Here is a 61,571-nt window from a genome sequence, read left to right as displayed (position 1 = left end):
ACCTTGACTTCGAAGAATTCCAGTGTTGTGTTGGATAGTCATAGCCAGCTAGCTAACATAGCATCCCTCTGTTTAAGCAGGGTGTTTAAGTAGGCTAAGCTAGCTAGCTGCATTTGCTAGCTAAGTAAGTGAAACTGAAAGTTTCTCTCTCTCTCTCTTTTGCTTCTTCATTTTGGAAGAAATTAATTTGTATAAAACTGTTCAACTAATGTCTTTCTCTTTGAGTCAACTACTCACCACAATTATGCACTGCAGTGCTAGCTGGCCGTAGCTGATGCTTTCAGTACTAGATTCATTCTCTGATCCTTTGATTGGGTGGACAACATGTCAGATCATGCTGCAAGAGCTCTGATAGGTTGGAGAATATTCTCCAGAAGTTGTCATAATGACTGTGTAAGTCTATGGAAGGGGGTGAGAACCATGATTCTCTTAGGTTTTGTATTGAAGTCAATGTACACAGAGGAGGACGGAAGCTAACTGTCCTCTGGTTACACCATGGTGCTACCCTACAGAGCGCTGTTGAGGCTACTGTAGACCTTAATTGAAAAACAGTGTGTTTTAATCAATTATTTAGTGGCATGTGAATATATTTACTACAGTTTTATCTAAAAAATTATAACTTTTTTAATGTTTTACTATTTTTATTTTTATGAAATTCACTGAGCAGGATGGTCCTCCCCTTCATCCTCTAAGGAGCCTCCACTAGTCTAGTCAATGGACATACACACCATTCCTTACATGTCTAACATGAACCAATAATGAAAAGAATGTTGTTGTTAGTAAATCATTAGACGCCACTTTGACTTTTAGGGAAACGTGTACAACCACTGATGTCTATAAAGCCTGGATGACTGACGGGGCACTGTATTGAAGCCATTGCGATGCCATCTTGGTACTCCTCCTCCATTGTAAAAAAGATTTTGTAAGCTATAGAAATGCATTTATTTATGTCTACATTAGTTTTTGACATGTTTATTATATTACAGACACCAACAAATATATATACATGCATATATATATATATATAAACATTTTCTTTCAAGTATTTGTTTAGTACTAATGTTACTGTCTCCACTACAATAACAAAATAATTAAATATATGTCATTTTATCCTTTAAACATTTAATTGAAATACTGTAGAATTCCATTAATCCCTATGGAGGACTGCTCCTACTGGGGAAAACCAATATGGCCGACCGGTGGCTTCAAAGCCTCTCAATGGCCAATACATAGCATCAGCAATCCAGGGTTTATATACATGGTTGGGTACAACTGTGGTGTCTGAGGTAATAGGATATTACCAACTTCTCTAAACACAATAGGTGTTTGTGCACCAAGCACACAATTGGATTGTTTGTCTGCATATGTGTGCCACCGTGCATATGATGAATATTGTATTCATTGATACCCACCTAAATTAACGTTTACCACATTTGGCTGTAAAACAGCAGGATGGATGGGTCTACAGTACACATAGTGCTTCTGATGCTGTTGCTGCTTCACCATCCACAGGGGATCTTGCCAACAGGTAGGGAAAAGAGGGAAAGGACATGTAATTGATTAAGTTTATTTCCAAAATGCTATATCCATTTTAAAATAATAAACATGGATTAGCTAACACAGCGTGCCATTGGAACACAGGAGTGATGGTTGCTGATAATGGGCCTCTGTACGCCCATGTAGATATTCCATTAAAAATCTGCAATTTCCAGCTACAATAGTAATTTACAACATTACAATGTCTACACTGTATTTCTGATCAATTTGATGTTATTTTAATGGATATAAAATGTTATTTTCTTTCAAAAACAAGGACATTTCCAGGTGACAAAAAATATTGAACGGTAGTGTAAATATTCAGACCGTTTACTCAGTACTTTGTTGAAGCATCTTTGGCAGAGATTACAGCCTTGAGTCTTCTTGGGTATGACGCTACAAGCTTGGCACACCTGTACTTGGGGAGTTTCTCCCATTCTTCTCTGCAGATCCTCTCAAGCTCTGTCAGATTAAATGGGGAGCGTCACTGCACAGCTATTTTCAGGTCTCTCCAGGGATGTTTGATCAGGTTCAAGTCCGGGCTCTGGCTGGGCCACTCAAGGACGTTCAGTGTCTTGTCCCAAAGTCACTCCTGGGCTGTCATGGCTGCTTGCTTAGGGTCGTTGTCCTGTTGGAAGGTGAACCTCCTTCTCCCCAGTCTGAGGTCCTGGAGCAGCTTTTCATCAAGGATCTCTCTGTACTTTGCTCCGTTTATCTTTTCCTCGATCCTGACTAGTCTCCTGACTAGTCTCCCAGTCCCTGCCACTGAAAAATATCTTCACAGCATGATGCTACCACCCCCATGCTTCAATGTAGGGATGCTGCCAGGTTTCCTCCAGACGTGACGTGTTCAATCTTGGTTTCATCAGACCAGAGAATCTTGCTTCTCATGATCTGAGAGTCTTTAGGTGCCTTTTGGCAAACTCCAACAGGGCTGTCATATGCCTTTTACTGAGGAGTGGCTTCCGTCTGGCCACTCTACCATAAAGGCCTGATTGGTTGAGTGCTGCAGAGATGGTTGTCCTTCTGGAAGATTATCTTATCTCCACAGAGGGACTCTGGAACTCCTTCAGCGTGACCATTTGGTTCTTGGTCACTTCCTTGACCAAGACCCTTCTCCCCCAATAGCTCCGTTTGGCCAGGCAACCAGCTCAGGGACTCTCCCCTGAGATGGTTCCAAAATTCTTCCATTTAAGAATGACGGAGGCCACTGTGTTCTTGGGGACCTTCAATGCTGCAGACATTTTTTGATGTCCTATCCCAGATCTGTGCCTCGACACAATCCTGTCTCTGAGTTCTACGGACAATTCATTCGACCTCATGGCTTGGTTTTTGCTCTGATATACATTGTCAACTGTGGGACCTTATATAGACAGATGTGGGCCTTTCCAAATCATGTCCAATCAATTGAATTTACCACCGGTGGACTCCAATCAAGTTGTAGAAACATTGATGATCAATGGAAACAGGATGTACCGGAGCACAATTTCGCGTCTCATAGCAAAGGGTCTGAATACTTATGTAAATAATGTATTTCTGTTTCTTATTTTTAATATATTTGCAAACATTTCTAAAACCCTGTTTTCGCTTTTTCATCATGGGGTATTGTGTGTAGATTGATGAGGGAAATTATTTATTAAATTCATTTCAGAATAAGGCTGTAACGTAACAAAATACGGGAAAAAAGTCAAAGGGTATGAATACTTTACGAATGCACTGTACCTATAACTAAAGGAAGAAAGGATGACCTTACAAGGTATCACAAGCAGTTGTACCTCTTAAAGAAAATGTTAACCTTAATGTATGGGAGTGTACATACAAAAGCAACCAGTTGAAATCATTCTTATTTCATAACATATTACACGTTTTGTCAACAGTCTGTTGTTTGAATCGTGATTTTTAACTGCTACCATTATTCCTTGTTTGCTAAAGTGTTCACCCCTCCAAAGCCAGTCACACAAGAGCCAACCACAGGAGAAAGTATTACTACACCTTCACCATCTAATTCAGTAGACAACAGTACTACACCTTCACCATCAGTAGACAATAGTACTACAGTTTCACCATCTAATACAGTAGACAGTAGTACTACACCTTCACCATCTAATACAGTAGACAACAGAACTACACCTTCGCCATCAGTAGACAATAGTACTACAGTTTCACCATCTAATACAGTAGACAGTAGTACTACACCTTCACCATCTAATACAGTAGACAACAGAACTACACCTTCGCCATCAGTAGACAGCAGTAGTTTATCTTCACCATCTAATACAGTAAACCGTAGTACTACAACTTCACCATCTAATACAGTAGACAGAAGTACTACAACTTCACCATCTAATTCAGTAGACAGAAGTACTACAACTTCACCATCTAATACAGTAAACCGTAGTACTACAACTTCACCATCTAATACAGTAGACAGAAGTACTACAACTTCACCATCTAATTCAGTAGACAGAAGTACTACAACTTCACCATCTAATACAGTAAACCGTAATACTACAACTTCACCATCTAATACAGTAGACAGAAGTACTACAACTTCACCATCTAATTCAGTAGACAGAAGTACTACAACTTCACCATCTAATACAGTAAACCGTAGTACTACAACTTCACCATCTAATACAGTAGACAGAAGTACTACAACTTCACCATCTAATTCAGTAGACAGAAGTACTACAACTTCACCATGTAATTCAGTAGACAGAAGTACTACAACTTCACCATGTAATTCAGTAGACAGAAGTACTACAACTTCACCATCTAATTCAGTAGACAGAAGTACTACAACTTCACAATCTAATTCAGTAGACAGTAGTACTACAACTTCACCATCTAATTCAGTAGACAGTAGTACTACAACTTCACCATCTAATACAGTAGACAGTACTACTACACTTTCAGAATCTAAAACAGTAGACAGCAGTACTACACCTTCACCAGAAGATGGTAGCACAATAACAGCAGTCACAACGTCCACTCCTCTTGGTGAGTGTATGATGATATCCAGATATTCTATCCTGCAGAAAGAAACAATTTATACTGAACAAAAACATAAGCACAGCATGTAAAGCATTGGTCTCATGTTTCATGAGCTGAAATAAAAGATGCCAGAAAATGTCCTTGGCCAAAATATTCCATTCACTTGATAGGTGTGGCATATAAAAAAAATATGATTAAACAGCACGATCATTACACAGGTGCACCTTGTGTTGGGGACAATAAAAGGCCACTCCAAAATGGGAAGTTTTGTCACACAACACCATGCCACAGATGTCTCAAGTTTTGAGGCAACGCGCAATTGGCATGCTGACTGCAGGAATGTCCACCAGAACTATTGCCGGAGAACTGAATGTTAATTTCTCTTCCATAAGCCACCTCCAACGTCGTTTTAGAGAACTTGACAGTATGTCCAACCGGCATCACAAACACAGACCATGTGTAACCATGCCAGCCCAGGACCTCCACATCTGGCTTCTTCACCTGCGGGATCGTCTGAGACCAGCTACCAGCTGATGAAACTGTGGGTTTGCACAACCGAAGAATTTCTGCACAAACTGTCAGAAGCCGTCTCAGGGAAGCTTGTCTGCATGCTCTTTGTCCTCATGAGACAAATGGTGGTCACACCACATACAGACTGGTTTTCTGATCCACGCCCAAACTATTTTTTTAAGGTATCTCATGTTGCGTTTATATTTTTGTTCAGTGTAGTTTACCATTTTATCCAGGATAAGCACATGTTTCGACAAAGAATGGCACATCAGTAAATAGTGCTCACTTATTAATATCCCTTTTCACTTTTCTTTTTAAAACAGACAACAAACGAGTCAAACACAGGAGGAAGCAATACTACACCTTCACCGCTAGAGGGTAGCACAGTCGCAAAAGTCACAGCCTCCACTGCTCTGGGTGAGTATCTGAACTGTCAATCACACCTCTAATCACACCTATCCCCTAGTTGTATGGACCAAGAATGAATGCAGCAAATTACAAATTGTTTATCATATACATGGATTATTTCAGAACATGGACTCTTCAAGCAACACATACCACCCCTGCTGTGTCTAACCCGGTACGTACCATTACCAGTCCAGCAGTCAAGTCATTTTGATCACACAACTGACACAACACCACCAGTCATAACCCTGTTCCACAATATGCCCGCCACAACCATTGTCTCCAAGGACACAACCGTGATAGACCATAAGAACATCATAACCTCTTACAAAGGTAGGCTACAGTCCCTACTGCCAAGTTGCTCAAGAAGGAAATTATTGATTTTGTATGGGCCATACTTTACAGTCCAGTATGGGTAGGATCATCATCCTAAAACTGATCATATGAAATTGTGATCTTTTTTTCTCACAGATACCAAAACTCTGATCGCCCATTTGAGGGTCTCTATTGTTTCAGTTGGGGAGAGAAGTGAGGAGGAGATCATTGAGGCGTTGCACAATGTAAGTGAAGCTTACAATCATCAACTCTGACACGGCTTCATTGTTCAATAAAACATTAGAAATCCCTACATAACCAGCATGAACCATAAATAGGCTATATTAAATCAACCTGCTGAGACCCCAGGAAGGAGAGACTTTATTTGTCACGAGATTTTGCTCTTCCTCTCCTCCTAGCTTACAGCCCAGGCCCAAGCCTTTCTACAGAGGGAGTACTGTAAAGACTGCCCACTCAAGATTAGAAACATCAGATGGACATGAGACCAACATTTGATCCAAACCATTAACCTAAACAATCTTATGAGGTCCCTAGCACTATCCCTCATCGTATAACCCAAAATACACTAGGGTTCCAGGAGGGTTCTTCAGCTGTCCCCATAGGCTCCAGGTAGAACCCTTTTTGGTTCCAGGTAGAACTCCTTTGGCAGAGCTCTACCTGTAATCAAATAGGTTCTACCTGGAACCAAAAATTGTTCTACAAAGGGTTCTCCTATGGGGACAGCAGAATAACACTTTTAGGTTCTAGATAGCACCTTTTCTCCAAGAGTGTAGCCTGGGCCCCACAGATCTACCTACCTCTGAATCTCCAAAATGCCAGGTCACACTTTTAAGCCATTTTAATTTTGGTTCTGGCTATATTTTCCGGCTATATTTTTTTCAGACTAATGAAATATATGGCCTATTAATTTTAACCAGGTTGGCCAGACATTTGCGAGTGTAGGCGTACGATGCTGTTTGGGCATGACAAGGAGACAGTAGAACCTTTTCTTCTTTCCAACAGAAGCGCAGTAAAATAAGCGTTACTCTTTTGGTTTAACACTGTTTCATAAGCGGCCACAAAACAAAGTTATTTAGTGCAATTTGTGCAACAAATGCCATTTTACAAAATACACACATAATGTTTTCATTTTTAGGTTAAACAATTTGTGCAGTTTTTAACGAATTCAGATGTGTATACGCAAAAAGAAAGAACAATATCAGCCAGAGCAGCGTGATATTATCCTTCCGCTACACATCATTTTCTCGTAGGCGTAGCCAACATTTTTTTATGCTTTTACACGTGTTCCAAACTTCAAATAGGACAACAGGCGCTGATGTGAGAAAGCAGGAGCAGTAGGAGCACAGCACAAAAATCTAATTATGAGAGAAGAGGAAGGAGATTCCACCGCCCCAGGGACCGCGTTGTCTTTTATAGCTACACCCGCTCTGTCCGTTAGATCCAATTAGGGCAGTGCAGGCACGATCTGACCCAGGATGCTGCTCCCTCTGACCCGGGAAATCCTGTTGTCCTCAAGGCCTACTCTCACCGCCTTTTACCAAGCTGTTAAAGGGTATCGACAGTCATGGGTTAGGTATACCCAGCTATTCTCAGCCACAATATCCTTGGTTACCCCACTGAAGACACCGAACTAGGCTACAAACACTCTGCCGATTAATTGTAAAACACATAGCTTACATTTGCGACTTCATAAACTGGAATTTGTTTACTTTCTCTGTGTACCAACGAATGCCAAATATCTGACCATGCTTAATGGGAATAACATAGTACGAGTGGAAGTGGAATTTGCACGAGCGCATTTAGGGGTTGTGGACCTTTCGAGTCCGTTACTTTGACGCGCTGGCTCGATGCGCGGCCACTATCACAAGCGGGCAGAGCGCGCGCGTTTGATTTGCCTCAAACGCCACGGTGATATGAGCCTCGTCTCGTGGCACGGATTCGGGAGGGGGTGTTAAAAGTAGAACAGAACGATACGTTGTCGTAGTCGTCCCTCTCAATCCCAGTTGTTTATTTCCAAACATCGTTGTAGCAGTGCGTGGTGCAAATGTTAAGCGTATGTTCTCATTGCGCACATCTCCACAATCCTGCTAGATGCAATTTATGTTAGTTCTCTTGCCTGATAAATTCTAAGGGTTCGCCTTTCGCCATCTCGGTTTGTAAACTCAGCTCATATAGGGTCACTGAGGGGTTGAAATCAGACCAACCCTTTAGCTCTGAACATACAGTATTACCTTGCTGCTCCCAAGGGACCACTTTCCAAGGCAATGGCATAGGAATGCCACTCAGACCATGGCTCTGAGTAGGAGCATATAACTTTGGGCTTGATTATGGTTAACTTGTATTTTCATTTTATTTTTTTTAGACCAGTCAATGCTTAGACCAAGGTCTCTTTTCCAGATGAGCCCTGTGTAGCACCACAATAGACATTAAAATACAATAAACACATTAAATGACACATTCGAATACATATTAGAATACACGTTATCATACACAACAATACACGTAAAGCAAAACACAATCGTAAAAAACGGACACATTCTTCAGTAAATATGTCCCCTAACAACCATCTGAAATGCCCTAGAGGCACCAATTCCTCCATTTTCAAAGTGCATTGTAGATCATTCAACACATGAAGTGCAACAACAAAAAGCAGATCTGCCCAACTCAGAGGAGATCAAACGGACCACTTAGTCATCCCTGAGCCCTGGTCCGGTAGGCCTTACATCTATCTATACAGTAGGTTATAAGGTAAGTTATGGCGAAAGTTTATGCAAGAGGGTTTTATAGACAGAAATAGTGCAATGCATCGATCTACAAGACTTCAAGGAGGGCCAGCCCACATCCTGATACAAAAATCAATGATGTGCACTGAACCTATCACACGCACTAACGTGCAATGTGCTATGATAAACTGCACCCAATGACTTCAATACAGTCCCTTCTGCATTCATATAGATGATATCGCCGTATTCAATAACCGGAATGAATGTTGACTGAATGATTCGTTTTCTGCTATTTAACGACAGACAGTACCAGTTCCTATAGAAGAAGCCTATTTTAATTATTAATTTATTAACTAATTAATCAATATGCTTTTTGAAAGACAGCTTTTCAACAATCCAGATGATATTTATAGGGGCACCATCCAAAGTACATATGCTTAAATCATTAGATATGTGATGTGGAAATGAACATACACTTGTTTTTAACTGTATTAAGTACCAATTTCAGTTCAACATATGCTTGGCAGATTGAAGCTCTGACAGAGCCTGGTCAGCTGTGGGGGCAATAGCACACCACAGTGTCATCTGCATACAGGTGATTATATTTTTTATTTTTTACAGATAAACCAATATTGTTCATGTAAATAGTAAAAAGAACCGGACCAAGAATCGATCCCTGTGGGACACCCTTTGTTATGTCCAGAAAACCTGATTTAACACCATAAGTAAATACACAGTGTTCTGTCCTTTAAATAATTTTCAAACCAGCTGCATGCAGCCTGGTCCAGGCCAATTGATGAAAGCCTCTAAATTAGTAATGAGTGATCCACAGTGTCGAAGGCTTTAGACAGGTCAGTAAAAAGGTCTGCACAATGTTTATTTTTATCCAAACAATTAAGAACATAATTTAAAACCAAAGAAGTAGCAGAGATAGTACTATGAACTGGTCTGAAACATGACTGGTGTACATTTAGAATACATTTAGTAATTAAAATGGTCTAAGTTGAGTATTTACCAAGGATTCTAGAATTTTTGTTGGCAAGAGAGTTAGGAAATGGGTGATAGTTATTTGGGCCACAAGGGTCACCACCTTTGTGAAGCGGGAGTATGTTGGCCGCCTTCCAGACCCTGGGGATGGTACCAGAAATAATTGTAAGGTAAACATTTGTGTTAAAGATTCTGCAATCCGAGGAGGATCAAGCTGCAGCAAGAAAGGATCAAGCAAATCAGCCAAAGTGGATCATGGACAAGGCATCTAGCACATGACAAAAAGAAAGTTGTTGAAATTAAAAGATGTTTCACTGATGTTGACGGAACTTCCATTGAGCCAACTATAGGCTGGGAGAGTGGGTCAGTTAAACCACAATTTCTTTCAAAGAAAACAAAAAAATCCCTACAATGGATAAATATGTACAGTATTTTGGCTTATGGCTGCATCCATAACCAAAAATAACATTTTGGGGTGATAGTGATAATTAGAGAACATGATGCCACAAGAGTTGATTTTACATACTGTATGTAGCCACCAATCCCCCTTTTTTCACTCTGTCACACTTGAAGATATTGTAATCAGCACTGTCAATGTCCTTATCCAGGAATCAAGCCATTTACCCAAGTCTCTGTGAGAACCAAAATATCCGGGCTCGTGTCATGCAAGAAGTTCCATCTTTGACATCAAACTTTGTACGTTGATATGTAACAACCCAAGTCCTCTATGTGATTTGTAAACAGCATGGGTATCCATATTATTTATGGTAGTTGATATAATAGCACTGGACAAGCTTACCACAGTGGCCTCCTCAATTGGGCTAACAGTGGAATTCAACTTGATGGTCACAAGATTATTAGTGAAAATGCCCCTGGAAATCTGTAGCAGTATGATGATAGCGCTGTGAAATAGTGGGAACGGGGAAAGTTAACTGAGCAGGGGTTGGGCTGTTTTTGAGTCAATGTTATGACAAGCCTATGACATACACTACATGACCAAAAGTATGTAGATACCTTCTTGTCAAACATCTCATTCCAAAATTCATGGGCATTAATGTGGAGTTGGTCCCCCCTTTACTGCTATAACTAGCCTCCACTCTTCTGGGAAGGCTTTCCACTAGATGTTGGAACATTGCTGCGGGGACTTGCTTTCATTCAGCCACAAGAGCATTAGTGAGGTCGAGCACTGATGTTAGGCGATTAGGCCTGGCTCGCAGTCTGCGTTCCAACTCATTCAAAAGGTGTTTGATGGGGTTGAGGTTAGGGCTCTGTGCAGGCCAGTCAAGTTCTTCCACACCGATCTCGACAAACCATTCTGTATGGACCTCGCTTTGTGAATGGTGGCATTGGCATGCTGAAACAGGAAAGGGCCTTCCCCAAACTTTTGCCACAAAGTTGGAAGCACAGAATCGTCTAGAATGTCATTGTATGCTGTAGCATTAAGATTTCCCTTAACTGGAATTAAGGGGCCTAGCCTGAACCATGAAAAACAACCCCCTCCACCAAACTTTACAGTTGGCACTATGCAGTCGTGGCAGGTAGCGTCCTCCTGGCATCCACCAAACCCAGATTTGTCCGTCTGACTGCCAGATGGTGAAGCGTGATTCATCACTCCAGATTACGCGTTTCCACTGAGTCCAATGGCGGCAAGTTTTACACCACTCCAGCCGATGCTTGGCATTGCGCATGGTGATCTTAGGCTGATGTGCTGCTGCTTGGCCATGGAAACCCTTTTTATGAAGCTCCTTTTGAACAGTTATTCTGCTAACGTTGCTTCCAAAGGCATTGGAACTCAGTAGTGAGTGTTGCAACCGAGGACAGACAATTTTTACACGCTTCAGCACTCAGCGGTACCGTTCTGTGAGCTTGTGTGACCTACCACTTCGCAGCTGAGCAGTTGCTGCTCCTAGACATTTCCTCTTCACAATAACAGCACTTACAGTTGGGGGGCAGCTCTAGCAGGGCACAAATCTGACTAGGTGACTTGTTGGATAGGTGGCATCCTATGGCGGTGCCGTGTTGAAAGTCACTGCGCTTGGCTGTGCTCGATTTTACACACCTGTCAGCAACGAGTGTGGCTGAAATAACAGAATCCACTCATTTGAAGGGGTGTCCACATACTTTTGTATGAATAGTGTAAGTTACCTATATGATTTGTTTACTTTAGTTTATTAGGATCCCCATTAGCTACTGCACATACGGCAGCTACTTTTCTTGGGCTCCACGGAAAACGTACAAATACATGACAAAGTACAGTACAGCAATAGACAAGAAAAACATAAGATGTTACATAACATTCAAAATAAAATAAGAGTTATACATAGGACTGAATTCCAAGAGACAACAAAAATACTATTTGCAGCTATTCATAGCTACATATTCATATTTGTAAATACAGTACAGTTGAATTAGATCTTTAGAAAAAGGAAAGGCGCTGTGATAAAATATATTTTTGTATCTGTGTTTAAAATATTAACTTTAAACCCTTAATCCCTCTAGGGCTCTATTTTAGCAAACGTAACACAATGATAAATCTAAGCGCAGTCGGTAGCGCTATAGGTTCAGCGGTGTGTCAGAAATATCTTTGCTATTTTCACTATCACAATTATTGGCGCACTTGCTCCGTGTTGGCACGAAAAGGCTAGGTTTTGATGAATTAACAAGTTGTGGGTGTGTGGAGGCTTGGCCCCACGTTGGCCAATCAGAACGTGCTCCGTGGCGAAATATGTGTTTTCTTCAAGTTGTGTATTTACGGTCTTTTATGTATTGCCTTGGAATCAATTCCAATGCCAATGTTAGTCCGTTTTAGTTTGTTAAATCGCTTACAGAAATGAAATACCAAAATGGAGACCTATCTTTGCTAAACACGTTAACGTGAACCAATTTGCATTTCACATTGTTCTAAGTAGTTGCATGACTTCAATAGCATTCACACTGATATAGGGGCTAGGCCTACTGTAAATTGCATTATGGCTGAGCATGTACATGCAAAACATTGTCAATAAGCAAGATTCAATTAATTATTGATAAGGCCTAAAATGAGAACGAATAATTCTAATACGTTTGGTTGTAATACAATTAAACGGAAAACAAGCAATTTTTACATGTTACAGATAACTTCTAAATACGAGATTCACAGGTATTCACCGAGGTTCTCATCTCTCATTTCATGATGGGCATGGACACGTAGCCTACATCATGGAGGGGGTTTTACGCAGGTCCAAATCTGAACTTGCATGGCTAAAATAATGTGGGCCTGCCTACAATGCAAAGATTAAAAGGAAATGTGAGCTCACTGTTTTACTCCTCTCAAACTTTATATTTTAATATAGCTTTGGTGATTAAGATTAATTTACAAGCAGTCACAGGAGCCAAACCCTTTATCGTCTGTCTTGACTACTTCACGATTGCATTGGGGCAGACAAAAATAGCCTTTTTTGAGAGGAGGGGGCGCTACGCTTGGTTTTTAATCAAATGAAACGAAATGGGAAGAAAAAATATATATATGTTTCTAAATACGAAATTTATAGGCACATTAGGCTACCCTTGTTCCACGCGCATATGTGCGGCTGCGTCACAGCTGGATAGGCTGCGTTTCTGCTGTCAAAATGCATGCCATAATCAACTGTGATACTGCTAAAACTAGCTTTTAGTTGGTCTTAAATATCCCTATCAGCGCTGCTGAAATTAGCACTTTGGATCATGTTTTGAATGGCACACCTCAAATATTTCCAACCCGCCCTTCTGACCGCAATCAAGCTGATATAAGACAGGTAAATTGCCGAACCTGGTGTTAGGTCTGGAAATGCTAGTGCGTCAGTTTTGACAAGATGAAATGGCAAACTAACGTGGGTTTGACACTGACGCTGCCTTAACGCCAGCCGAAAATAGAACCCTTGGTGGCAGAGCATTCTACAATGACATGGCTCTATACATAACTGAGCGACGCATTGAATCTGTTTTTGGTTTGGGTACCGTGAAGAAACTCGCGGTGGCGTGTCTGGTGGGGTATGTATGTTCGGTTGGATTGTATGCAAATAGATTATACAAGTGCTTAGTCATTTTCAACACACAACTGTTTCTTTAAAAAGCTAGAAGAGAAGTAGTCAATTTCTCCATAAACCTAAACCATGAAAGACTATCATGCATGTTGTTGATGTTAGTTCTGTGTGTGCAGGTAAGGGCAAGGTGAGCTGCAGCTTTGATAGGTCTTTCTTTGCGGTACCTGACCATATTACCAGACAGTAATCAAGATGGGATGATATCAGAGCCTGAACAACTAGTACAGTTGATCTTTGTGTCAAAAACTCAGAAGATCTTTTTATAACTTTTGTGGTGGCAGGTAGCCTAGTGGTTAGAGCGTTTGGCCTCTAATCGAAAGGTTGCTGGATCGAATCCTCGAGCTGACAATCTGTCCAGAACGGTAGGCCGTCATTCTAAATAAGAATTTGTTCTTAACTGACTTGCTTAGTTAAATAAAATTTTAAAAAGACACATATATTTGGAGATTCTAACTTTAACCCTTTCCTGGGTGGTTTATATAAAACTGAACTCATAATGATAATGGGTTGTATTTCTAATACTTATATTTCTGATAATAACAAAGAAGGAATTAATGGCTTTTTGACCAGATCAGCAGATGCCTTATCTGGTTTAGATCAGCTGCAGCATGGTGCTCTATTCTTTGTGCCACTTCTGCATAGCTGTCTTGATGGACTTTTGTCACCTATTTAAATACAATCACTCTCTATGTGAAATGTTTGTTCTTTATTTCATACGTACATATTAAATGCCATGAGAAATGAGGTGGAATTAAGAATGACGGCTGTGTCATTATTGTGTAATAACGCAAACAAACCTCTTGTTGAATAAAACACCCCACTAAGAACAGGTTCTTTGACCATGCATGTTTTCATAATTGGTAAGTTTATATGTAAAATTGAATGATTTGTCTCGTTCTACATACACACATGTTATCAAAGACACAAAGACACAAACACACGCACTATCCATTCCACCGGGCCTTTTAAGTGTCTCTTACGTTCTGTGGCATGTGGCGTGTGCCATGTAAAAGGCCCTTCTGGAATTGATCCTGATTGGACCTCACAGGAGGAGATTCCGGCCTTTCGATGGCCCACACTTTGAGATGCCCCCCCCCCCCCCCCTCCTCCATCACAGGCAGCCCTCTTCTGCATCTCCCACCCCTGATCCCCTCCTGCTTCCAGTGTCTCATTTTAAAATGTTGAAGAAGGGGAACAAAATTAAAGAAATTGTAGCTGAAGGTTTCATAAAATCACTAGCAGGTCCGCGAAAGGTCCATATTGAAGTTTTCCTGGATTTTCCGACTGTCAAAACATTTCCCTGCAGCATTGCCTCGCGGCCAGCCAGCCCGCCAGACAACCCAACCCCAGGGCTCAGAGTTTCCTCTCCTTTACTCTACTCTTCAAAGTTAAATCTACTCTTTGTCGTTCAAATTCAAGTCCAAATCGTCTGTGTTCAATTTCTCCTTCCCTCCTCCTCCTTCGCCCATGAACTCCATGTAAGGGTCCTCCTTTTGTGCACTGTTGACAAAGCTGTTGAACAGGGGCATAGCCAGAAAGGAGTAGAAACCAATGACGAAGCTCTTGAACAGGGGCATAGCCAGAAAGGAGTAGAAACCAATGACGAAGCTCTTGAACAGGGGCATAGCCAGGAAGGAGTAGAAACCAATGACGAAGCTCTTGAACAGGGGCATAGCCAGGAAGGAGTAGAAACCAATGACGAAGCTCTTGAACAGGGGCATAGCCAGGAAGGAGTAGAAACCAATGACAAAGCTCTTGAACAGGGGCATAGCCAGGAAGGAGTAGAAACCAATGACGAAGCTCTTGAACAGGGGCATAGCCAGGAAGGAGTAGAAACCAATGACGAAGCTCTTGAACAGGGGCATAGCCAGGAAGGAGTAGAAACCAATGACGAAGCTCTTGAACAGGGGCATAGCCAGGAAGGAGTAGAAACCAATGACGAAGCTCTTGAACAGGGGCATAGCCAGGAAGGAGTAGAAACCAATGACGAAGCTCTTGAACAGGGGCATAGCCAGGAAGGAGTAGAAACCATTGACGAAGCTCTTGAACAGGGGCATAGCCAGGAAGGAGTAGAAACCAATGACGAAGCTCTTGAACAGGGGCATAGCCAGGAAGGAGTAGAAACCAATGACGAAGCTCTTGAACAGGGGCATAGCCAGGAAGGAGTAGAAACCAATGACGAAGCTCTTGAACAGGGGCATAGCCAGGAAGGAGTAGAAACCAATGACGAAGCTCTTGAACAGGGGCATAGCCAGGAGGGAGTAGAAACCAATGATGAAGCTCTTGAACAGGGGCATAGCCAGGAGGGAGTAGAAACCAATGACGAAGCTCTTGAACAGGGGCATAGCCAGGAGGGAGTATAAACCAATGACGAAGCGGATATAGAAGTAAGCATTGTCGCAGGACGTCCTGGGGTCCTCAGCCATCGGGGTTGGGGTTGTGATGGGCATGGGCATGGGGAGGGATGATGATGGGGTGGTGGTGGTGTTGAGATTGTGGTGGACACGGTTACAACCATTGGAATTCCAGTTCTTCTAGGATGATCTTCCTGCACTGGGAGAGTAGTGCAAGAAGCAGGGTTTGGTTCATGGCGAAAGAAGAGAGAGAAATAGAGATGTAGGGAGAGGAGATTGTGAAAATAAAAATGGTATCAAAAGTATCCGATGATGGAATGAGAGACGATGAAGAAAGAGTCCTAGAGAGAGGAAGACTTTGGAGAAAGACGTGCAGAGGGAAACTAAGAGAAGGGGTAAATGGAGAGATAGAGGGTGAAGTGACGACACTGAGCTGCATTGGGAAAGGAATGTTGTTCCTAACCTAGCAGCTCTCTGACACTGGATTAAGAGGCATTGCTGAGATGAATTCCACGTACCACCCTTACCAGTAAAAGGCCATGGCAGCTACAGGGCAAAGTTCCTCTGGGCAAAATATCAGAGAGAGTTCAGTTTATCAATTATGATAAAAACATGTTTGAAATGTCATATTGATAAATGTCACTAGGCTAAAATAGCATACACACACACCACGCAGAAAAGTCATTCCAGATCAATGTATCCTTTTTAACTTTTTGCCTTCAATCATAGCTTTGCTTTAGTCAAAACATTGATCAAAGCATATTTTTCTATTTCTCCCTCTTCCCTCTCTATCTTTCTCTAAAATCAACTATTCTACTCTCCTCCCTCCCTTTCTATCTCCCTCCCTCTCTTCTGAAATACCTCCTCCCCTTCCTTCACTTTCTATTGGAGGGCAGGGAGGCTGCAGGAGCCTGGCGTTGTTGTCAGCTCCGGTCAAGTACTCTACACATTTCAAAGAGTGTTGGGGTCAGGGGTTAAGTTGTCTCCAGTGTGTGGCTGCTTGAGTGACACTCTGCTTCAGAGGAGGCCTTTGGCTCCTACTTCCATTGTGTTCAACAAGTTAAGCACTTGTAAAAAGAGTTTGCAGAAGGACTAAGAAAACAGTGAAATGGTATCTCGCCTTGATCTCTCAACGTGAACGTCCGAGCTTGGACACACAAGTAAACATTAACACACAAGCATACACACTATTGAAAATAAACACACAATGTAGGAAAACATGCACACACACAGGAAGATGTATGAACTTATACATGGACACACACACACACACAAACACACACCATATAAAATGAGTGACACTGCCAGCTGCATACACCTGATCCCTGGATCCCCCCTTCAGAGAGAGAGAAAGAAAGAACGAAAGAAGATGAGAAGAATGAGAGAGTGATAAAAACACCGATATCCATAACTTGTGAAGTGTCAGACAACTGGCTGAGTGTTTTTCTTTCTGCCAGGGCGCTGGGATCGGGACATTTTGCCCTCTGAACCCTGTGTGTGCCCCAAATGGTGCCCTATGTCCTAGATAGTGCACTACTTTTGACCAGAGCCCCTTGTAGTGCACAATCTAGGGAATAGGGTGCCATTTGGGACGTGAACGCAGTCTGAACCCCAGTCTGAATCCTAGAGAGACAGTGGCAGTGACTAATGTCCCAGTGTGTCTGTGGTGTTGTGTTTAGATCGTTTACAGGGTGCTCTGTTTTACTCATTACGGGTGTGAAGGGTCCCCCGGGGAGGAGGAATTTGTCCGAAAGCGGTGTTTATGAAAGGGAATATATTTATGAATGAGTCAATGTGCCTTTAAAGTGTTAGGGAGCCACTGTGCTGCAGGGAGAGAGAACATGAGTGGATGAGAGGCACCGACCGACTGTCCGTCATCAGTCATGGAGAATGCTTGTTCTTAGACCACAATGAAAATATGTTCTATGCTCAATTTGCTCTGTGTGTGTGTGTGTGTGTGTGCGTGTGCGTGTGCGTGTGCGTGTGTGTGTGTGTGTGTGTGTGTGTGTGTGTGTGTGTGTGTGTGTGTGTGTGTGTGTGTGTGTGTGTGTGTGTGTGTGTGTGTGTGTGTGTGTGTACAGGAATGGGGTGGGTGGAAGGCATATTGTTCCACTTATTTTTCTTGGAAAACAAAACATATCTTATTGCAGGAAAAACTGTAGTTTTAATATGGATACTTGAAATGTGAATGAAAGAGTGGAAGTCCTGAATGAAAAACTAAATTCTGAATTTCGATAAAGAAAGGCAGTGGATGGTCACTTGGGACATTGCCATCTTGTCTTGTCTGAGTCATTGCTCTGTTGGCTTGAGTTCCCTTTGTTTAATACAGTTACAGTATCTCAGTGTTTCTTAACCTTGGTCTTGTGGACCTAAAGGGCTGATTGAAATGATCAACTCATCATCAAGCTTTGATGATTTGAATCAGGTGTGTAGTGCGAGGACAAAAACAACAATGTGAAGCACTTTGGGACCCCGGGTCCAGGATTAAAGAACGCTACAGAGTTTCTAAATCAGATGTACCTAATGTAGATGTGCTGAATGAGCAAGTAATCTGTTCTCAGTATTCTCATCAATGATATTTACCCAAATTCAGAACTAGTTCATATCTTATCATAACTCAAAGTTAGCTAATATCTGTACTAACCTTTTTCAGTACATAATCAAAATTGTAAAGCCCATAGATGGTATGGTAAAGACAGACACACATTGGTTTGAAATCAATTAAAACACTTCAGCCTGTACACATTTTTATATATTTTATTATAAATAGTAAATAGTGCTGCATTTGACACAAGACATATTAAAACACAAATCATTTTATGCAGTCATAAATGAAAATGATATATGTATACAAAAGAAACAAGGCAGAAAAAAATGTTTGATTTCCACACAACTGAATGCTATGATCAGGGATACTAAGAGAGAAGAGGTGGACTGAATAAATACTAAATGAATGAGAGTGGTATGGTTTTTCAGGTTCAATTTACACTTGATTGGACTGTGACTGGTAGCCTGGGCCCGTATTCACAAAGTGCATCAGAGTAGGAATGCTGTTTTGCCATTTTGATCATAACTAATATGATTATATGGACAGGAGGGACCTGATCCTAGATCAGTACTCCTACTCTGAGATACTTTCTGAATACAGGCCCTGGTCCCAGATTCGATTTATACAGGCCCTGGTCCTACTCCGATTTCTACTCAAATCTCCCATTGAAATCAATGCAAGATTTATGCAAAAGTCCAAGCTACCTGTACGTGCACAGATCTTGTGATAGGATGATTTTTGCTTCAAAGTGATCTGTGCAACCCAGCTACCATTTCTTTTGCTAAAAACAATATGGATTACAAAAAGGATGTAGTCAGTTAATTGAGGAGATTGTTATACAGGGATGTGTCAATTCATTTCATCTGAGGTTTGAATGTATTGCACTTCTTTGGGTTGCAGCAGCTTCCATCTACTACAGTATATTTCTCTATCATCCTAGTTGGGTGAAAGACTGTCCAGACCTTCACTGTCCAGACCTACAGTACATATGCTTAGAGTCATTTTTACAAATCAAATTGATGGCAGTTTTGCTTCTCCTGATAGAAAACATTTCATTTCCCCAAATCATATCAAATAATACAAAATCTAAGCGTGCAGTATTTCCCTAAGACATTGTGAGTGCCTTACATAGAGCATTGTGGCTGAGTGAGCGGTGTGCCTATTGCAGGTCCATACATCATCATTATGCCTCAGGATTGTGCCCTAAAACCTTCTTTTCCTCCCATCATCACAATATACCCTGAAAGCACATCCACGGAAGGAAAACTGTTTACCCAGTCCTCTCCCACTCTCTGCCACTTATTACAAATCAAACGCAGAGTGTTGAATGAGTGAATGTAGTTTTTTGTTGGGGTTTAATTCACTCCTTTTTTTGTTGTTTATCCTCTTCTTCTCCTCTCCATTTATTTTTCTCGTCAAGCATGGAGAGCGAGGCGTGCTTGGTTTTCGGAGCATGAAGTGAAGCGCGAGCGAGGCGAGTGCCAGGTAACTAGAGAGGGCTTCCCCTTTGGTCCTGATTATTCCATTGAGTCAACCCCCCCTCCCTCACATCCCCGAATCCCCAAAACAACCCCCCTCCCTCCATCTCTCTGGGTTGTTCCTTCTCCTCAGGGGCTGGGTGGGGAGAAGGCAGAGGGGGAAGAAGAGAGGAAGGGGGGAGTGCTCCAGAGTTGACTGTCGGGTTGACCAGAGATCTCATCCACTCCTGGCCATGGTGGGGCTTCAGATAATGAAAGGCACCTGAGAGGAAAGGAGAGAGAGTTGGAACTGTTCTCCATTGGGTTTCATGTCACTCTCTACCTCCTGTGTCAGGGAAACATCATGCCTGATGAGTAAGGAGGTAAATAGTGGGTGAGAGGGATGAGAGCAGTGAGAGGTGGAGAGAAGGGAGGGGTTGAGGGTGTTAAAGAGGCAAGGAGTGTGAGGCAGATCTGAGGCTTTTCCCTGTGGCTGGGCTGTACTGTACTGGGGGAGAGTTAGCGTGAGCCTGCCCTTGCTGCGTTGGTCCTGGCTGTGGCTCTGCTCCAGTGATCAACAACAACTCAGACTGCATCTGACCTGCACAGAAACACATGGTTCTAATCCCCGCCTGCCAGAGGCCATTTCGCTCCCCGTTAAAAAGACCCCCTCTCAAACCCACCTTCCACCCACCCCTCTCTTACCAACCCCCTATCCCTGCGAGCTGCCTGCACACAGGTCCCGAGCCCGGACCTCGCCAAATTAATGACATCAAGATGCCGCCACTGATGGGCCAGTATACACTACTCAACATGTGGCAGTGTACCTCACCCCCACCCCACTAACTCTACTACACCCCCCCCCCCCCCCCCCCCCCCCCCCCCCGCGCCTGTCAAACATGTTTTGGGGAAGCCGCTCATTTGATTTGGGGAGGTATCTTTGTTACCCAGGGGTCATTACATGGCTAGGTGAGTGAGCGGAGGGTTTGGTGGTCCAGCTCATCACACGGGTCGTGGAAGGTCACAGGCTGATGGTTATGGGGGAGGCCCCACTGACATATCTCTGCATCGGGCCACGTGGATGTATGGCGTGGGTAAGTGCTTGAAGGTAATAGTAATGTAAACCGAAGTGCCCTCTGGACTACTAGCCGTGCCTCTGACATACATGTAATGTCACAGCCTGATTTGAGAGCGTGATTCAAGAGGCTCACTCATCATGTTGGCCTTTGCAATTAACGTGGGTTATGATTCTGAAAATCTAAACCTTGAGTATGGTCTTTAATCATAGGAGACTATATACTGGTATATAGAAATGAATGTAGTTAGTATACCTCTAATGATAATCTAATGTGTCTTTTATACAGGCATTTAAGCAGAATTTATTTTCAGAATACCTTACAATCAATGCATTCAAACAAAAAAGAGATATAAATAACTAATACACAAATACTTTAAAAAACGTTACCAACAACCACATGGCAACAATATCATTGCACATAAAACTCCCATGACCCACCTTGCTCTGTCCATACTGTCCGTACTGGTATGAGGGGTGGTGGTCCATAGCGTAGGCTGGGGAACTGTAGGTGGGCGGGCAGTAGGACTGGGAGTTGGGCAGGGTGGGCATGCTGGTCAGGCCTGGCAGACCCTCCAGGCCCCGCTGGGAGCCGTGGCAGCTGGCCGCCATGCCACCCCCGGGCTCCATCCCACCGGTCAGGGGAGAGAGGGCGAAGTCACTCTGGTGGCTAGGCTGGTGGGGCACTCCTCCTGGATTCAACAGCCCCATCACCTGGAGAGACAGAGGAGAGGAGAGAGGTTAGAATTGAATAGATTGTGGTGGGTTACAGTGGAATAGAGTATCGTAGAATGTGGTAGACATGTAGAATTAAATTTAACAGAATACTTTTTCTCATGCAGGTTACGCAAGTCTCATTTGTTCAAAAACAAATGAATAGATACAGTTGAAGTCGGGAGTTTACATACACCTTAGCCAAATACATTTTGTCACAATTGCTGACATTTAATCTTCGTAAAAATTCCCTGTCTTAGGTCAGTTAGGATCACCACTTTATTTTAAGAATGTGAAATGTCAGAATAACAGTAGAGAGAATTATTTATTTCAGATTTTATTTATTTCATCACATTCCCAGTGGGTCAGAAGTTTACAGACACTCAATTAGTATTTGGTAGCATTGTCTTTAAATTGTTTAACTTGGGTCAAATGTTTTGGGGAGCCTTCCGCAAGCTTTCCACAATATGTTGGGTGAATTTTGGCCCATTCCTCCTGACAGAGCTGGTGTAACTGAGTCAGGATTGTAGGCCTCCTTGCTCGCACACGCTTTTTCAGTTCTGCCTACACATTTTCTATAGGATTGAGGTCAGGGCTTTGTGATGGCTACTACAATACCTTGACTTTGTTGTCCTTAAGCCATTTTGCCACAACTTTGGAAGTATGCTTGGGGTCATTGTCCATTTGGAAGACCACTTGCAACCAAGCCTTAACTTCCTGACTGATGTCTTGAGATGTTGCTTCAATATATCTACATAATTTTCCATCCTCCTGATGCCATCTATTTTGGGATGTGCACCAGTCCCTCTTGCAGCAAAGCACCCCCACAACATGATGCTGCCACCCCCGTGCTTCAAGGTTGGGATGGTGTTCTTCGGCTTGCAAGCCTCCCCCTTTTCCTCCAAATATAACAATGGTCATTATGGCCAAACAGTTCTATTTTTTGTTTCATCAGACCAGAGGACATTTCTCAAAAAAGTATGATCTTTGTCCCCATGTGCAGTTGCAAACCGTAGTCTGGCTTTTTTGTGGCGGTTTTGGAGCAGTGGCTTCTTCCTTGCTGAGCGGCCTTTCAGGTTATGTCGATATAGGACTCGTTTTACTGTGGATATAGATACTTTTGTACCTGTTTCCTCCAGCATCTTCACATGGTCCTTTGCTGTTGTTCTGGGATTGATTTGCACTTTTCACGCCAAAGTACATTCATCTCTAGGAGACAGAACACGTCTCCTTCCTGAGCGGTATGACGGCTGTGTGGTCCTATGGTGTTTATACTTGCGTACTATTGATGAACGTGGTACCTTCAGGCATTGAACCAGACTTGTGGAGGTCTAAGGATGAACCAGCCTTGTGGAGGTCTACAATTTTTTTCTGTGGTCTTGGCTGATTCATTTTGATTTTCCCATGATATCAAGCAAAGAGGCACTGAGTTTGAAGGTAGGCCTTGAAATACATCCACAGGTACACCTACAATTCACTCAAATGATGTCAATTAGCCTGTCAGAAGCTTCTGATGCCATGACATAATTTTCTTGCATTTTCCAAGCTGCTTAAAGGCACAGTCAACTTAGTGTATGTAAACTTCTGACCCACTGCATTTGTGATACAGTGAATTATAAGTGAAATAATCTGTCTGTAAACAATTGTTGTAAAAATGACTTGTGTCATGCACAAAGTAGATGTCCTAACCGACTTGCCAAAACTATAACTTGTTAACAAGAAAATTGTGGAGTGGTTGAAAAACAAGATTCATTGACTCCAACCTAAGTGTATGTAAACTTCCAACTGTAAGTACAGCCCCTACATGGCTTACTCCATGAAGACAAACGTACAAATAGCATTTACTGTATCTTTTGCACACGTAACACATACTTTTTCTCATGCAACATTATTTTACACACATAAAATACTTTTGAATAGCTCATGCATTGATGTCAAAAGGACATATGCATGAAAGTTCAATTTGAGCGCTCATATCACGAATTGGGGTATGTACAGAGTCACACAGTACAGATTAAGGATGCTGACTGTGTCAAAGAGGACGAGAGGAGAGTTCAAGATGGAGGAAGAACAACAGGGATTGACTGGTGAATTTACTACAGCAGTAAAGTCGTGTTACTAATCCTCACCGGGCCTAAAAAAAAGATGTCAGTTCACATCAGAGAAAACGTCTTCCAACTCAGTCTCGGGAAACATTAGATGGATTTTCCAGGAATGTATTTGTGAGGACACATTGAATTTCTGACATTCTTTGAAGGCTGTTAGAAAATACCTTAGGGTCCTGTAACATACTGTACATCCGACTATCCATAAAAAATAAAATCATTTATACAAAAATCACGCAACGTCTTTATGAGTCTTCAACTTTACATGTATACCTAGTCTTCATTGACAGACAACTGTAACCCTGTAGATTCTTACTGATCATGACTATGTAACTTGTTTCTGTATATTATATATAGTTTCTAGAATAACCTCTCCTTCTTTCCTTTCCTCTCTTCTCCTTCTTTCCTCTCCTCTCCTCATTTACTCTCCTTCTTTACTCTCCTTCTTTCCTCTCCTCTCCTCTCCTGGTTGTGACCATATGAGACACATTATGCTGTGTTCACCCAGACACATGGTTCCTGTTACATAATTTCCTAAGTGACAGACGGACAGGGGAGCCCGCATCGGTTCGGGACCGCACAGTTCTGGTCCACTACACCGCTAGATAGCATTTTCTGAATTACTCTGTTCAGATTTTACTGTATCCTATGGAATGGACTCGAAAAGGTTATTTACTATGCTAAATTTACAGTACCACTTTTTACATTTTTCATGAAACATGTTATATTTTATTCACAATACAAAACCTATGCTAAATAACTTGTTGATTCATTTTGTCGTCAGTGTCTACTAGATAAAGCAGATGGTGTGTTTAACTGTATGATAAAGTTTATGAATGACCGTTTATGTGTTTGGACAGTATACTAAAGGAGAAAAACAGACGTGAATCCTTCTTTTTCTCCCTCTCCCTCTCTCCCTTCCACCCCCACCCACTCCTTCTTCTCCCTCCTTCCCTTTCTCTCTCTCCAGCTTTCTCATTTGATGCCCAAATTCACTGTGTCCTTATGGGGCCTACATGGAAAGGCCACAGGGTACGTGGGAACAAGGAGTATGATTCTTTAACACATTTCCAATGTGTGTGTGTGTGTGTGTGTGTGTGTGTGTGTGTGTGTGTGTGTGTGTGTGTGTGTGTGTGTGTGTGTGTGTGTGTGTGTGTGTGTGTGTGTGTGTGTGTGTGTGTGTGTGTGTGTGTGTGTGTGTGTGTGAAGCACTTTCTGTTAGGGGTTAAGAGGTCCCCTTGGTGATACATCGTGAACAGCTGCATGAGAGTTTGTGTGAGACGAGGTATCGTCAAAACGAGGGGAAAATAGGTGGAGTTAGTGACCGTTAGAAACATACAGCAAGAGAAAGAAGGAGATGGAGAAAGAGTGAGAGAGAGAGAGAGAAAAGAGAGTGGTGAGATAAACAGAGAGAGGGGGAGAGAAAGTAGATATAAACAGGCATGAGAGTGACAAAGGTAGACAAGATAATGAAAGAGTGACATATAGAGAGAGAGAGAGAGAGCGAAAGCCAGACAATACTGTGAGAAATAAACCGAAAGAGACACTTTAAAAAGAGGCAGAGAAAATGGCAGAATGCTGAACTAATGGTGAATAATTGAAGGATAATCGTGCTGCTTCCCCACCTGGCAGCCACACACACAGACACACACACACACACACACACACACACACACATATGCCCGGACAGCCACACACAAACACACTATCTGTCTGAGAGTATGTAATTTACAGGAGCTCTGTCAGAGGAATCTAACCTAACGCGTCTTAGGAACATGCTGATGTGTGACTGACTACAAATGGGAAACACATGGAGGTCAACACATCCCATTCATCTTACAGTGTGTGTGTGTGTGTGTGTGTGTGTGTGTGTGTGTGTGTGTGTGTGTGTGTGTGTGTGTGTGTGTGTGTGTGTGTGTGTGTGTGTGTGTGTGTGTGTGTGTGTGTGTGTGTGTGTGTGTGTGTGTGTGTGTCTGTGTCTGTGTCTGTGTCTGTGTCTGTGTCTGTGCACGCCCGTGCATCTGTGTATGTTTGAGTATATGTGTGGGTTGAGGGCGGGGAAATATATGGAAATGATTTTTTCTGAATGGAAAACCCAAATGTTGGCATGTTGACAGGCAAAAGTGTAGATAACAATACGTATAGATCCGTATTACATGTTGTACTGCCATCATGGCGAGAGCATTTAACCCATATTTCCTCCGATTTGAGGTTAGATACAGGATTAGAGGAGAGATAACTGTATACAATCCAATTTATACGGTTATCTGATCAAAAAACCCTGTCTGGATGTTGTGTGTGTGTGTGCATGTGTGTGTTTACATGCATGCCTGTGTGTGTCTGAGACTGTTTGTGCATGCACACTAGGGCTGACCCCATTTAGTCGATTGTTTGGCCGATAGGCTGTTTTTCGCCCAAGATTTCTTTTAGTCAAGCAGTGGCAAATTCTATATTAAAACAATTACGGCACACGAGACACCTGTGTGATTCACTCCTGTGTGTGTGTGTGTGTGTGTGTGTGTGTGTGTGTGTGTGTGTGTGTGTGTGTGTGTGTGTGTGTGTGTGTGTGTGTGTGTGTGTGTGTGTGTGTGTGTGTGTGTGTGTTTGCGCGTGCGTGCGTGCGTGCGAGAGAGAGGCCTGCATATAGTTGATTTTACACAAACATATTCAAGTATTTTTTACACATACATACATTTTTTTCGTCAAATCGGTTGGTCGAAACAACAGACGACTCTCGGTCGACCAAGATATTTTTTGTTAGGGAAAGTCCTAATGTGTCTCAGCCTATGTTTGCCTGTGCGTTCACGTTCACGAGCTCCATAAGTATTTGGACAGTGAAATGTTTTGTTGTTGTTTTGGCTCTGTACTCCAGCACTTTAAAAATGATACAATGACTATGAGGTTAAGGTGCAGACTGTCAGGTATAATTTGAGGGTATTTTCATCCATATCGGGTTAACCATTTAGAAATTGCAGCCCTTTTTGTACATAGCCCCCCCCCGATTTTAGGGGACCAAAAGCAAAAGGATAAATTCACTTATATGTGTATTACAGTAGTAAAAAGTTAAGTATTTGGTCCCGTATTCATAGCCACAATGACTACATCACGCTTGTGGCTCTACAAATTTGTTGGATGCATTTGTTGTTTGTTCTGGTTGTGTTTCAGATTATTTTGTGCCCAATATAAATTAATGGTAAATAATGTATTGTGTCATTTTGGAGTCACTTTTATTGTAAATAAGAATAGAATATGTTTCTGAACACTTCTACATTAATGTGGATGCTACCATGATTACGGATAATCCTGAATGAATTGTGAATAATGATGAGTGAGAAAGTTAGTGGCCTAAATATCATGATATTTGTGCATCTGTAACTTTCTCACCCATCATTATTCACGATTCATTCACGATTTATTCACGATTCATTCACGATTCATTCATGGCTATCCTTAATCATGGTAGCATCCACATTCATGTAGAAGTGTTCACCCGATATGGATGAAAATACCTTCAAATTAAAAGCAGACAGTCTACCTTTTCACCTCATAGTCATTGTATCTTTTCAAATCGAAAGTGCTGGAGGCAAAACAACAACAACAAATGTGTCATTGTCCCATTACTTTTGGAGCTCACTGTATGTGTGTCTAAGCCAGTGTGTGTATTCCTCCAGGCTTTCTGCTCTGTGATTGAAGCCCATGGCGGTTCCCGGGGGTGTCTCTGTTTCTCGGTGGTTCCGGGGATTAAGCCTCATCGGGGTGCAAAGCCTGGCCGCTTGCTGCACTGGTGAGAACAGATTCCTCTGGTATGCTCCGGATCAGCTAGCCAGACGTCTGAGACCCCACACCCCAGGGAGATATCCCACAGTACACTGGGGCAGGCTAGACTGGTCCCCTAAACCTTCATGTTTTACTACCAACCGAAGCACTACCACTCAGAGCATAGGCCGAACTACTCATAACATAGGGCTAACTCAGAGTGATGATGTATTCCTACACCATTTAACCAAAGGGTAACCACTCACAGAGCTAAAAAAAAAATGTGTTTATTTGGTATGTCTAATTGTAAAGTTAAGGTTTTTATCCACTCACTATAAATGTCATAAAATGTATTAATTCGTATTCGATCTCTTTTATTATTTAAAAGTTCCATCCAGTCTGAAATGCAAATGAGCATATTCCAATATGCATTAAAAAAACTGCAGATGAATACATGAATTAAAACAAATTAGTCAACAAAGTGAGTCATTTGCATAAATTACACACCGCATTACTAAGGGATAGATTCCTTCATTCCAATCAATTAGCACACTGGAACGTTTCATAATTGCAATTCAGAACGGACGCATACATTCCAGACGTATGCGTTTGATCGTGCACGTGCACGTGTGCATGTATGCTTCCATATGCAAGCTACGATAGCCACTCTCTGAAGGGAAAGACCCTCTCAGGGAGGCTGATGGTGAAAATCAGCTACAAGAGAGAAGCACCTTTGGCCTCCAAGCAGAGTAAAAGTAATGGAAATGATTTGTCCTCTTAGGAGAGAAGAAGACATCTACTGACCGTTTGCGTGCGTTAAGTCGACTCTACTCAAGTGGTGGCTTGTGGCTAGTCGGCACCAGGTTGTGAAGGAAGCAATGTGTTCTACTGCTGTTCTCAGTTTAAGTAGTCAATTATTGTCCATTTCCCAGAATGGTTTCACGGATCACCAGGTTGTGTTGTCCTGCTGTCATTAGCTGATGAAAATGACAAGCGGACACACACACACACACACACGCCCTCAGGGTTCCCCTTGTCACAGAAATAGGAAGAAGTGCCCTCTCTCATGGGGCGAGGACCCAGCGTGCATTGCGTGCGGCCTGGCCACCCTTTGTGGCGGTTAAAAGCTAGTTTTCCGCCTGTTAGGACGGCCCCCTCACGGCGTACGGAACCCGCCATGGACTCTAATGACTGTGTAATCGGCCATAATTGTATTTTCCGTTTTCATTTGTGTCATCTTCCATCTGCCACTCTTCCTCTTACTGTCGTCCTCTCTCACACTCCCTCCATCTTCTACTGTCTCCTCTCTCTTCATGAAACATTTGCATAGCACAAGTCATCCCTATTGAATGCATCTGATAAATGGATGTCAAATCCACTCAGTCACCGAGCTAATACATCTACTGAAAGTTTTCAAGAACAAACCCCCTAAATAGGGTTTATGGTATAAAACCTATACTAAATGTCAAATTGAAACTATGGAATCGACATGTTGCAGAGCAAAACACTTATGTTTGTGCTGCTAGCTACAGTCATGACATTGAATGACTGACCTGTGGTGAGAGGCCGTTGCTAATGCTGGGGTTGACTGGGTTGGAGTGGCCAGGGGGGGGAACAAAGCTGTCTGAGTAGCCTGAGAAGCCGTGGCGTCCGGAGGACAGGCAGTAGGCCGAACTCCCGTCCTGGGTCCCCACTGAGGAGCCAAGCCCACCCTGGTGCACCGAGGTGGGCGGGAGAGGCTGAGGCCTGTGGACTGTACTGTGCTGCTCTGACACTGCTGAGAGAGAGAGAGAAAGAGAGAGAGAGAGAGAGAGAGAGAGAGAGAGAGAGAGAGAGAGAGAGAGAGAGAGAGAGAGAGAGAGAGAGAGAGAGAGAGAGAGAGAGAGAGAGAGAGAGAGAGAGAGAGAGAGAGAGAGAGAGAGAGAGAGAGAGAGAGAGGATTATGGCTAGGCTATTGATATTGAGTCAAATTCATCACATCTGTAGATGACCTTTATTGATATAGAACGAGATCAAAGAGAGAAGTAGATGGTGAAGGTGTGCTCACTTTGTGAGATGGAGGTGGGAGGGTAGGGGCTGTCTGACAGCTGATATGGCTGCAAGCTCGACATGGCCGAAGGTGGGAAACCGCCAGGGATCAGGTGATTAAATGCCATTAGCTGATTGGCTCCTGCCTGTTTCCTCCACCTGGCTCTCCTGTTGCTGAACCATACCTAATAAAATAAAATAGAAGACGTGAGAATCTATTCTTGTGAAAAATAGTACATACTGTGTGTGTGTGTGTGTGTGCGCGCGTGTGTGTGTGTGTGTGTGTGTGTGTGTGTGTGTGTGTGTGTGTGTGTGTGTGTGTGTGTGTGTGTGTGTGTGTGTGTGTGTGTGTGTGTGTGTGTGTGTGTGTGTGTGTGTGTGTGTGTGTGTGTGTGTGTGTGTGTGTGCAATAGACATGCCTAAAGTGTGTGAGAGTATTCAATGTGTGTGTGTATCTGTGCTGTAGCCTCAAGCAGAACAGACAGATAGAGATCTGAACATCTGGTGCACTTCGAAACCACAGTGACATTACGTCTTTGTCTAACTCTAGGTCCCCAATTACATTCAGCCGTGGGACAATTTGTCCTTGAGTGGATGGTCGGGGGGCGCGGAATATACAGTTGAAGTCGGAAGTTTACATACATCTTAGCCAAATACATTTAAACTTAGTTTTTCACAATTCCTGACATTTAATCTTAATAAAAATTCCATGTCTTAGGTCAGTTAGAATCACCACTTTATTTTAAGAATGTGAAAACTCAGAATAATAGTAGAGAAGGATTTATTTCAGCTTTCGTTTCTTTCATCACATTCCCAGTGGATCAGAAGTTTACATACACTCAATTATTATTTGGTAGCATTGCCTTTAATAAATCTTCTTAGGGCTAGGCCTCTTTTTCTCAATTTCTGTCTGAATGACAAGCCCAAAGTAAACTGCCTGTTGCTCAGACCCTGAAGCCAGGATATGCATATAATTGGTACCATTGGAAATAAAACACTTTGAAGTTTGTAGAACTGTTAAAATAATGTAGGAGAATATAACAAAATAGATATGGTAGAAGAAAATCCAAAGAAAAACAAACCAGTATTTTTTTTGAGAGAGACCATGCTCTTACAATGGCAAGTATAAGGGCATACTCAATTTTAGCTCCCAGGATGCAATTCATATGGCTTCCACATGGTGTCAGCAGTGTATGTTCAAGGTTTCAGACTTGTAAATTACAAAACGAATAAGAAATATCAGTTTTAGTACAGGGACACAGTCTTGGAAATTCGTGTTTAACTATTGATTACATTTTAGGGTATCTGAGGAGTAAATAGAAACATATTTTGACTTGTTGAAACAAAGTTTAGGTGTAGATTTTCGTATTCCTTTCTCTGCATGTTGAACGAGTGGATTTCTCAAATCGATGGCTCCAACTAAACTGACTTTTTGGGATATAAAGAAGAATTTACCTAACAAAACGACACCACATGTTATAGCTGGGACCCTTTGGATGACAAATCAGAGGACGATTTTCAAAAAGTAATTTAATCGCTATTTGTGAATTTATGAAACCTGTGCCGGTGGAAAAATATTTTGTGGGGCGCCATCCTCAAACAATCACATGGCATGCTTTCGCTGTAAAGCCTACTGTAAATAGGACAGTGCAGTTAGATTAACAAGAATTTAAGCTTGTAACCGATATAAGACACTTGTGTGTAGCTAAATGTTTAATATCCATAATTTGTATGATTATTTATTTGAATTGCGCACCCTACAGTTTCACCGGAAGTTGTCCCGCTAGCGGGGACGTCTAGCCCCCTAAGCCATTTTGCCACAACTTTGGAAGTATGATTGGGGTCATTGTCTATTTGGAAGACCCATTTGCGACCAAGCTTTAACTTCCTGACTGATGTCTTGAGATGTTGCTTCAATATATCTGCATAATTTTCCTGCCTCATGATGCCATCTATTATGTGAATTGCAACAGTCCGTCCTGCAGCAAAGCACCCCCACAACATGATCCTGCCACCCCCGTGCTTCACGGTTGGGATGGTGTTCTTCGGCTTGCAAGCCAGCCGCTTTTTCCTCCAAACATAACGATGGTCATTATGGCCAAACAGACATATTTTTGTTTCCTCAGACCAGAGGACATTTCTCCAAAAAGTACAATCTTTGTCCCCATGTGCAGTTGCAAACCGTAGTCTGGCTTTTTTATGGCGGTTTTGGAGCAGTGGCTTCTTCTTTGTTGAGCGGCCTTTCAGGTTATGTCGATATATGACTCGTTTTACTGTGGATATAGATACTTTTGTACGTTTTTCCTCCTGCATCTTCACAAGGTCCTTTGCTGTTGTTCTGGGACTGATTTGCACCTTTCGCACCAAAGTATGCTCTTCTCTAGGAGACAGAACGCGTCTCCTTCCTGATCGGTATGATGGCTGCGTCGTCCCATGGTGTTTATACTTGCGTACTTTTGTTTCTTCAGATGAACGTGGTACCTTTAGGCGTTTGGAAATTGCTCCCAAGGATGAATCAGACTTGTGGAGGTCTCCAATTTTTTCTGAGGTCTTGGCTGATTTATTTTGATTTTCCCATGATGTCAAGCAAAGAGGCACTGAGTTTGAAGGTAGGCCTTGAAATACATCCACAGGTACACCTCCTATTGACTCAATTTTTGTTAATTAGCCTATCAGAAGCTTCTTAAGCCATGACATCATTTTGGGGAATTTTCCAAGCTGTTTAAAGGCACAGTCAACTTAGTGTATGTAAACTTCTGACCCACTGCAATTGTGATACAGTGAATTATAAGTGAAATAATCTGTCTGTAAACATTTGTTGGAAAAATGACTTGTGTCATGCACGAAGTAGATGTCCTAACCGACTTGCCAAAACTATAGTTTGCTAACAAGAAATTTGTGGAGTGGTTGAAAAACAAGTTTTAATGACTCCAACCTAAGTGTGTGTAAACTTCCAATTTCAACTGTACTTTGAAATAATTCGAACACTGCAAATTGACGTCAAGAACCAAACAGTATTTGACAAAAACAAAATCATTTCAAATCTAGATCTCACTTGGATACAATGACATACATTATGCCTCTCTATTTATGTGTGGGGATATTGGGGAACAGATTTCCTCAATTAAAATCACTTTGAGCTGATTTCCTGTGGATTTTAGTCTTTTATGTCCAACACTGAAAATGATATACAAATGTATATATATATATATATATATTCTTTGTATTTTTTTGTTTTGAACACTTGGGGGCCTAAATAAAATGACCAGCCCATGGGTCACCTGTTGGGGAATCCTGACAAGCCCATAAACCAATGAAATCACTTTAATGGCTTAATAAAGAATTTCTAATTCTGGCTTCTTTTAGTTGCTTTTTATAGATATCTTTTTACAAAAGATGTCAAAAAAGGAAACTTTTATAACTGAGAATACAGTGAGGCCTGTGTTTGTGTGTGTGTGTGTGTGTGTGTGTGTGTGTGTGGGTGTGTGTGTGTGTGTGTGTGTGTGTGTGTGTGTGTGTGTGTGTGTGTGTGTGTGTGTGGTGTGTGTGTGTGTGTGTGTGTGTGTGTGTGTGTGCGCAATAGACATGCCTAAAGTGTGTGAGAATACAGTGGTGTGTGTGTGTGTGTGTGTGTGTGTGTGTGTGTGTGTGTGTGTGTGTGTGTGTGTGTGTGTGTGTGTGTGTGTGTGTGTGTGTGTGTGTACAGCTGACGTGACTGATGTCTGGAGGGGGTGAATGGCACCATGCCAGGCCAGTTTAACACCCATATTGCACATATCCCCAGGAATCTCCAGCCCAGCAGATCATAGAGCAGTCACAGACCAGATTGGGCCCCTGGGACTGTGGACAAAGACCTCCAGAATGTGTGTGTGTATGGGGCGGCAGGGGTTAAAGACATCCCAGTACAACTGGTGTCTGTTTGTGTGTGTGTGTGTGTGTGTGTGTGTGTGTGTGTGTGTGTGTGTGTGTGTGTGTGTGTGTGTGTGTCTGAGCATGTATGCATGCCTGCCTGCCCATGTGTGTGTATGTGCTTGCCCATGTTTGTGTACTTGTGTGTGTATGTCTGCATTCTTGCCTATGTGTGTATTGGTCTTCACTAACCTGAACTCTGGCTTCTGTGAGTTTGGCCCTCTGAGCTAGCTCTTCTCTGGTGTATATATCAGGGTAGTGTGTTCGTTCAAAGGCTCTCTCCAGCTCCTCCAGCTGCTCGGCTGAGAAGGTGGTCCTACTGCGACGCTGTTTCCTCTTCAGTGGCAGGCCCGGCTCCGAGTCCACGTCTGAACCCTCGTCTGAGTGGCTGGCTGCAAACACATAACAGATCATGGTTATTCTGATTGGCCGGTTATAAAAACGAAAAGGGAAAGCTGTTATTTTGAATGGAGGAGGGGGCAACAAACTGTATTTCTAAGACTTGGAATGTAAAGTAAACACTTGACCTTTATTAGAGAGACACACAGAAGCAACAGGTGTCAAAGACTTGGGATAAATCCTGCAATGTAATGTAATGACTAGGGCACAGAGTTTGACCTGGGTAGCTCCTGCGGTCAGAGAATAATATATCTAGTTCTCGCCCACTATGATGTGGCCTTAGGGCTTTCACAGGGTGGGATCACTTTAAATTGATTCTTAACACCCCCTTCTAAACATCACACAGGCCACAGTGGATCCTAAGGTGATCAAAAGAGAGCCCAGAGAGACCAGTAGTCTGTTTAAACATGGATTAAAGGAGTTGTATACCTGTTGGGCAAAGTAGGATATCGCCATTTTGGATGAAAAATGAATCCCAGATTGTGTCTTTTATCTGCTTGCTCAGTTGAGGGCTGCTGGACAGCGGGACAGAGAGACAGAAGGGACAGAAGAGACAGAAGGGACAGAAGGACATAGGGACAGAGGGATATAGAGAGAGACAGAGCGACAGAAGAATATAGAGAAAGACGGACGGACGGACGGACGGACGGAGGGATATAGAGACAGACAAACAGATGGAGGGATATAGAAACAGACAGACAGAGGGACAGAGGGATATAGAGGCAGACAGACAGAGGGACAGAGGGATATAGAGGCAGACAGACAGAGAGACGGAGAGGGCTTTTAAGGCCTAATTCAGCAGAAGAGTGGTGAATGAAGGCTTGAGGCTGGGAGACTGAAGGACTAAAGCAGCGTATGGGGGGAGGCTAGCTGTCTATTAAATAATGATTAGGGTCCTCAAACTAGCGTGACAGCCACCCATTGTCCACCATTATGTGTCTGCAATGCACTCGTCACACACACACACATAAACGTATACACACACACATGCATCTGTCTGCTGTGTCTAGGACCTCTGATTTCACGCGTTGCTTTTTCTCTATAACAATGTTTCCAACGCAGATGGCTACAGACAGAAAGGGTTAAATTCCATTCCCTTGAGCTCTTTGCCTGAGGGACCTTCTAATCATGAAGTCTGACAGAAGGTGGGACAGAGCTTTAAATAGGGGTCTGTCTGAGTCTGTGCTCGTATGTCTCATAGACCCAAACATCCACCTAAAAGCAGAGGCAAATCCAGTTTTATTGTAATGATAGTATTACCCATACCAAGACCACCTCATGTCTCTGTGAGGCATCAGAGAGGAGGAAAGAGGTGGAGAGAAAGAGAGAGAATATGGTGTGGATGCATGGTTAATGGAGGTAACCTCTCCTCTATGCTTCTCCTCTCTTCAGCTCTCTCTTTCTCCTCCCTCTCTCCTCCCTCTCTTCAGCTCTCCCTCTCTCCTCTCTCCTCTCCTCTCCAGATTTAGGTTTAATTAAAAGTAGAGAGCTAGGCAGGCAGGGGAGCGGGGCTCCCGTCTCCCCCGTCTCCTCAGTGCCAGCCTCTGGAGCCCAACAGGAAATGCTTGTGTTGGTTGCCAGTGAGAGCCCATCCAGGCATTACACAGGGATTTGAGCTCTGGGAATTCTGCTGTGGCTCCGGAACGCCGAAACAAGATTCCAACGCAGGGAAGAGCTCTTTATTAGATTCAGACCAGGGGCACCGGACAGAGCATTGAGAGCAAAGAAGCTCATGGGAGATTTGTTGGACGTGAAGAGTAAATATCCATCAGAGCAGAAAGTTTTGAGCCATGATTTGGAATACTGGTCTGGCTGGGACGTTTGTTTTACTTTGACAGCAATGTTGAGGAGAGGTATGGACAAGGCATCAACCCTAACTGAAAAACTGATCAAGTATAGTAAATATTTTTTTTCTGCAGGGAATTTTACATTAATTCTATTGGGATGCTATTATGTCCTAAACTATCAAATAGTCTCAAATTCTGCCCCCAAATTATTCTGCCCCAAATGCAACTACACGTGTTACTCAAAACATTCACAAAACAAGAAACTGATTAATTAAGCGATAAACAAGATAAAAACCAAACAAACCAATAAACAAATACACACATCATGGTCATTGCCATTTAAAAGAAAGAAGAAAGAGAGAAAATGAGACCAAAATAAAGCTGAAAACGAGCTGAGAAGAGCTGAGAGAAAAGCTCCCCTCCATCTCCATCTCTCTCTCTCTCTCTCTCTCTCTCTCTCTCTCTCTCTCTCTCTCTCTCTCTCTCTCTCTCTCTCACAAATAAATAATATATATAGAAACTGCTGGGGAAACACTACCTCTCGGCCTCTACTTTAATGAAAAATGACAGTGTTACTTTTGTCATCCTTTTGGCCCTCTTTCTCTCTCGTTCTCTCCATCTCTTTCTCTCCATCTCTTTCTCTTCCATCTCTCTCTTTGGGAGTGTTATGGCCCGGGTTCCTTTGTATGCCGGAGGGGAAAGGCCTGTGGCAGGGCTCTATTGGGCTGATTTCCACGCTCCATCTGTAGAATCCATCAGGGCTGCCCCGGCCCGCATTCAGGGCCCTGTCACCTGCCCAGCAGGGAGTGAGGGAATGGGGGTCTGGATGGGTGAGCGAGGCAAGGGGAGTGGTGGGGGCACAAAGAGGGCCAGAGAGGGGCCACTGGGGGCTGTAGAGGGGCACAGCAGGGAAGCACCCCCCCCCCCCAATCCCTCCCACCTTCCATCTATAGCCAGAGGGGCATGGGGGTTGGTGGGGGCATGGGGGTTGTGGAGTTGAGAAGATGAGGGGGGTGGGGGTAACTGAGATGGGAGCTGAATGCACCTGGAGAAGATAGGCAGAGGTGAAGGGGTGCTGCGGAGGGAACGAGAGAGAGAGAGAGAGAGAGAGAGAGAGAGAGAGAGAGAGAGAGAGAGAGAGAGAGAGAGAGAGAGAGAGAGAGAGAGAGAGAGAGAGAGAGAGAGAGAGACGAGAGAGAGAGAGAGAGAGAGAGAGAGAGAGAGAGAGAGAGAGAGAGAGAGAGGTAAAAGTGGGGTCGCTCTCTATTCTGCTCCACTCATTGTTAAAACTGTCCCTTCCACCACATCCATTTCCATCACTCCACTTCCCTCTTCCTCCCGCCGATACCGCTCACGTTTGAGTTTGAGAATACCAACCACGTTCCGATGCCGTGGCGGATCACAACGAGAGGGCAACATCGACGCAAACGCAGGAACCTAGAGCAACAGGGTTCCCACACATTCCCATCAACAAACAGGAGAAGAGGATACTGAACACACAAAGGGAGGCCTCGACCTCCTCACTTCAACACTCAAATCAAATGTTACGCTGGAGCTAAAGAGCCAGGGTGCTGAGAATACAAAATACTCCACAGTTTGGCTGTGCCTCTGACAATAATCTAAATGAACGTAAAAATGTATTATCTTCCCTGAGGAGGAAATTGGTTTTGCTGCTGAATTACCCACTAAAATAGACATTTAAACAAAGCAGGAGCAGGACGTGTCAGTAGATAAAGGATACATTGAATAAGGTTGACAGAGCAACACAGTAAAGATAGATAGATAGATTTCAACAGGTACGTAGTTTGTGTTAGACAGTGCTTCCCTCTCAAGCACGAAACACACCGAAAATCTCACTGCCGATAGATACTTATCACAGTTGCTAGAACAAAAGCGGTACCTGCTGGGTGCCAAACCAGTAGCGACAAACCTGACATTTCTACTTTTAGAATCGCAATGCAGTGGCCAACAACTTGACTTTGAGCCAATCAGAGAGCACGAATCCCCAAGTGGGGGAGCCAACAGGAGTGACAACAAAAAAGAAAAAATAGGGCATGAGCCAATCACAATTAATATGCAATTTAGGCTATGGGATGGTAGCTAGCTAAGTGCACAGATGCAATGCACACAACACTAAATACTTCCTTCAAGCTAGCTAACCACTGTAGCTAATATTTACATTATCATTAAATCACAATGGATTCGTTTCCATGAAAAACTACCTGTGTTAGCTGCCGAGTTAGCGCAGTGTCCTTAGCTAACTAGCGAGGTTGTGCCAGCTAGCGAATATGCTAACATTAGCTAGATATTTCAACATGTGGCTCTGGTCTGGCACTGGCAGTGTGGGATTATGTATTCAATTGTTTCTTCGTCATCTTACTAGGTAGTTATCTAGCTGTGGGCATCAAGTGCTTTCTACAAAATAGCAACATTAGCGAAGCTATCGAGCTTGTTAACATTGGAATCTAGACCATGAACTAAGCAACACATACGGACATGCATTGCCAAACAACGCTACTGCCACATTCTGGATTGGAGTATTTTAACAAGGCTGAGTGGCTGACGACTTCTAGGTCTTTGCTGTGTGAACACAAAAGGGATTTACTGCCAACACTGTTCAGAGGTGCTGAGTACTGTCGGCAGGCAACCGTTTGACAATCCTAACGGTGTGTCTGAGATTTTAAATAATTACAGTCTCTTAGATCGATGCATTGAGCACTTTTTGGTTATAAAGCCCTCTTGCATAAACTTCCGCCGTACCTTACTAAATTGTTAACCTTCAGACGTATAAGTTACCAGACCTGGACTCAGGGATCAATTTAATCTCCAATGAGTCTGCATGGTTTTTTATTTGAGCATCTCATGTGGAATCCTCTCCAAAAGTCCTTCAAGTTGGTGGAGTTGGTGCCTTTAGGCGGGCAATTCAGGCGGATGTCAGAGGGCCTATTTACTGAAGAATATGTTTGTTTCATATCATTGTGTTTTGCTTTTCGAGTTGTGTGTTCTTTTCATGTAATGTGTAATGATTGCGTATGTAGATACAGTTGAAGTCGGGAGTTTGCATACACTTATGTTGGAGTCATTAAAATTCGTTTTTCAACCACTCCACAAATTTCTTGTTTAACAAACTATAGTTTTGGCAAGTCGGTTAGGACATATGCTTTGTGCATGACACCAGTAATTTTTCCAACAGTTGTTTACAGACAGATTATTTCACGTATAATTCACTGCATCACAATTCCAGTGAGTCAGAAGAGTACATACACTAAGTTGACTGTGCCTTTAAACAGCTTGGAAAATTCCAGAAAATTATGTCATGGCTTCAGAAGCTTCTGATAGGCTAATTGACATAATTTGAGTCAATTGGAGGTGTACCTGTGGATGTATGTCAAGGCCTACCTTCAAACTCCGTGCCTCTTTGCTTGACATCATGGGAAAATCAAAATAAACAAGTCTGGTCCATCCTTGGGAGCAATTTCCAAACGCCTGAAGGTACCATGTTCATCTGTACAAACAATAGTACTCAAGTATAAATACCATGGGCCGTCATACCGCTCAGGAAGGAGACGCATTCTGTCTCCTAGAGATGAACGTACTTTGGTGCGAAAAGTGCAAATCAGTCCAAGAACAACAACAAAGGAACTTGTGAAGATGCTGGAGGAAACAGGTACAAAAATATCTATATCCACAGTAAAATGAGTCCTATATCGACATAACCTGAAAGGCCGCTCAGCAAGGAAGAAGCCACTGCTCCAAAACCGCCATAAAAAAGCCAGACTACAGTTTGCAACTGCACAAGGGGACAAAGATTGTACTTTTTGGAGAAATGTCCTCTGGTCTGATGAAACAAAAATAGAACTGTTTGGCCATAATGACCATCGTTATGTTTGGAGGAAAAAGGGGGAGTCTTGCAAGCAGAAGAACATCATCCCAACCGTGAAGCACAGACACGCCCAGCATCATGTTGTGGGGGTGCTTTGCTGCAGGAGGGACTGGTGCACTTCACAAAATAGATGGCATCATAGGAGAGAAATTATGTAGATATATTGAAGCAACATCTCAAGACGTCAGTCAGAAAGTTTAAACTTGGTCGCAAATGGGTCTTCCAAATGGACAATGACCACAAACATGCTTCCAAAGTTGTGGCAAAATGGCTTAAGGACAACAAAGTCAAGGTATTGGAGTGGCCATCACAAATCCTGACCTCAGCTCTGTCACAAGGAGTGGGACAAAATTCACCCAACTTATTGTGGGAAGCTTGTGGAAGGCTACCCGAAACGTTTGATCCAAGTTAAACAATTTAAAGGCAATGCTACCAAATATGAATTGAGTGTATGTAAACTTCTGGCCCACTGGGAATGTGATGAAAGAAATAAAAGCTGAAATAAATCATTCTCTGTACTATTATTCTGACATTTCACATTCTTAAAATAAAGTGGTGATCCTAACTGACCTAAAACAGGGAATTTTTTTACCAGGATTAAATGTCAGGAATTGTGAAAAACTGAGTTTAAATGTATTTGGCTAAGGTGTATATAAACTTCAGACTTCAACTGTATGTATAGTGTAATTGTTGTGTATTGACGTGTATACAGGGCTCATCTGTGAAAGAGACCGTGGTCTCAGCATGACTCTCTTCTTAAATAAAGGTTAAAAAAAAGTTGTATAAAAATGTATATGCCGTTCACACAGAAACCCGCGCTAACACATGCAGACACGCCCACATCGATTTACAGAGGACTGACATTGCCAAAAGCACACACACAAACCTTAACTAAACGAAATGGTTTATGGATCCAGGAAGCTGACAGGCATGGCACACACACAGAGATGTGAACCGTCAGACTGTCGCTGTCCATTACAATCACCTCTAGCAGAACTGTATTTAACAGTAGAGGAAAACCTCCACACAGACCAGACCTCAAATAGGGACTGACTGGGCTTGTTGACTGTGTAGAGTGCAGTGGCCAAGACACACCCTGGCAAGCATTCCCTCTCCACCCTACTCTGAGATGTTAACACGAGGAGACACATAATGCACACACATAGTGGCTGACACACACATACACACACACAGAGTCACGACTCGCCAATACACACACAAACACACACACACACACACACAATCACACACAAGCAAACACACCCGCACACAGAGTCGCCAATACACACACAAACACACACACACACACACACACACACACAATCACACACAAGCAAACACAAGCAAACACACCCGCACACAGAGTTGCCAATACACACACACAAATACAAAACACACAGTCACTAATACACACGCTCTGACTTTGCAATCTCAGCATAAAGACGTAGAAAGGGAGAGAAAGAGAGGGAGAGAGGGAGAGAGGAAGAAAAAGAGGCATATTGAAGGAGACTGATGGAGAAAGAGAAAAGAGATAGAGAAAGAGCCAGAAGGACTGAGCCGGATAGAAGGAGAGAGAGAATCCAGAAAGAGACAGAAAGCAACAGAAAAAGAGAGATACAGTAGGTCTAAATAGAGAGAAAGGGTTTAGAGAGAGGGCCATATGGGGCCGTTTATGACGGGGCTGGTCGTAGGGCCGGGCGGCCCTTCCTCTAGGGGCTCTTAATAGAGAGGGTAATTGAGCTGCTGACATGTGTTCCCCTGCACCCAAAACAAAAGGCAGAAGAGACAAATTAACTAGTTATTTGCACAGGGAAGTAGATCTGGCCCTTTCAGAGAGCAGGACTGGATGGCTGACTCACTGAATAAAACAGTACATCATCGCCATGGAGGCGTGACAGGGAAAAGCTAGGGCTAGACCCAGCAGATGCACACAGGGTATAATGGTTAACTGACAGCTTATGGCCCCAGCTGGAGTTAACAGTGTGGTGAGAAAAGGAGGAGAAAGAGGGGAGGATGGGGAGGAAGAGGGGAGCGGGGCCTGGCTCTCACTTGACTTGCTAAGGAGCCCCCAGGAGTCTGTTGCAGCTGCCTGGGAATGAGGGAGGTAGGGACGAAGGAGGAGGGATGGAGCAGGGATGGAGGGCGAGAGAGAGAGAGAGAGAGAGAGAGAGAGAGATGAGGAGAGAGCTGGAGAGAGAGAGAGAGAGAGAGAGAGAGAGAGAGAGAGAGAGAGAGAGAGAGAGAGAGAGAGAGAGAGAGAGAGAGAGAGAGAGAGAGAGAGAGAGAGAGAGAGAGAGAGAGAGAGAGAGAGAGAGAGAGAGAGAGCGATTGGAGAGCGGGCTGCGGAGATCACACACAAAGAGAGTCAGCGATATGACGTTAAAAAGATGTATCACTCTCTAATATAGCTGAAGTGGCAAAAAGCCCCAAACGGCCCTGTGCAGGGCATTATGTGGACCCAGTATGGGGCATCTTATTATTTAGTTCCAGTGGGGTGGAGTGAGGTGACAGTTTCACGGTGGCATTGCCACCCCCAGAGAAGGGACAAAGCAGTGTCACAGCACCCATGCAGGGCCACATGAACAGGCCAGTCTGCCGCTCCCTGCAGCACCGACCCACCCCGGCCCAGCCGCCCAAGCCACCCGCTCCCCAGGTGCATAACGGGCCTAGTGGGCCTACTCTCATAGCCTCACACCAAGCAACCACCAGCATCATTCCAATTCACTTTAGCTTTACACATCCATGCAATAATATCAGAAAAACCTACAAGATTCCTATAATATTGGATGTCTATGTAATATGTTCTATTAGCCCAGAGAAATAGAACGGGAGTCCATTAGCTGTCATGGTGAACTAAACATTATTCTAACCTTCTCTTCCTGACGAGGAGATAGTTTTAACAGGCAGTGACCCTAAGTCGCACTCTGACCCTGCCAAACTACACCCCCATGTACTATCATAAAGGGGAGGGGGGCAGGAGAGGAGCAGAGGTGGGCTGCTGACCCCTTTACAGGCCAACATCACCCCTCCACAAAAACTTCATAGGCAGTGAACGGCCAGAGAGTTCAACCACCGTGGCATTCCTAAGTTTCTCTTCTTTTCCATAACACATTCTCTAGGCTGTGACGTGTCTTTCTTTCTGTTTCTCCTTTTGCTGGTTAGTCTGTCTGTCCTGGTTTCTATATTTTAACCTTCTGATATTTTTTCAATTTAATAGGCGTATCTCATAGTGCTTGGATAATGTTTGCGTCTAATCGAGATGCACAAAGACGCGAAAACAAAAGCAGACCTTTTTCTTTTGCTCTTTTCCGTGAGAAAACACGGCTAAAAAGAGCAACGAAATGACTCCACCGTGTCCATTCCATTCTGCGCCGAACTAAACCGCTCTTAAAAAATAATAAAGAAGCAAGGCTAAACCAAGTTAAGTGATTGACAACGCTGTCTGGCTTTACTCAATTAACTATCTCATTGTATCGAAACCTTTTTTGCCAGAACTACCCTCGCCCCCTACCCCCCCCCCCCCCCCCCCCGACCTCATTCTCTCCAAACTCCTTTATCCTCCACCATCACAGAGTTTTGCTTAACTAATACTTCCAAGGAAATAGAGCGTTCTCCTTGACCTTGTATTGGCCACTCTTCTCTTCTCTCTTCTTCTCTCTTTCTCTTTCAGCCACTTCAAACTGTCTCTCTGGGCAGTGGGGAGAATGTGACGGGAGTCCATCAGTGACGAGAGGCAGGCCCAGGGCAGGACCCCGCTCCCTCACTTCAAAGTTGGCCTGCATTCATTAATTGTCCTTTGAATTAATATCACAGTCCTCACAATGCGGGTGCCAGCACAGAAAGAGGATTTAATGAAGCATAGAGCCTGTATTCACTTGCAGATAAACCAGTGTGGATTTTCTTGAGAGAGAGTCTTGAGAGTGATACTTTGACATAGGCTGAAGTAAATGTGGTGTGTATAGCCAGGGTGAGAGGAGATAAATAAGGGAGTGAATAGGGAGGGGGATGCTTTTGAATGCACCGCTAACATACACTACATGAGCAAAAGTATGTGGACACCTGCTCGTCGAACATCTCATTCCAAAATCATGGGCATTAATATGGAGTTGGTCCATCCTTTGCTGCTATAACAGCCTCCACTCCTCTGGGAAGGCTTTCCACTAGATGTTGGAACATTGCTATGGGGACTTGATTCCATTCAGCCACAAGAGCATTAGTGAGGTCGGGCACTGATGTTGGGAGATAAGGTCTGACTTGCTGTCGGTGTTCCAATTCATCCCAAAGATGTTCGGTGGGGTTGAGGTCAGGGTTCTGTGCAGGCCAGTTAAGTTGTTCCACACTGATCTCGACAAACGCATTTCTGTATGGACCTCACTTTGTACACAGGGGCATTGTCATGCTGAAACAGGAAAGGGTCTAGCCCAAACTTTTGCCACAAAGTTGGAAGCACAAAATCGTTTAGAATGTCATTGTATGCTGTAACATGAAGATTTCCCTTCACTGGAACTAAGTGGCCTAGCCCGAACCATGAAGAACAGCCCCAGACCATTATTCCTCCTCCACCAAACTTTACAGTTGGCACTGTGCATTGGGGCAGGTAGCGTTCTCCTAGAATCCGCCGAATCCAGATTTGTCTGTCGGACTGCCAGTTGGTGAAGCATGATTCATCACTCCAAAGAATGCGTTTCCACTGCTCCAGAATCCAATGGCGGCGAGCTTTACAACACTCCAGCCGACGCTTGGCATGGTGATCTTAGGCTTGTGTGGCGCTGCTCTGCCATGGAACCCCATTTCATGAAGCTCCCGACGAACAGTAATTGTGCTCACGTTGCTTCCAGAGGCAGTTTGGAACTCAGTAGTGAGTGTTGCAATCGAGGACAGACGGTTTTTACGTGCTATGAGCTTCAGCACTCAGCGGTCCCGTTTTGTGAGCTTGTGTGGCCTACCACTTCGCGGCTGAGACGTTGTTGCTCCATGACGTTTCCACTTAACAGCACTTACAGTTGACCGGGGCAGCTGCAACAGGGCAGAAATTTGACAAATTGACTTGTTGGAAAGGTGGCATCCTATGACAGTGCCACGTTGAGCTCTTCAGTGACTGATTAAAGAAGCAATAAAACTGGCCTTCTTTAGACTTGTTGAGTATCTGGAGCATCAGCATGTGTGGGTTCAATTACAGGCTCAAAATGGCCAGGAACAAATAACATTCTTCTGAAACTCTTTCTGAATAGAAAGAGGAGTGGGATGCCCTGGTGCACAACTAAGCAAGAGGACAAGTACATTAGAGTGTCTAGTTTGAGAAACAGATGCCTCACAAGTCCTCAACTGGCAGCTTCATGAAATAGTATCTGCAAAACACCAGTCTCAACGTCAACAGTGAAGAGGTGTCTCCGGGACGCTAGCCTTCTAGGCAGAGTTCCTCTGTCCAGTGTCTGTGTTCTTTTGCCCATCTTAATCTTTTATTTTTATTGGCCAGTCTGAGATATGACTTTTTCTTTGCATCTCTGCCTAGAAGGCCAGCATCCCGGAGTCGCCTCTTCACTGTTGACGTTGAGACGGGTGTTTTACGGGTACAACTTAATGAAGCTGCCAGTTGAGGACTTGTGAGGCGTCTGTTTCTCAAACTAGACACTCTAATGTACTTGTCCTCTTGCTCAGTTTTGCACCGGGGCCTCCCACTCCTCTTTCTATTCTGGTTAGAGCCAGTTTACGCTGTTCTGTGATAGAAGTAGTACACAGCGTTGTACTTCAGTTTCTTGGCAATTTCTTTCAAGGAATAGCCTTCATTTCTCAGAACAAGAATAGACTGACGAGTTTCAGGAGAAAGTTATTTGTTTCTGTCCATTTTGAGCCTGTAATCGAACCCACAAATGCTGATGCTCCAGATACTCAACAAGTATAAAGAAGGCCAGTTTTATTGCTTATTTAATCAAAACAACAGTTTTCAGCTGTGCTAACATAATTGCAAAAGGGTTTTCTAATGATCAATTAGCCTTTTAAAATGATAAACTTGGATTAACTAACACAACGTGTCATTGGAACACAGGAGTGATGGTTGCTGATAGTGGGCCTCTGTACATCAATGTAGATATTCCATTACAAATCAGCCGTTTCCAACTACAATAGTCATTTACAACATTAACAATTTCTACACTGTATTTCTGATCAATTTTATGTTATTTTAATGGACAAAAAAAATGCTTTTCTTTCAAAAACAAGGTCGTTTCCAAGTGACCCCAAACTTTTCAAACGTTAGTGTACATTCTCTAAGTATGCTAGACAGGAGAATCTGGACGTTGCTTACTTAATAGCTGAGCTTACGAGTTTATAAAATGGTTCGCAGGAAACGACAACACACTACAGAAGTCAAAAATAAGCTACAACTTCAAAGAAGTGAACTTTCATCTTAACTTGATCCAAAAAACACCAGGAAACATCCAAGTGGAAAAATTTAAGACCAAACACATAAGTTAATCAAAAATGTGTATGACACTAAACTGCCTCTATGTTTGACTACTTGGGATGACACCAAACACCAAATGATCTGGGATACATAATTTATTCATCTATTGGTGTTAATAAAAACTCTCAGCCCTGAATGAATTCTGATCGCTCCATCCAACATCAATCTCCTAGAAAGAGTTGCTATATTCCAGGTATTGTGAATTTGGGTTTCTGGTGTACAATACTGTCACAATACAGTTCCACTGGCCAAGTTAAGATGGGTTTATATAAGTAGTAATAACCCAGGCAGGGAGACAGCCAGTGTTTATATAAGTAGTAATAACCCAGGCAGAGAGACAGCCAGTGTGTATATAAGTAGTAATAACCCAGGCAGGGAGACAGCCAGTGTTTATATAAGTAGTAATAACCCAGGCAGGGAGACAGCCAGTGTTTATATAAGTAGTAATAACCCAGGCAGGGAGCCAGCCAGTGTTTATATAAGTAGTAATAACCCAGGCAGGGAGACAGCCAGTGTTTACATAAGTAGTAATAACCCAGGCAGGGAGACAGCCAGTGTTTACATAAGTAGTAATAACCCAGGCAGGGAGACAGCCAGTGTTAATATAAGTTGTAATAACCCAGGCAGGGAGACAGCCAGTGTTTACATAAGTAGTAATAACCCAGGCAGGGAGACAGCCAGTGTTTATATAAGTAGTAATAACCCAGGCAGGGAGACAGCCAGTGTTTATATAAGTAGTAATAACCCAGGCAGAGAGACAGCCAGTGTGTATATAAGTAGTAATAACCCAGGCAGAGAGACAGCCAGTGTGTATATAAGTTGTAATAACCCAGGCAGAGAGACAGCCAGTGTGTATATAAGTTGTAATAACCCAGGCAGGGAGACAGCCAGTGTGTATATAAGTAGTAATAACTCAGGCAGGGAGACAGCCAGTGTGTATATAAGTAGTAATAACCCAGGCAGAGAGACAGCCAGTGTTTATATAAGTAGTAATAACCCAGGCATGGAGACAGCCAGTGTGTATATAAGTAGTAATAACCCAGGCAGGGAGACAGCCAGTGTTTATATAAGTTGTAATAACCCAGGCAGGGAGACAGCCAGTGTGTATATAAGTAGTAATAACCCAGGCAGAGAGACAGCCAGTGTTTATATAAGTAGTAATAACCCAGGCATGGAGACAGCCAGTGTGTATATAAGTAGTAATAACCCAGGCAGGGAGACAGACAGTGTTTATATAAGTAGTAATAACCCAGGCAGAGAGACAGCCAGTGTGTATATAAGTAGTAATAACCCAGGCAGGGAGACAGCCAGTGTTAATATAAGTAGTAATAACCCAGGCAGGGAGACAGCCAGTGTTAATATAAGTAGTAATAACCCAGGCAGGGAGACAGCCAGTGTTTATATAAGTAGTAATAACCCAGGCAGGGAGACAGCCAGTGTTTATATAAGTAGTAATAACCCAGGCAGGGAGACAGCCAGTGTTAATATAAGTAGTAATAACCCAGGCAGGGAGACAGCCAGTGTTAATATAAGTAGTAATAACCCAGGCAGGGAGACAGCCAGTGTTAATATAAGTAGTAATAACCCAGGCAGGGAGACAGCCAGTGTTAATATAAGTAGTAATAACCCAGGCAGGGAGACAGCCAGTGTTTACATAAGTAGTAATAACCCAGGCAGGGAGACAGCCAGTGTTAATATAAGTAGTAATAATCCAGGCAGAAAGACAGCCAGTGTTTACATAAGTAGTAATAACCCAGGCAGGGAGACAGCCAGTGTTAATATAAGTAGTAATAACCCAGGCAGGGAGACAGCCAGTGTTTACATAAGTAGTAATAACCCAGGCAGGGAGACAGCCAGTGTTTACATAAGTAGTAATAACCCAGGCAGGGAGACAGCCAGTGTTTATATAAGTAGTAATAACCCAGGCAGGGAGACAGCCAGTGTTAATATAAGTAGTAATAACCCAGGCAGGGAGACAGCCAGTGTTTACATAAGTAGTAATAACCCAGGCAGGGAGACAGCCAGTGTTTACATAAGTAGTAATAACCCAGGCAGGGAGACAGCCAGTGTTTACATAAGTAGTAATAACCCAGGCAGGGAGACAGCCAGTGATCGCACACAGAGTCAAGACTCAGCTATTTCTCTTCTCTATCCCAGTGGCTGGATTTCTCTACTGCTTTGCCTGGAGGCAGAGATGGAAAGTAGTCGGTAGAAAACATTCCACTGGTCGCAATGAGGCACTGTTGTTTGTTATGACTGGAGATAGTCTCTCTCTCTCCGTCTCTCAATCCCTCTGCTTCACTAAGTCAGCGTAAAAATGCACGGACCGCTGACAAATATACAACGTTATAGAAAATCAATGTCTATCTTCCCTAAAGGTTTCCGCTGTTGTGTCTGAGGGGGGTATTGGTGTGTTCCTGACATGGTTGGCTATTACTGACTGAGTGAGAGACATGCGTTTATTGAAATTTCTGAATGCCCTGGGAGAAAAGACATTATGGAACATTCTAATTGGTTTATAGAGTTTGTGTATATACACAAATCACAGCGGCCATTGATATGATTCCCTATAGATTTAGCTTCAACCGAATGATTGCAGAGTTTGCATATTACGGTCTATGCATGCCACGTTTAAAAATGGCTCTCACTTTTTTTCTGTTTCTCTGTTCTCTCTTTCCCTCTACTCTCCCCCCCCCCCCCCCTCTCTCTCTATCCTCTCTCTCCAAACTCTCTCAGTCCATGCCAAAGTAGTGGGGAGCCAGTTTTCCCACTTTATTTACACAAACAAAGTCCTACTCAGTTTCTTTGACAAAAGCAGCTAAATCTTTCATGTTTTGTCAGCACTTGATTCCTCCTGTCCCCCTGGCTATTTGCCTGCCCCAGGACAATGGAGCCAGGAGAATGGGAGCAGATTTTGTGAATGTGCCTCAATGAAACCAATTATTACATGTTGACTGCGTTCACCATGGCAGATTTGAAAGAACTGGGCTTATTCAATTTGGCACCGCGGGATTCCCTTTCAAGATAAGTTATCCCTTTGACTGTTTGTATTTCTGAGCTTTTCTCTCCCCCCCCCCCCCCATTGTCATAAATGGAATCTGCAAGAGTAGGCTACTCCTCTTTCATGACTTTGGTTATTTTAATTAGCTAAATGAGGCTAAAGGGGTGTCCGTTGGTGTTATAGTCATATACAGAGAAAGGTGGTGTCATTCATTAGGAGGCAGTTAATGTGCCAGTATTTATTGATTAATTAATATGAAACCATTCATTCAGTTTAGGAGGCCACTTCCATGCCGGTATCCTTTATGGAATTTGTTCATGCAAGATTGACAAGGTTGAGTACTTTCTGCAGACAATTTTTGAACCAAATGAATGTGTTCATACTAATAGAAAGTATTTACTATGTCCCCAATTTCTGTTATATATTTTTAAACTACTGTTAAATAATTGGTCAATCACCATAATATTCTTAATTATATATAAACAATCGAATTTATACATTCAACATTTTGTTTCCCCTGAACTCAACTATTCCCTTAAACAGGAAATGCAATCGTTTAACATCAGATTCGACATTTACCATTTGCTTGGGGGCATCCTTTTCCCAGAATGCTCTAGGTGCCCTGTAATGCCATGCAGATCTAGTAGTAGCTACCTGGTCCCAGTATAGCTACTTTATCCCACTGAACTCAACAGTGGCCTTTTCCCAGACAAATAAATCAAAATAGAGCAGCTTTGATCTCTGCACTTAAGGATAGCCAACAATGGAGGCCGAGGAGAAAGAGGCAGAGAGGAACAGTCCTCTCTCCTGCAACAATAGCCTCTACAAACACCTACTTAATCAATATTTGGCCAGAAGACACCCTCTCCATACCCAAGACAGCCTTTTCACATTCTAATGAAGAGCTTTAAAGGGAAAAGAAAACAACAAGATCAACTACTTCTACAGACACACACAAGAGGATAGGAGAATTACATATGGCCATTGCAGACTGAGGGAAAAGGGAAAGTAGTCATTGGACTGTGTTTGAATTGGAATATAATTTGAGTAAACAACATTTCAGATATGCCATTATCAACACTTGTGTTTGCTCTGAGCTAATGAGTTAATGTTGTCATTGTGGATAAGATTAAGAGGATTAGTCTGGCAATGTAACAAGGAGTCGAGGTACTGAATTAAAGGGAAAATACCTAGAAGAATTCTTCCCAAAACGCTCAACTATATTTCTTGAATCTAAATAACACATAAAAAGAACAACGTTTAGTCCATTCAGACGTTTGGCATATTTTCAAATAAATAGGCTGTAAATCATACTGTGATACATCTATAGGTCGTAATAACAATTTAACGTAACTTGTTGTGCACACTTGTTGCAACGTTTTATCATGCCTGGTTGTTCCTAACGTACAATATCTATATCCTAATCATAAGCCTATCTCACAATATCTGCAAGTCTGTATAATCTATCTAAACAAAGCATCACCAGCACGAATAGATAACAGAGAAAATGGAGGGGAATAATATCAGATATCGAAACACAACCATAATCAAAAGAGCACTATCACATCTCCATAAATGGGCTATAGATTGTGGTGGACAAAGACACAAGCCTACAAATTTGTTCCAACCCCGCAGGAAAAATCTTAACCAAACTGGGAGAATATATTTTAAAAGGTTAACAAAGTAAATTGCCTATCCTGATCTGTATTCGCGATGCCTCGCCTGGAAAGGGCAGGAAAGCGGCTATACATATGGCATGAATGCGCGCGCCCCGGGCGAAGAGGACTGGGCGGGCTTTGTCCCTAGATGAAAGTGGGAAGAAATAAAAGGTTTGAGTTTAATCTACTAGAAAGGGTTTACACTGCGATGACTGATGTAAGGAGTAGTCAGGAATAGTAAGCAGACCATGCCTCCTGCGCAACGAGTCTAAACACATGAGTAAAAGTGCGATAAGAAAGGCCTAATCATTTGATGATGCTTGGAAAATGTGTAAAAAGAAAAACATTGTTGAGTTCTTCAGATATGTATTTGGGCTGGTATTTGCTATAAGTGAAAATAATTTAATCCCCCCCCCCCCCCCCCCACCCCACAAAAAAAATGTAAACAGGCAATGTGTCCCTCCCGAAACCTTGTTATGAACTTGGAATAGGCTTTGTTCACATTTCTTAAATTGTATGTTTAAAAAAGTCAGTTTCTGAAAAAATAGCCTACTTTCCTGAAAAACCAACAGGTCACCAGGCAACAGGTGTTCGGGAAAAATCCAGGACATAGGGGGAGATAGGATGCTGTCTCGTTCTCTCTGAGTCTGAATAGCAAACGCATCTCTTAACGCTGAAAAAGTCTCCAAATGAACATTTTCTCGTTGAAAACGGCCATTTTCTCTCGGCGCGCAGTCTATAAAACCGGCCGGAGTTGCCCATTGGTGTTATCTGAATTATTCATCGCTCATTGCGGGTCCATAATGTCTTCTCCCAGCCTTTTGTCAGCGCATTTTTTCTCCCTTTCTCTACACATTTTGAAAAGCTTTGGCGTCTTTTTGTACACCACTGAGCCGCTTGCTATAGCAGGCCTTTGTGCGCTTGAAACCGAAGTGTGAGTCTCAATAGACTCTCGCGCCTTTGTCCGGCAAGTTCATCCTCAAGTGTCCGATTGTGTGCGGAGGAACCGTTTTTTTATGGGGGACGGAACAGTTGGGCAAATGTTTGATCAACTTCATATGGAAACGTTTGCCTTTTGCAAAAGATTCGTTTAGTATAAACACAGGCATGCAACTCAAAATTCCATATTCATAAAGTTAGGCTAGGCCTGTATTGCAGAAAACCACCAAAAGAGTTGTTATTTTCAAATGCTTAAATATTCGTTTTTTAAATTCAATATCTATCTCATATCTGCACAGCAATCATTCCGCTTGACAAACCAACCACAAAAAAAGTTACACGCAGTCACGCGTCCAAAAAAATTATTTAGTAAACGATTTAGGTATTTAATTAAATAGTAATGGTCCATGATTATATTTACATTTATCATATTATATGGGTATTCTAATTCAATTCTGCATTTTTTCTCTGCACATTATGTAGGCCGTACCCATCTGAATTTAGTGTAATATGCAGGTTATCTGCTAATTCAGCATCTTCAAGCGACAACAGCAAATTTTTAATATTCCCCATTTCTCCCAATTTTCAACTGTCTCAAGAGGCCAACGAATTAACCGACGTTTAACAACTTCTAAACAACATCTCAACACATATTGTATCACAACCAAATATAGAAAATTGAGAGGAAAAGAAGCATTCCATACTTCTGAAATAAAAATAATTTTCTAAACCAAAATTGCACCCTTGTCCAACAAGGAAACCGTGGCCTACAGTCCTGGGCCTACTCAAAATCGCCAAAGCGTTGCACTGCTTTTGATTAAAACATTACTCACATCTATCCCCGAGGATGCCGTCGATGCTGTGTTTCGCTCGTCTTTCGTTCTCTTCCAATTCCCTCTTCTGGATTTCATCATCGTCCTCCTCATCTTCTCCTCCAACTCCCCCGAATTTACAACGCATGATACGGCTGATTGAACTCACTTTGAAAGTAAATACATAAGGGATAAATTGTTAGTAAAGAATCATGCTTGAATTGAAGAAAGTGCCAACATCCAATGCATATTGTCATAGCACCTGTTGATTGGTTTTCACCTCGCAATAGTTTCACTAAATTCTGTTTATATCTGGCAAAGTTTTTTTTTACTTTCAGAATGTTTAACGGTTGTTGCAATAGCGGTGTCATTATTGCATGCATTTATTACTTTAGTAGACCTATAGGCTATCCTCTCCTGCACTTTTTACCAGGCGTTTGCAAACGTACAATGTTATTCTAGGCTTATACGATTTTAGTTAAGTAGCGTACATTTACATTATGGACATTATGCTCTGGTTAAGATAATTACAATATATGTTTGGGTTGTAGATCTTTAAGTTTTAAATTATTTGTTTAAACAAAATGTAAATACCTGAGGGGATGTTGTTTCTGTCGCAGATCCCGTCTTTGAGTAATTTATCCCTGATTTCCCAGCTGAACATGCCCGGGTTATCTCTCTTGTATTCCTCGATCTTCTTGTCCACATCTGGGGTTGTTGTCTGCTTCAAGTGGCAAGGATGCAGGAAACATTTCATTAGGCCTATGATTGCTATTGCACATTTTTTTATATATATATAAATTAGGCTACACCGTGCCTAACAGGCTATACACTTCTGTTGAGTTTAATATTTTACTTGATCGTTTTCAAAACCCATGTTTTGGTAGTCTGTAATAATATGGTGCTGAAAGTGCGCATAAAATAAGTTCTTATAAATTAAATATGTATTCGGAATAATGAATAGCATATGACAATAAATGATACCATACAAAACTGTTAATTATTATATATCCTTTTAGTTTAACGGCCTGTCATCCCCAATTACATGTATCCTGTTAGTGGCATGTTGAGGTGCAGCCCGTTAAGTTGAGTTTGACAGAGACATTGCTGCTATACAGTCCGGTTCTAGGGCCCTCACCTTGGGTTTGCTGCCTCCGATGGACCCGGGCCTGATGGAGCCTGTCTCCTGGTACCGGCACAAGATTTTGGACACGCATCCATGGGAGACTCGAAGCTGGCGGGAAATGACACAGGGTCGGATGCCGTGGTGGGCCATCTCCACGATCTTGTGGCGGATGTGATTGGGCAGGGGTCTGCCGTTGATAAACATCCCACCGAGCTGGTTCACCCGGCCCTGGCCTAACGGGGTAGAGACTGGACGGAGGGAACGCATTTCATTCAATAACAACAACAAAAGTAAACCACAGCAGCAAAAAAAAAAAAAAGCCTAAACAGGCCTATATTTAGTTATTTAACGTTTATTTATCCTATCTTAGTGAAAGGGGCTATATTTTTCAAGAGAGACCTGTTGCAAGAAAATATGTTAATAACATACCATTTGATCTCGGTCTTTTGCTAAATGTTTAATTGTTCTTGTTATTTCATAGGTTAGACTTAATTGATGGTGCACAATGTAAATCAATATAAAATGTATAACAAGAGCATTGTTGATGTTTTGAGATCATCTGCTACTATGTTAATCAATTGAACCAGGGATTGCTACAAACTGTTTATGGCTTAGTAGGCTAGTGTAGGCTACTTACAGTTTCCAATAAGCAGCCTACACATTTAGGGAATACATCAACTTTGATTCACTTGTCAAAATGTTAGTTCATGTGTAGGCCTACTGTTAATTGTCTGTTAAAAGGCCACACTAAGACAAGTATTTATATATGAACAACAGTTTTGCAGCTGTTCAAAGTTGACACAATATCAACACTTGCTTTCTGATTGAATCATTAACAAACAAACAAAATCTTCCAATACGCAAGAAACATGCACTTGGTTCCATTTGCAATAGCCTACCTTCAAGAGAGTAGCCTCCCCGCGGGTAGTTTTGGTGTGGGTTCGGGCGCATCATCCTCGGTATGCCCCCCGCTAGTGCTGTCATGCCTCCTAAAACTCCGCCAATGATGCCTTGCTCTCGACCAAATCAACACCAACCCGCAAACTTCTGAAATATTCTGGGATCCACAAAAACGTATAGCTTAAAGGCCTACACGTTGGCTTCGATGGAGCAACAGGACAGCCTCCACGGTTTGCTTCGTCAAAATAACAACATGCAAGAAAAAACACAAGTTAAATCCTTGGAGAATGGCGCATTTGTCGATATCCAACGAGGAGTGTGAAAATATTGACAAAGCAATGTTTGCCTCTGTTGAAAGTGAAGGCCGCTTAGTTGGAGTTGTTGTTGACACTTTATCTGAATTGAGAAGATGGGTGGAAGTGAAACATTTTATAAGTTGTTGCTCTCCTTTCTCCTCAGTCCTTCCAGGCCTCTGATTGGCTTAGAAAGGCGAATCCCAGTGGCGCTGAGGGTGTATTTTGATTGGCAGACTGTTTTCTGTAGTGACCTCACGGGTTCAAGGCGTTGTGTCCTGAGTCTTGTGGTGCCCCCGAGCTTTTGCTTTCACGGAATCTGATCCACGATCAGCCCTCCAGTCATCAACGGTAAAGGCTATATGGTCCAACCATGTTGATGGATGAAGATGCGCCTTTTAGTGAAGGCTACGCTACCCCCTGTAAGTCACCAGTCACCAATGTATTACTTCATTACGATGTGACTATTTCATAACAGCATTGCACATACACCATTTTCTGCCTGTGAAAGAACACGCACACTGTTTGCTATGCACAGTGATTTTACAAACAGGAATTTATTGTAGCATTTAGACAGTAGTGCACTAATTAGAATAGAAGGAGCTATGCGACCCAGCAGGGTGTGACGCCTGGAGTGCAGTAAAGTTGTCTGTAGCGAAAGAAAGTACAATTGTGTGAAGACATTATTTATAACTTCATGAGTGTCAAATTCCCCCCACCCCCCTTCTTTTATCACTCTCTCTCTATCGCACACCCGCGCAGACGCACTTCCACATGCACGCACACACATACACACACACACACACACACAGACATACAGCCACCCCAGCTAACATATATGTTTTTTTGAAAGTTGTGGGAACTTATGTTTTTGATTTCACATTGGTTGTGGGAACGAATCCACATGTTTCCTTACTGGTAAAACTGAACGTTTTTTAAACATTCTGAGAACAGAAGTGAACATGTTGCCTGTTCTGAGAATGTTAATTTTTAGGTTGCAGGGAGGTTCTGAGAACGTTTTACTCTGGTTCCTTGAACGTTTTCCTGGGAGGTTTTATTAACTCTCTGAGAATGGTTTTTGAATAACTTCCTTAAAACTTTCACTGAATGTTTCAATAAGACTTTAAATAACACTGCTAGCTTATTTTGGGTTAACATTCTTTTGAACTCCAAGCACAGATAGGACACATGGAAATTCATTTCCATAGGCATCAATCATGCAAGAGCATTTCTTTTTTATTGTGACACGGAATCAGTGAGATTCAAACCTATGATCTTATGTTCTCTATCCATGGAATTAGTCCACTGCACTATCGGGTGTGGCCAATTCGTGGGCGCAACCAACACACCTGAACACACTTAACAAGATAGAGGATAGAGAGAGTTTCGTTGATGCTGAGGACTGAATATACATGTTTTTAAATAACATTCGTAGAACGTTCTTGGAAAACTTTTCTTGTGGTGTTTATGGAAGGTTTTCTTCAAGTTCTAAGAACGGAATGTTTGTTTTTAAGTAACATTCTTAGAATGTTCTCTGAACATTACGAAAGTTTTCTTGTGTTTTTTTTGGAAAGTTTGCTTAACGTTCCCAAAATAATTTGAGAACATGACTTTAAATAGAACCATGAGAGAACTGGTAGTAAACATTATGCTGAAGTAGCCTACTGAAATTCCCATAGAAGAATGTTGTTTCTGAACTTTCTTGGAACAACTTGAGAACATGACTTTAAATAGAACCACGAGGAAAACTATAGGAAATGGTATGGTGAAGTACTGATATTACCACAGAACAATGTTGTTTCTTAAAGTTCTCTGAACTTTTTGCGAATATTCCCAATGTTAAACCAGTTGGTGAACGTTCCTGGAACATTACCAACATTTAAATGAAATGTAACCATATTTAAACTTTTAGGAAACGTTCTGTTAAAATCCTTAGGACTCTATTGACACACCTGTGAGTCAATCTAATTAACATGATAAACAAATCCCCTTCAAAATCTGCCAGTTTAAGCTAGAGATATGTTTTTTGTTGTTGCATGGTCTGTGTCCCAATCCACCGCATCTGCCTGTCGGCCTTCAGCATCTGCGGTGGAAAGTGGCACTGCTACAGCATTGTTTGTCAGACCAGGAGACATCCCTAAAATCTGACATTTGTAGCCACCCCCACAAGCCCCACGGGACTCATCTGAAGTCGGTACCGGTTGATGTGTCAACTTCCGTTCGTAGCGTCTGAACCGTTTGGGCTACAAACTAATATGACCCCCACTATGGAAAGGGGGGACTCCGTTTTGCTCTACTACCCCACAAGTGTAAAGGGACTCATCTGAAGGTAACCCGGTACCAGTTTAAAATATGAATGGATGTTTGAAGGTAGTTTTGTAGCAACAAAAGAAATTGGTTAAATATGTGTCCATAAAACGAAATCCCCCTCCCCGGCTTAGACTTTTAGTGGTTAAAGTAATGAAATACCCAAGAAAATAAAATAAAAAATTGTCAAGTTCCTTAATTCCTTAAATGTGCTGAGAATGCCAGCAACTATCCTGCACCGTTCCCAGAAAGTTGTGGGAAGGCAAAATAACCATAGGACGACAACGTTCTCACCAAGCTCTAAGAAACATATGGTTCTCAGAACGTTATGTGTGCTAGCTGGGACTTGTACCCCATTCAGAAGTTTTTGTGGAGGCTCATTGAACAAGTCATGTCAGTCAAAAAGCTTCTCCCATTCACCACTCCAATCAATCAAAGGTATGGAGATCATTCCAAGCCAAGCCATTGAGTTCTAACAAAACAACGATTTTTTTCCCTCCAAATTCCACATTGACACTTACCCTAATATTAGCCTATCCACCGACTGTTTAGGTCACATTTCCAATCAGTGAACTGAACGAAAATACAGTTTTGTATTAGGATACTTATAAGAGAGGTACAGGCTACTTACTTGTGAGGTCGTGGCTGTTTTAGGGCCTGGAATATAGTAACCGATCAACAATTCATAATCACATGGCGAAGTGCATGAAAGTGCAACATGTCAAGGCATATCAGTTGATAGAAACTATTAATATAGGCTATTCTGTGTGCTCTTACAGGCCTAGAGGAATTTAGTCAATCCCAACAGATTCAGCCTACAACATTACTGTGGTTGACATTAACCACAGTTTAATTTTGTTGGCAAAAATACTTCTATGTATAAACAACAGAAAAGTTCGAGAGTGGTTTTCCTTTGGAATATTGGATGGCATCATTGCCATCTTCACGTCTCTGTGTGCGCACCCGGGCGCGCCGCGACCCTTAATAACCGGTGATTATGGAGCGTTTCGGTCCCAGGTGCTCTCTAACCAGATTAGGGCCGTCACCGTGGCGCGAGGAGCCGCCACACCACCGGGCAAACTGGAGGCTCTACAAGGGAGAGCGTCATTAGTTATGATTTTAATTGACATTGCTGGAATAGCTGAATAATAATAAATGCTTCTGATGAGAAGGCCCTATGCCTAAAGCCAATCATAGCCTATTTGCATAATGGTGTCACCTTTTTATTAATGGGAATAATTTAGGCCTACGTCGTTTTTAGCAATGTCCTTGAGTTGTTCAAAAAGAGCAACTTTTTGTTTCTTATTCATATTTCTATGTATTTATAAATAAATAGGCTATTATTGTCATTATAATTATAATTAATATTATTCTTGTAGTCTTTATTATTATTTAATAATAACCATTTATATTATTAACTTTTTTTTCACAATGATAACAATGGAGATAAACCAGTAGTCTTAATAATAATCGTTAACATTCGTATTGAATAACCATTACCTCTACTACGTTAAAATCATTAGGTAAATATTTGGACCATAATAAAGTTCGTTTTTCACTTATCTTTTAACCATGTGGCTGTCGTGTTTCTCACCTGAAATCTAATACATCTAACAGACGAAGAATTATGGTAAGCCAAACGACATCTTAGAGATGGAAATGTGGTATCCCACAGTTAATGAAGGCCTGCATTGACATTCAGCTTTTTGGGAACCGAAAAGACTCTTCCAAATGTTTTCTTTCTACAGGAACGCACAGACAATGGAACGCAGGAGGGAAATATGGTTTGTACACGGGAGTCCTTTCACGTGCAAAAGGAGGAATTGCTCTCTTTCTCTCAGTTCCAACACAGAAGTCTACATGCGGAACTTCCTCCATGGTCGCCTAATGGTCGACTAATTCAACATTAGGACCATGCATGACCCACGGTTCAACCACACGTTGGTGTAACACATGCGTGCAAATTGTCGATTATTGACACAGAGACACGAGAGTTCATTTGACTGTAGCCTTGTTGAACTGTGACAATTAGCCATGTTTGATGGTCAGAGACATATGCTGCTCAGGCATAGGGCCTATTCCAAATAGGTCAATGGAGAGCGTTAGGCTATTTGTGATCATGAGGATTGTTAGAACATTTGTCGGTAGGCTACAATGTACTAATATGGTAGAAGTTATATAGAATTGTCACAATATCTGATAATACGATTGTTGATATTTTGGCATAGGCCTTCAATTAGAAGTTGTAAAAAGTAACCTTCTAATATTGCATTACCAAAACAATTTGGACTGTTAATTAAGTAGGATGATACAATGATAATGATATACCTAATAATAGGCCTCATAATACTAATGATATGCCTAATAATAAAGAATAAGCATACATTTTAAATCAAAACAAATGTTAAAGAAAATAACAACCTATCTAGAATTATAATCGTAAACATCCAGCGAGATAACTAAAACTGTATCTCTGCAGTTTTAAGAAATGGTGTGGCTACTTTTTACAGCGACAACCCCAGCATGCAGCCTGATAATGTTTTTTTTCACAGTGTTTGAGGTGGGATACATTCCCCTTTCCTCCTACAAAAATACGTCCACGGGACATAAATGACTTACTGAAACTCTATATCGTCATAAAAGAGGGAATGGGGCAAAAACAAAGTTATGATACGAATTTTGATTATCATGAAAGGGATACTGGATATCCGTGTCAAATCAATTAGTGAAGGGGAAAATCCAAGTCAGAAACTCGCTCGATCAGTGAGCAAAATGCATTGAAAAATAAAGACCAAAATGCCTGTGTAGAAAAGAAAACGCAGTCGCGTTCAGTGGGCTCAGAACCAAAATAACCTTAGGATGTATCAGAGAGCAAAATAAGGACGAGCAGGCCTTATCTCTGTCACTCATAGGCCGGGAGTAAAGAAGATCATTAGAATAAGGGATTGATTTTAAAATCCTGTAATTTTCGATAGGTCCACATCTCATGATATTTTGCTTAATTTCTTTCTTGACGAGTTGTTCTTTTAATTATGAATGCTGACTCGTTTGTGGACATCCTGGCCAATTGTAGCCTAATATAAATATTATATTGTTCAAAGGTCTAGTGCAATTTGACCATTTTATAGCAACATTACATCAGTATAAATCAGAAAGATGTCACTATTGGAGGTTTGGAGTTTTTCTTTTTGATGACCCTCTCAAAGTCAGTATTTACAATGTGGGAACCTTATCATTCCCACATTACGATGACAGATGACAACTGAATGCCCTGCGTTTACAGTGGGCACTTGTTGCTGTGATTGCTTTACAAACTGTTTTCAGGTCATTAAAATAACTAGGGAATGGTTGTAAAGCCATTTCCCATTTACTTTGAGTGTAAAACCGATTAATTAGTCCACAGAGACATGTTAGCCACTGTGACAGGCGACGCAATTCCCACAGGAAATAATAACATTATCTTATCTACACCAACTCGCACCTATTTTTGTGTATACTGTCCTCGAGATATGAGAATATATTAAAACGATAGCATATAGAGCTACCAGCATAGTCCAGTCAGAACGTTAGCTATATATGCAGACGTGGGATCTTTGCAAAAAGATTGCAAACACAGAATAGTTTCTAAGGATTAAATAGTATTATGGTTACACTGTATTTGAACCATTTGGTCATTTGTCAATTAGTTGCCCATATAGCCTGTAAGCTTATTCAACAATGGCTAATTTATCTCTGGTGTTTGAAATGGTCAATTACATGCAATCTGAGGCCCTACAACCGAAGCTCAAACGGGGGATATTTTGCATCAGTGAGCCTTCAGAAAGTATTCACACCCCTTGACTTATTCCACATTTTGTTGTGTTTAATTCAAAATGGATTAAATGTATGCTTTTCTCACCTGTCTACACACAATACCACATAATGACAAAGTGAAAACGTGTTTTTAGACGTTTTAACACATTTTATAAAATACATAAATATCTATTCACACCCCTAATTCAATACATGTTAGAATCACCTTAGGCAACGAGTCTTTCTGGGTGTCTCTAAGCACTTTGCACACCTGGATTGTACAATATTTGCACACATTCTTTTTTAAATTCTTCAAGCTCTGTCAAGTTGGTTGTTGATCATTGCTAGACAGCCATTTTCATGTCTTGCCATATATTTTAAAGACGATTTAAGCCCAAACTTTAACTAGGCCACTCAGGAACATTCAATGTCATCTTGGTAAGCAACTCCAGTGTAGATTTGGCCTTGTGCTTTATGTTATTGTGGTGCTGAAAGGGGAAATAATTTCCCAGTGTCTAGTGGAAAGCAGACTGAACCAGGTTTTCCTTTGGGATTTTGTCTGTGCTTAGCTCCATTCCATTCATTTTTTATCCTGAAAACCTCCCCAGTTCTTAACGATTACAAGCATACCCATAACATGATACAGCCACTACTATGCTTGAATATTTGGAGAGTGGTACTCAGTAATGTGTTGTATTGGATTCGACCGAAAC

At 42.3% G+C, this 61,571-nt stretch overlaps 1 protein-coding gene across 4 annotated transcripts; it reads right to left on the bottom strand.

Moving 5' to 3' along the window:
• Positions 1–18,647: 18,647 nt before the first annotated feature.
• Positions 18,648–54,959, bottom strand: LOC129814180 (paired box protein Pax-3-like). Of its 4 annotated transcripts, none has more exons than XM_055867080.1 (9): positions 54,466–54,959; positions 53,579–53,814; positions 53,035–53,161; positions 52,462–52,608; positions 33,691–33,890; positions 29,609–29,774; positions 29,115–29,335; positions 21,428–21,700; positions 18,648–20,194 (listed from the first exon to the last, which is right to left on the bottom strand). In XM_055867080.1, the coding sequence occupies exons 1-9, from the start codon at positions 54,548–54,550 to the stop codon at positions 20,177–20,179; spliced, it is 1,473 nt and encodes a 490-aa protein (XP_055723055.1). In that variant the 5' UTR covers positions 54,551–54,959; the 3' UTR covers positions 18,648–20,176. The 4 variants fall into 4 exon arrangements, with proteins under 4 accessions (XP_055723055.1, XP_055723052.1, XP_055723053.1 ...); XM_055867077.1 differs by having other exon boundaries at positions 29,115–29,338; positions 53,035–53,164; positions 54,466–54,958; XM_055867078.1 differs by having other exon boundaries at positions 53,035–53,164; positions 54,466–54,958.
• Positions 54,960–61,571: the final 6,612 nt, after the last annotated feature.

Source organism: Salvelinus fontinalis, chromosome 17 (genome assembly GCF_029448725.1).
Source record: "Salvelinus fontinalis isolate EN_2023a chromosome 17, ASM2944872v1, whole genome shotgun sequence".
Taxonomy (NCBI): Eukaryota; Metazoa; Chordata; class Actinopteri; order Salmoniformes; family Salmonidae; genus Salvelinus; species Salvelinus fontinalis.
This window is presented reverse-complemented; position numbering and strand designations above follow the sequence as displayed.

What these genes read in the sequence shown, in the direction of transcription:
- LOC129814180 (XM_055867077.1), bottom strand. Translation starts at nt 54,550, where the DNA reads ATGACAGCACTAGCGGGGGGCATACCGAGGATGATGCGCCCGAACCCA. An exon ending in GGGAGGCTACTCTCTTGAAG is followed by an intron (nt 53,815 to 54,465) that starts GTAGGCTATTGC and finishes CCCTCCGTCCAG; the next exon opens with TCTCTACCCCGTTAGGCCAG. An exon ending in CGGCATCCTCGGGGATAGAT is followed by an intron (nt 33,891 to 52,461) that starts GTGAGTAATGTT and finishes ATGTGTTTGCAG; the next exon opens with CCAGCCACTCAGACGAGGGT.